Source organism: Oncorhynchus tshawytscha, linkage group LG01 (genome assembly GCF_018296145.1).
Source record: "Oncorhynchus tshawytscha isolate Ot180627B linkage group LG01, Otsh_v2.0, whole genome shotgun sequence".
Taxonomy (NCBI): domain Eukaryota; kingdom Metazoa; phylum Chordata; class Actinopteri; order Salmoniformes; family Salmonidae; genus Oncorhynchus; species Oncorhynchus tshawytscha.
The window spans coordinates 32524957-32597045 of NC_056429.1; the positions used below are offsets into that span (position 1 = coordinate 32524957).

The 72089-nt window shown below is 41.9% G+C and overlaps 2 protein-coding genes across 9 annotated transcripts; both read left to right on the forward strand.

The window, feature by feature from the left end:
* The first annotated feature begins 1699 nt into the window (after window positions 1-1699).
* On the forward strand, window positions 1700-35359 carry LOC112249617 (volume-regulated anion channel subunit LRRC8C). Of its 8 annotated transcripts, none has more exons than XM_024419428.2 (8): window positions 1703-1974; window positions 11640-11774; window positions 16624-16769; window positions 31330-31707; window positions 31851-32455; window positions 32609-32930; window positions 33335-33697; window positions 33916-35359. In XM_024419428.2, the coding sequence occupies exons 3-8, from the start codon at window positions 16632-16634 to the stop codon at window positions 34480-34482; spliced, it is 2373 nt and encodes a 790-aa protein (XP_024275196.1). In that variant the 5' UTR covers window positions 1703-1974; window positions 11640-11774; window positions 16624-16631; the 3' UTR covers window positions 34483-35359. The 8 variants fall into 8 exon arrangements, with proteins under 8 accessions (XP_024275218.1, XP_024275196.1, XP_024275192.1 ...); XM_024419424.2 differs by having other exon boundaries at window positions 1703-1969; XM_024419433.2 differs by having other exon boundaries at window positions 1703-1969; window positions 16627-16769.
* Window positions 35360-45404: 10045 nt separating this feature from the next.
* On the forward strand, window positions 45405-59231 carry LOC112239133 (volume-regulated anion channel subunit LRRC8D). Its single transcript, XM_024407918.2, has 2 exons — window positions 45405-45601; window positions 55687-59231. The coding sequence occupies exon 2, from the start codon at window positions 55689-55691 to the stop codon at window positions 58218-58220; it is 2532 nt and encodes an 843-aa protein (XP_024263686.1). The 5' UTR covers window positions 45405-45601; window positions 55687-55688; the 3' UTR covers window positions 58221-59231.
* Window positions 59232-72089: the final 12858 nt, after the last annotated feature.

The following is a 72089-nucleotide window of genomic DNA, read 5'->3' on the forward strand; positions in this document are numbered from 1 at the left end:
TAAGAAATAAACCTCCCATGCCACTCTGTCAACATCACGGCAAATCTCATGTGAGTGCATTCCATCTATTGGCACAATGGACAGTTTTTAACATCTCGTCCCGTGTTTTATGATTCTGATTTTGCAATCAGACATCATTGAGTTCAAGAATTGACAAGAACATAAAATACTAACATGACAGAATAAAAGAAAATGTGACAATGACAGTGATTCAGAAATTAATTTGTTATAATATTGGACTATAGAAATTTCAGAGACTTAAATAAAACAAGTCTATCAAAAACACTTTAAAGCAGGTGGTTGATTTAAAAACATTTAGTTTTGTGGATATAAAATTTACCAACCAAAATCATGACATTATTTAAAAATGTCAAAGAATTTTATTTTTACTCAGTATGTATTCCTCCATATCCAAAATGCACAAATTGAATGTGAGGTTTGGCTGCCATATCTCTCAAAAATCTTATAGTGTACAAACAACTGTATAAAAAAAGTGTCAGCGTTTCAGGATAATCATTGCAGAAGCTACACTTGTCATCAATTTCTGTAAATCTTCGCACCATTGTGTTGGAGGAGTACATATTGTGCAAAATCTTTGGGTGCACCTCTCTTATCTTATTAGAAATACAAAATGTAAAGGGACAAAGCTAAGCCATTCGCCATTGAATGCCTGTTAGCTGTGAATTACAAAAGGATTTCCCTCTTGGTGATATCTTTCTTTTGCTATAAAACTATGATCTTATATGTTTATTTGTACACTTGTGACTTTTGATATCAATACCATTAATACACAGACTAGGTTCTACTCTACTCATCAGCTGGGAACTATCTGAGGGAATAGCATTAACCAGAGCGATTTTCTTTGTATTGAACAGGAAAGGCGTTGACTCTTGAGAAAACCTCATAACTTAACATTTGGCCACCTCTATTGAAGATGACACTTACAAATATTATATTTTTCTTTATCCAATGTTGCATAAAAACCCTTTTGTTTTTAACAGTGAAATAATTTTTTCCCCACAGAATAGCTTTATGAGGTGAAAAGTCAAGCACAAAACACAATTTCCATGCCATAAAGTGCTTGCTGATAAAATGTTGATAATTGTAAACCCCAAATATCCTTAAAATGAGGAATAAAGAACCATAACGATTCAGAAGATTCTATGCATTTCTTCAACTACTTAATCTTAAAGGTATTATTCATATCCACAAAATCCAGGTCTATGTTTTGGACAACGTCCCTTATTTTTACATCACCACCAACGACTTCATTGATGGCAGTCTGACTGAAGTACGTAGCGAACGATAGAGCAGCGGAATAACTCCGTTTCAGCCAAACCGCGTCAGTCAGTAGTCTTCGTGCATCACAAACAGTAACCTTGAACTAACTACAGCAACTCGCAGTCAGAAATAATGGAAAGCGGAGGACCACACTAGGGGTGTGTTCAGGTCCATTAAACATTTGCTACGTTGAGTTACGTTTTGCACTGACACGTTTCCCAAAAACGTTCTTGAACATGCTTTTTACGTACGTTTTCTCCATTTGGTGGGGGTCCATGCTATTTGGGATCCTTGGGACATCTCTACCCAACTGAAGTCGAAATGTACAATGGTTATGGTTAGGTAAGGTTTATGATTAGGGTTAGGTTAGGATAGGGATTAAGGTTAGGTTTAGGATAGGGACGGCCAAAGGATAGCGCTAACCGTTTGGTGGGTGTGGCGGGGTGTGGCTTGAAGGAATGTGACGTATTCAAAGGCAGCTGCCATGCTTATAGCGTTCTCCCACTCCTCACGTTTTTTTTAACTGATCGTTCAGAACAACACAATTTAGTTTAACGTTCCACACTGTTTTTTCGTAGGCCTACTGAACACGGTGCACAGATCCACAAGGACATGATCGCCGCTCTCCTAAAAAACACCCATCGACGTCTTCTATAGAACCTAGGCTTTCGGACGGACATCACTAGGGGTAAGGTAAATGTTGTTATTGAATACATTTATGATTGGTTGTAACGGCCCATGTTGTTTACGATATTTATTTCGTTACATTGTCAAGGACTGTATTTGGGTTTTACTGTAAATTAGCTCACACATTGTTGCCGGTAAGCGATACAGATAACTTTCGCCTGTATATAGCCCATGTAAGCCGAGCCTCCTGCATCACTGGCACCGTTACTGAAGGGTGCTAATATTGAGTTTTAGCATACGCCACATATCTCAATTCGTTTTTTTTCTTCCACACACACACAGCCTATGTTTTATTATTTTGTTTAAAGGCTAGAAATAGGAAAAGTCGTGGCGATTTCTCGAGTTTGGATAATGATATCACATATACCCCCACCTCTTCCCCCTCTTCCTAAAAAGAAAATAATAAAAAATGAGTTGTAAAATATTCTTCTCCACCCCATGGCTTCACAGGCCATATGAATAATTGGTTAGCAGTATCCTTTAAGGGCCTATTTATGCAAGGCGAGAATTTACACCATAGATTAGATTTATACTTAATAGCCGAATTTACTAATGGCTTTGAGTTTGTCTATCCTGTCTAGAGGGGGTGGTTTATGGTTTTGGGGGAAAGTTTTGTAACCTATTATGTGGTTTGAAGTTGAACAAGGAGAAAATTCGGCTCTAAGGTCAGCCAATAGGCTCAGCAGTTTGCATTATGCAGTTTAGTAGTAGTACTAGTAGTAGCCTATAATATTTGGGATTTTCATTTTCAAGTTATTGTTAAAAGATGTCTGACGTTATTGTGTTTTTGTTAACATTTTAAGACCTATTGTTACAAGTTAACCCCCTGATACTCTCAAAATGACCCTGGAGTCTAATAGTTTCTGCAGTGTTTTTCTGTGGTCCTTATGGATAACTAATGAACCCATCTTGGACAGGATGTGTTATCCTGGGGACTGGGTGTGAACTATCCAGACATGCATGTCTCCCAAATGGCACCCTATTCCCTATATATTGTAGTGTTGTTTTTTTTTCTCACCAGGGCACAACAGGGCTCTGCTCAAAAGTAGTGCTATATGTAAGATATTCGGTTCCATTTTGAATGCAATCGTAGTCTGTTTTGGGCAGTCCAAGTGACTCCAGTGTGTGTTAGAGATCTGCAGAGTTTCCTGTCAGGAAGAGCCAGACATAGGATAAGACCCGGGCTGCCCAGACAGCCAGGCCAGCTCACTGTGGTGACAAGGCGAACAACTAATCTAGGCAAGGGAGGAACCATTTTCTAAAAATGATCTAAAGCCCCGCCCGTAGTTAAGTTAAACCCTCATACAGTTATTTTCTTTGGTATAGTATACTGTTTGGTACAGTTGCATTAATTAACCACCCATTGAGACTTCATATAGAGTTGAAGTTATGAGTAATATAGACACTTCAAGTTCATTAGGTGAATGTTTATGTCTTTCATCCTTCTTGCAGAGGTACATTCAATATTTCCATGAGACTCAGGAACTCCTCAAGGAAACAATGTTGTGATTGAGAATTAGAGATGTTAGTAGTACTGTATATAATTGATGGGAAATTATGTAAATATATCACTTGCCACTTTAAACAATGCTACCTTATATAATGTTACTTACCCTACATTATTCATCTCATATGCATACGTAGATACTGTACTCTATATCATCGACTGCATCCTTATGTAATACATGTATCACTAGCCACTTTAACTATGCCACTTGGTTTACATACTCATCTCATATGTATATACTGTACTCGATATCATCTACTGTATCTTGCCTATGCTGCTCTGTACCATCACTCATTCATATATCCTTATGTACATATTCTTTATCCCCTTACACTGTGTATAAGACAGTAGTTTTTTTGGAATTGTTAGTTAGATTACTTGTTCGTTATTACTGCATTGTCGGAACTAGAAGCACAAGCATTTCGCTACACTCGCATTAACATCTGCTAACCATGTGTATGTGACAAATAAAATTTGATTTGATTTATAGTCTCCACAGTGAAATTATGAGAATCTGTCTGACTTTCAGACAAAGTTGTATGCTGACCAACCCTGGTTAAAGATGGAGGTTTGTTACTGACACGGTCTAATTTAAGATTAAATCAAAAAGTAAAAATCAAATTGTATTTGTCAAGTGCACTGAATATAACAGGTGTAGACTTACTGTGAAATGCTTACTAACAAGCCCAATGTTGACATTTTTTTTCAAGTAAGAAAACATTTGCTAAATAAAAATACAATTAACTCAAGTAAGAAAAAAGTAACACACTAAAATAACGTGACTATATACAGAGGGTACTGGTACCGAGTCAATGTGCAGGGGTACAGGTTTGTTGAGGTAATATGTACCTGTAGGTAGAGTTAAAGTGACTGCGTAGATGATAAACAGCTAGTAGCAGCAGTGTAAAAAAGGGGGGTCAGTCCAAATAGTCCGGATAGCCATTTGATTAACTGTTTAGCAGTCTAATGGCTTGTAGGTGGAATCTGTTAAGGAGCCTTTTGGACCTAGACTTCCGGTACCACTTGCCGTGTGGTGGCAGAGAGAACAGTCTAGGAGTTCGGTGGCTGGAATCCTTGACAATTTTTTGAGCCTTCGTCTGACGCCGCCTGGTATAGAGGTCCTGGATGGCAGGACGCTTGGCCCCAGTGACGTAAAACAGTGCAGCTGTGTTATTGGAAGTACACAAATATTTAGCTGTAGCTCCCTTGAGACATGTTTTGATAGAGGTTGTTTAGTGCCGAAGACTGTGTATACACATTAATTAAGTGATTCCATACAAACATCTGTATCTAAAAGAATAATTGAGAAATAATTAATAAAAGTTGGCATATTTTAAGACATTTTGACCTTACCCACGCCTCCTTTAAGACTCCATGATGTTTCATATGTAGGTGCTACAAAGCAAAAATGTGTGTTATATGAAGAGCTCCATTCTCATGTCATCTGACCATTGATAAATGGCATTGGCACTTGGATTGGATCCAGTGCTATGGTCAGATGACATGAAAATTGAGCTCTTTGGCCATGCGTACAAGTGGTAGGTTTGGCGTTGGAAAACAGAAGCAAATGCAGAAAAGTAACTCATACCGGTGGTGGATCTTTGATGTTATGGGGCTATTTTGCTTCCACTGATCCTGGGGCCCTTGTCAACAGAATAATTAACTTTACCAAGTATGTGGACATTTTAGCCAAAAGCCTGGTTGCCTCTGCTAAGAGGCTGACACTTTGCCGAAAGTGAACCTTCCATCAACAAAATAACTCAATCCGTAAAGAAATGGTTAATTGACCACAATCTACATTTTGCATTGACCATCTCAGTCTCTGGACATGAACCCCATTGAAAACCTGTGGTTTGAATTGAAGAGTTTAGTCCATAAGAGCAGACAAAGGATATCAATGATCTGGAAAGATTCTGTATTGAGGAATGGTCTAAGATCCCTCCCAACATGTTTTCTAATCTCATAAAATATTTTAGGAAAAAGGCTGTGTCATTATCCTCTCAAGGGGAGGGTGCTATAGAGTATTGAAAACAGCGGTGGCCATAGGTCAAAATTATATTTTTATTACTTGTTAAACAAAGTATCTTTCTCTGAGCAATTGTATTAGTATAAAAAACTTTTTTTTTTAAGTATAACATTTCCCATTTTTCTTCTTTAAACAATAGCTTAGTATTTGTATTTTTTTTATACAGATTTTTTTTTTTACTCGTCTTTATCAAGGGTGCCAATAATTATGGACCTGACTATATGTTAACCATCTCATTGGATTTAGGGTAGAAAAAAAGACGATCACGAAATGCCTTTACATTGCTGGCTTTTTGCTAATCCAATCAGTTTTCCACATTAGTTCAACATCATCACATTGCATTCTATTGTCGAAAGGACATTGATTCAACCAGTTTGTGCCCAGTGGGTTCCCAGTTAACAATGAGCAATTGGGAGCCCGGCAACCCTCCACAGTGGTCGCGTGACATGCCACAGGTTTTTTGACCATCGCCTCACTCACGGGCCACCCGCATCACCCCTGGTGAGACAAACCCGCAACTCGTCAGTTAAGAGCACTTTTTGCCAGTCCTGTCTGGTCCAACGACGGAGGGTTTGTGCCCATAGGTGACGTTGTTGCCGGTGAGGACCTGCCTTACAACGGGCTTACAAGCCCTCAGTCCAGCCTCTCTCAGCCTATTGCGGACAGTTTGAGCACTGATGGAGGGATTGTGCATTCCTGGTGTAACTCGGCAGTTGTTTCTGCCATCCTGTACCTGTCCCTCAGGTGTGATGTTCGTATGTACCGATCCTGTGCAGGTGTTGTTACACATGGTCTGCCACTGTGAGGATGATCAGCTGTCCGTCCTGTTTCCCTGTAGCTCTGTCTTAGGCGTCTCACAGCACGGCCATTGCAATTTATTGCCCTGGCTGCATCTGCAATCCTCATGCCTCCTTGCAGCATGCCTAAGGCATGCTCACTCAGATGAGCAGGGACACTGGGCATTTTTCTTTTGGTGTTTTTCAGAGTCAGTAGAAAGGCCTTTTTAGTGTCCTAAGTTTTCATAACTGTGATCTTAATTTACTACCGTCTGTAAGCTGTTTGTCTTAACAACCATTCCACGGGTGCATGTTCATTAATTGTTTATGGTTCATTGAACAAGCATGTGAAGTTATTTGGATTTTTGCGAATTATCTTTGAAAGACAGGGTCCTGAAAAAGGGATGTTTCTTTTGTTTGCTAAGTTTATTTAAATGTAATATAAATGCCTTGTGTTATAATTCTGAGTGGAGGAATTTAGAAAATACTGCTGTCAGGTCAGTTTATTATGCTCGCAACAACAACGTCAAAGTTCAACGTCTCTTGCTTCGTCCCGGGACAAAACAATGGCTATATACAATTCTGAGCACACGCACAAGTCTCTCCTGGAGCTCGGTGTCCTGGTTCAGCCTGGTCTCCATTGGCCTGTTGTTGATAGGCTAACAAGGTATTCATGTTATCCATCTCAAGCGTCCGATACCACCCGTACCAGTCAAAAGTTTCAACATGCCTACTCATTCTAGGGTTTTTCTTTATTTATACTATTTTCTACATAGTAATAATAATAGAATAATAGTGAAGACATCAACACTGTAAAATAATGAATTAGGAAACCCTTAAAGTGTTTAACAAATCAAAATACATTTTAGATTTTTCAAAGTAACCACCTGTTGCCTTGACAGCTTTGCACACTCTTGGCATTCTCTCCACCAGCTTCATGAGGAATGCTTTTCCAACAGTCTTGAAGGAGTTCCCACGTATGCTGAGCACTTGCTGGCTGCTTTTCCTTCACCCTGCGGTCCAACTCATCCCAAACCATCTCAATTGGGTTGAGGTCAAGTGATTGTAGATGCCAGGTCATCTGATGCAGCACTCCATCACTCTCCTTCTTGGTCAAATAGCCCTTACACAGCCTGGAGGTGTGTTTTGGGTCATTGTCCTGTTGAAAAACAAATGATATTCCCGCGCAAACAAGATGGGATGGCGTATCGCTGCAGAATGCTGTGGTAGCCATGCTGGTCAAGTATGCCTTGAATACGAATTAAATCACTGACAGTGTCACCAGCAATGCTCACCATCACACCACCTCCTTAATGCTTCATGGTGGGATCCACCTACTCTGCGTCTAACAAAGTCACAACCGTTGGAAACCGAAAATCTAAATTTTAGATTTATCAGACCAAAGGACCGATTTCCACTGGTCTAATGTCCATTGCTCGTGTTTCTTGGCCCAAGCAAGTCTCTTATTATTGGGTTCCTTTGCAGCAATTAGACCATGAAGGCCTGAATCATGCAGTCAACTCTGAACAGTTGATTTTGAGATTAGTTTGTTCCTTGAACTCTGCATCATTTATTTGGGCTGCAATTTCTGAGGCTGGTAACTCTAATGAACTTATCTTATGCAGCTGTTCTTGCCATAATATGGACTTGGTCTTTTACCAAATAGGGCTATCTTCTGTATACCACCTCTCCTTGTCACAACACAACTGATTGGCTCAAACGCATTAAGAAGGAAATAAATTCCACAAATTAACAAGGCACGCCTGTTAATTGAAATGCATTACAGGTGACTGCCTCATGAAGCTGGTTGAGAGAATTCCAAGAGTGTGCAAAGCTGTCATCAATGCAAAGGGTGACTTACTTTGAAGATTCTCAAATATAAAATATATTTTGATTTGTCTTTTTTAAATTAATTTTTTGGGTTACTACACAATCTCATGGTTTTGATGTCTTCCCTGTTATTCTATAATGTAGAAAATAGTAAAAATAAAGAAATGTGTGTGACGACAGTTAATCACTGTCACACTCCTGAAAACAATTATACACCAAAAATAGATGTGCAAGTTTTGTTCTCACGTGCTTGCTCGCTCCTTAGCACCTGAATAACTTGCTGGAGTCTTTGGCAGAAAAACAGGGCAGAAATGCAGTCCTTGGATTTCTGCCCTGAAAAATAAAACCAAAGTTTAAAAGTTACCCTCGTGGAAAATTAGTTTACTTTCAATCCAATAACATATTGTTCAAAACTGGACAGATAATCATAGTGTCATTTAGGCTAAGTGAATGTACTACATACCTCATAGCTGTCATCCACATGCTGCTGTTGTGAATATTATACTGTGGGTGTCCAGTGCCCTTTTTGATAGACAGATTACATGAATAAAGGGACTTGTTTCTCTTCTGAAATTCCATCAGTATTTAGCAGGACCGAGCACATCTGAAAATAATAATGCTTCTCTTTTATTCAGACTCTTTGCCCCTTGAAGTGGCGTCTGTGTTATAGGGAGACGACTAGTTCTAAGAAGAAGAAATATGTTGTTAGCTAGCATCTAACATTAGCAAGCTACCTAGGTAAGTAACTCAGCTAGCATGGTCACAAGAAGATGGTAAGCCAGCCAATTTAACACTACAAAACAATTTTAAAGGCTTTGCGTTCCAATCTGGTGCATGAACAAATTAGTAAACTAGAAACATTTTCTAATGCTCTGGATGGTAAAAAAATAAATAAAATGTACCAAACAATTATACAGAAAGATAAACATATATAGGTATAGCTCCAGCAAGTTTTTACAAAGACAACATGAATTGCTCTCAATGACTCAAAATCCAGGCCCGCGAACATGATGCCACTAGTATACATTCGGTATTTCAAAACCTTCGGTGGTGATAAATACAAACCATCTGTTCTTTATTTACACAAGCCTAACGTTGCCATTTTTCTATAGCTACTACAACAAAAATGACATTTGGCTTTCCAGCTTCTTCTTTGAGGGTTTAAGAGGTGCTGCCACCTACTGTAAATAGTGTGCATTTCTCTTTTGGTAAGGTTGTAGGAGATTACAAACTGGGTGGTTCGAGCATTGAATGTTGATTGACTGACAGCTGTGGTATATCAGACCGTATACCGTGGGTATGACAGCACTTATTTTTACTGCTCTAATAATGCTGTTGTGTCGTGAATAGGAACTGCCCTTAGCTATGGTATATTGGCCATATACCACACCTCCTCGTGTCTTAGACTGTAGCAGCCTATGGATATCTAATGCAAGTAACATTTACTTGGCAAAGGAGGGTAAAAAGGGAGTAGTTTGAGTTTACCCTCCACGATCTGTGGTCACAGAACAAAAGGCTATGGGTTCCTAAAGTTTAACAATGCAGGCTATTCATTTAAATGTACATTGCAAGTTGCAACATTGACTGTGGCTTCGATTTGAACATAGTTTGAAGCAATAAACAGGTAATCGAATTAAATGTCAAATCAAAGTTTATTTGTCACGTGCCCCGAATACAACAGCGGTAAACCTTACAGTGAGATGCTTACTTACAGGCTAACCAATAGTGCAAAAAAGGTATTAGGTGAACAATAGGTAAGTAAAGAAATAAAACAACTGTAAAAAGACAGGCTATATACAGTAGCGAGGCTATAAAAGTAGCGAGGCTACATACAGACACCGGTTAGTCAGGCTGATTTGAGGTAGTATGTAGATATGGTTAAAGTGACTATCCATATATGATGAACAGAGAGTAGCAGTAGGGTAAAAGAGGGGTTGGTTGGTGGTGAGTGGCAGGACACAATGCAGATAGCCCAGTTAGCCAATGTGCGGGAGCACTGGTTGGTCGGCTCAATTGAGGTAGTATGTACATGAATGTATAGATAAAGTGACTATGCATATATGATAAAAAGAGGATTGGGAGGGGTGGGGGGCACATAATGCAAATAGTCCGGGTAGCCATTTGATTACCTGTTCAGGAGTCTTATGGCTTGGGTCCTAGATTTGGCACTCCGGTACCGCTTGCCATGCGGTAGTAGAGAGAACAGTGTATGACTGGGGGAGGGGGTGGGGGGGCCTTTGACCATTTTTAGGGCCTTCCTCTGACACTGGAATGTAGGCTATGTATTAATGGCCTCAATACAATAGACTTGAATTGGCTGCATGACTATATACAACTTCACCCTTAATGATAGTGATCAATACTGTGTGAAGTGGTTTAGGGAGTGGCATCTCTCACAGAGCAACTCGAACAGTTGGTATTGCCTTTAAATATAGCTTAGTACATAAAATTAATGCTATTAATGGCTATAAACTGTAAATTATTAATTGTATCACTTTTGTCATCCTCAATTATTTTCAATGCACTGTCTGTTTATTTTAAATAGGCAAATCAACTTTAAATCACAATGTAGGGGAAGGTTTATAGATCACAACAAAAACAATTTGTAGCCTCTGGCTGGCTGTGGTTAGCTGGATGGTGGCAGGCCTAATTTGAGAGTCGAGAAATTCCTGGCTATTGTCTTTTGAATTACTTCATGGCTAGATGGTTTGCCTAGGGCGTATAGCTGTCCTCAGAGTGGATGTTAAACGCCAGTGATTCAAAAGTGGCCTGCCGACGGCTTGGCGGTCTTCTGAATGGAGGCTACCAGCCGGAGATGCAAATCATGTCTTGAACGGCAAACTCCACTCGCTCGCTGGCGGTAGGAATTTATAGCCATGGGCATAGCGACAGCGGGAAATAGCAAGCATGGGAAAAGTTTTTGGTATCTGGGTTACCATTCTAAGTTGTATTTTTATTTTTTACATTTGCACAAAAGTGCAGACAGAATAGAATCATGCTGATACTGTAAAAGAAATAGAATCACAATAGTGATCAGAAATAGTGATTCTATTTCTATGTTATCCTGTCTAGAACATCAGTCAGTTGTATATGGCATTTCCTGCAGTTAAGCTGAAACTTAGTACACTCTGACGTAATGGGCTGTATACAGTAAATGACACGTTATATGGTAGGCATATTTGTGTTTACAAAAGCATTGCTGTTATATTTCATAATTTGTATAGAATTCAGAGTGATACCCGTAGTAAGCAGATTGCTAAAGCTGACCAGAGGGAGAGAGACGGAAAGACTGAGACGTGTAACATCAGTGGAGAAAACCCTCTTTTTGGCCCTGAGAAATCCCCAAGATGTGTCCAACTGCACCAAGTAGGCGCCCAATCCCCGCTGGAGCTTAAAGGGCCATAAACTTGCACTTCACACCTCTGTTGCTAGGCCAGGTTGCTAGGGTTGCCTTATCAGACCATGGGGTCAGCCAATCACAGGCAGTCATCTGTGATCACAGATACCCAATTCCTGCCTCTTTCATCTTCAGAAAGCAGTGGCAGAGTAAGGAACTCTCTGATAACTGTTGCCCTACACACCAACAGCGGGGCCACAATGAATGGACCTTTCTCTTGAAGCCCTGGACTCTGACAACACACGCAAGTGTTAGTGCATCCATGATATAGTAAGTGGACTTCACTGGGTTTGGGTGTATTGAAACCTGCTTGTTTATGTTTAGACCAGCCAGTACAGGCTCGGTCATTACTACTATGTGCCTCAAGATGGCCACTGTGTTGTTATGTAACCTAAGATGGCTGCTCCTGTGCAGGGCTGTGCACAGACATTTTGGGGGGCATGTGCTGAAACAAAAAAAGTACACCCAAGAGTCTAACCGCAACCACGGTTAGACTCATTGGGCAATTATTACAGGAGGGTAAAGCAGCACAATCTGAGTAAAGTATTTAGCAAATTATTTTCAACTAGAATAAATGCTGCACTTATTAACAATGACAACACAACGCCAGTTAAAGAAATACTGCAGCCTACCATTACTATATCCAACCCAACTCCATTTGTTACTACCATCATGTTTACCAGTGGATGACCCCCAAAAAGGAGTGGTACAAAACATGAGACCCCCCCCCACAGAGTGAGTCCATGTAACTTATTGTGATTTGTTAAGCCAAATGTTACTCATGACCTAATGGCTTGCCTAAACAAAGGGGCTGAATACCTAAACAATTACTATATTTTAGTTATGGAATTTTATTGATCAACAAAAACAACAATAAATCTTACACTTTTATTTTGTGTAGATTGTTGAGAAAATACATTTTAATCTCACCTTGTAACAATATGTGAAGAAATCGTGCATGCGTGCGTGATCACACGTGCATGTGCACGCACAATTGCTGTGCAAATGTAGCCTGTCATTTGGCTTAACAAATCACAATAAGTTACATGGGACTCACTTTGTGACATACTTTATGAACGACTAACCCCTGTGCTGTCCCCAATTACATACATCTCTTAGGTCCCTCAGTCAAGTATTGAACAATTTCATTGATTTTGCTGAGTTACAGTTCATATGAGGAAGTCACTCAATTGAAATAAATTCATTAGACCCTAATCTCTGGATTTTACATGACTGGGAATACAGGATTCCCCCACCCCCCTTCCACACACACACACACACACACACACACACACACACACACACACACACACACACACACACACACACAAAAAACAAATAGGGCTCACAATGGACCTTATGATCTCATCACTGTATTTTTGGGCATTCAAATTGCATTCGATAAAATGCAACTGTGTTCATTGTCTGTAGCTTAAAAATGCCCATACCATAACCCCACAGCCAGCATGGGGGGGGTCTCTTCACAATGTTTCAGCAAACCATTCGCCCACACAACGCCAAGCATGTAGTCGGCGGTTGTGAGGCCGGTTCGACGTACTGCCAAATTCTTTCAAATTACTTTGGAGGCGACTTGTGGTAGAGAAATGAACATTCAATTTTCTGGAAACAGCTTTGGTGGGCATTCCTGCAGTCAGCATGCCAATTTCATGCTCCCGCAACTTGGCACATCTGTGGCATTGTGACACAACTGCATATTTTAGTGGCCTTTTATTGTCCACAGCACAAGGTGCACCTTTGTAATGATCATGCTGTTTAATCAGCCTCTTGATATGCCACACCTGTCAGGTGGATGGATTGGCAAAAGAGAAATGCTCATTAACAAAGAATGTAAATATGTGCAATTTGAGAATATTTTTGTGCATGTTCAACATTTCTGGGATCTTTTATTTCAGCTCATGAAACATGGGACCAACACTACATGTTGTGTTTATATTTTTGTTCAGTGTACAAAGATCAGGGAGCTTTTTGAAAACCTCATAAAAAAGGGCAGTGATTGGTAGATGGGTAACAATAACAAATCAGACATTGAATATCTCTAAGCATGGTCAAGTATAATAATTATGCTGTGGATTATGTATTAAACAACACAGACACATCAAAGATAGTTGTCCTTCTGAACTGAGCTGCAGGACAGGAGGAAACTGCTCAGGGATGTTACTATGGGGTCACTGATTTGAAAATGGCTACAGAGTTTATTGGCCGTAATGGGAGAACTGAGGATGGCTCAACAACATTGTGGTGACTCCGCAATGATGACCTAAATGACAGTGCGAAAATAATACAAATATACATACAAATATTCCATAACATGCATTTTGGGGGCAAATCCAACAGATCTTTGAGTAACTGTCTCCTTATTTTCAATCATGGTGGATTCTGCATCATGGTAAGGGTATGCTTGACATCTGTAAATACTGGAGTTTTTCAGGATAAAAAATAAATTATGGCGCTAAGCACAGGCAAAATCTTGGAAGAAAGCCTGCTTTATTCCGCTTTACACCAGAGACTGGGAGAGGAATTCACCTTTCGGCAGGACAATAACCTACAACAAGGTCAGATCTACACTAGAGTTGCTTACCAAGAAGACAGTGTGTATGTTCTGAGTGGCCAAGTAAAAATTTTGACTTAAGTCTGCTTGAAAATATATGGCAAGACTTAAATGTCTGTCTAGCCATGTTCCAACATATTGAAGAATTTTCAAAATAATAATGGACAAATATTGTACCATTTCAGATTTGCAAAGCTCTTATAGTCTTACCCAAGAACACCCACAACTGTAATTCATGCCAAAGGTGTTTCTAACATGTATTGAGTCAGGGAGCAAAGATGAGTCCGTAGTAAATGCTAAACTTTATTTTGTATGGATGATCAATGTAGGCCTACTCTGTTTTTGCCAGGCAAAACTGGAGGGAAAAAAAACCCAGTTATTTTTGGTCAGTAATCTGGATTGTAATCTGGTCCGCCTTTGCTTGCCAATGCTGATTGGTCATTGGTTACAATCAAGATGTGCAAGTATTTGGTTCTGAAGTATAGATGAGAATTTAATGACTACTTGCTGGCAGCGGGTTCAGAATGACAATGACAATTTGTATACAAAAAACATTTTGGGGGAAATAGTACTTATCAGGGCATTTTGCAGAGCACATGCCCCTTCCAGTCTACAAAGGTAGTGCCTGATCTGTGCCTGTTCCCATGGCCTTATTATTGTTTGCTGTGTGCAGTGAAAGCCCTTTTGGTCACTGTACATTGCCCTGCTGGCCATCACTGTTAGCCTTGCAAATTATAGTTTACCTGAATGCCTTGTATTGTGCCTAGCCTACAAAACCCTGGCCTAGCCTAGCGTGCTAGCCCACTGCTATGTTTATATTGAGTGCTATGTTTAGCCTATTCTACATACTCTCCATTGTTTGTTTTATTAGAGAAACCACTATCACTTCTACTAGTCCCCTCTTGCTATGTTGGTGTGTCTTAAAGCGGCAATATGTACGATTTTGGGTGACCTGACCAAATTCACATATAGAAATTTGAGTTATAGATAAGTTATAGATATGTCATTCTCATTGAAAGCAAGTCTAAGAATATGTAGCTAATATTCTAATAGTTCTATGTGAGTTATTTCTGTTCTTAAGTTTCGCGTCAAACAGCTGAAAATACTTTATTTTTGATTATGGAAAATAAAAATCACTGCGGTTTAGACACTTCTTGCTTTAGTCACACAAACTGAAATGAGGCTATTAGAATTTTAGCAACCAGGAAGTGGTGGAGCGATTTTCTGCATAGTGCATCTTTAAGTGTTTGCAATAAAGAGTTTTCTGTACATCTGTCTCCTATTAGTCATTGCCACACCTAAAAGAGGCGCCAGTACGATTCTACCTATATTTAACTGGCACCTCTTTCAGAGACCACCACCAGTTGGTGGTGCTTTTTTTCAATCCGGGATAGTAAAGTCATTGTAGACATGATAGACATATGTTTGTAAGGCCTTGATGATGCTAAAGCATTGCTCCATTTACATTCTCTCGTGGCCAGATCTCCATTAACATAATTGGTACTGTGGGATAACAAGCAGCAGTAATTGTGTTGAGTTTTTCATCACTGGTTATTTGGAGAATTCACGATTTTACAGGTGTTAGCGTCTTTCAAATTTCGGAAGGGGAGGGTATATTTTGGCCATTAACTTGCAAATAGAGAGGGTGGATGGAGCTCCTCGTGCCGGTTCCGCTCCTCGTTCTAGCATCTCTTCTCTCACGTATGGATCCAGAACTTAATCAAGCAGGAGACCAATCATGTGAGACTTAAATCTGGGTTAACTGAGATTATTCCATATATTATGCTGCTTTAGTCTGATTCAGTTATCCATCCGAACAGGCAGATTGTTTTGTCTATGCCAGCCACGAAATTGATCTTAACCAACTGCCAAAAGTGAGGCTTTCCTCTGTGTATTGGTACATCAAACCAGTGAGTTTTTTTTGTTGTACATTCAAATCTTTAACCGTATCACAAAGGGAATTAATTATACACCATTAGTTACAATAGTTTTTTTTGTCATGTTTGACAGCATGATAGGAAGCAGAGTTGAAATCCATCAAACCTCACACCGAAAGGAAACTTTGATTCACAGTTGCAGTGAAAGGCCTGTCGTATGATCCTAATTGAATGTAAAACAAACATGGCCATATTGGGGCCTGCTGTATTTTGGCAGGGCTGGTTTGTTTGACAAACAATAGACGGAGTGGTTGTACGGAAGGCAATGCTTAACGTCAACTTCGATCCTAGTGTCGTCTTGTGAAGGATTTCCCCCTGCATTGTCAACTAGTCTGGAAGCTGGACATATTGAACCTGTATGGTGGGCATCCTCCAGGAATGTGACAAGGGGATTTAAATGGAGGCTTAAGGGCACAATCCTTTATTTGTTTTTCAACCAAAAGGCAGGCCTGCCACTTGCTCTAAAGCTAAGGGATGGGGATGGAGAAATGTCACCACACCACAAATTCATAAATGCAGTTATGTTTGTAATAACTGGCACATATAAGGACTAAACATATTTTGAAGCTATACATTGTTTATAAACAACCCCTACATTTCATCTCTGTCCCAGCAGGAGCCATGATTCCTGTGACGGAGTTCCGACAGTTTTCGGAACAGCAGCCACAGTTCCGGGTTCTGAAGCCCTGGTGGGATGTGTTCACAGACTACCTCTCTGTGGTCATGCTAATGATCGGAGTGTTCGGATGCACCTTACAGGTCAGTAAGATCCAACAGCTTCAAAAGCTCTTTCATAAAAAGCCTGACTATCTATGAACAAACTATTGTTCCTAAGGGGTGCATACATGTTCTAAACATTTTAAAGCATAAGCCTATATCCAGGGGGCAAAACTGAGTAGGTTTTACTATTGTAGTTCAGTCTGCCTTCTGTTCTGTGTGCAGAACAGTCATATTTTATTTTATAGTTTGTTTCTTTTAAACTATAATACCAGTCAAAAGTTTGGACACGCCTACTCATTCAAGGGTTTTTATTTGTACTATTTTCTACATTGTCGAATAATAGTAAAGACATCAAAACTATGAAATAACACATGGAATCATGTAGTAACCGAACAAATGAAAATATATTTTATATTTGAGATATTTCAAAGTAGCCACCTTTTGCCTTGACAGCCTTGCACATGCTTGGCATTCTCTCAACCAGCTTCACCTGGAATGCTTTTCCAGCAGTCTTGGAAGAGTTACCACATATGCTGAGCAACTGTTGGCTGCTTTTCTTTTACTCCGCGGTCCAACTGATCCCAAACCATCTGAATTGGGTTTTGTCGGGTGATTGTAGATGCCAGGTCATCTGCAGCACTCCATCACGCTCCTTCTTGGTCAATAGCCCTTACACAGCCTGGCAGTGTTGGGTCATTGTCCTGTTGAAAAACAAATGATAGTCCCACTAAGTGCAAACCAGATGGGATGGCATATCGCTGCAGAATGTTGTGGTAGCCATGCTGGTTAAGTGTGCCTTGAATTCTAAATAAATCAGTATCACCAGCAAAGCACCCCCACACCATCACACCACCTCCATGCTTCACAGTAGGAACGATACACATAGAGCTCATCTATTCACCTACACTGCGTCTCACAAAGACACAGCGGTTGGAACCAAAAATCTCAAATTTGGATTCATAAGACCAAAGGACAGATTTCCATCAGTCAAATGTGCATTGCTTGTGTTTTTTGGCCCACGCAAGTCTCTTCTTCTATTGGTGTCCTTAAGTAGTGGTTTCTTTGCAGCAATTGTACAATGAAGGCCTGATACACAGTCTCACCTGAACAGTCGATGTTGAGATGTGTCTGTTACTAATCTTGAACTATGAAGAATTTATTTGGGCTACAGTTTCTGAGGCTAGTAACTCTAATGAACTTATCCTCTGCAGCAGAGGTAACTCTGGGTCTTCCATTCCTGTGGCAGTCCTCATGAGAGCCAGTTTAATCATAGAGCTTGATGGTTTTTGCAACTGCACTTGAAGAAACTTAATTTTCCAGATTGACTGACCTTCATTGTCTTAAAGTAATAATTGACTGTTTCTCTTTGCTTATTTGAGGTGTCCTTACCATAATATGGACTTGGTTGTTTACCAAATAGGGCTATCTTCTGTATACCACCTCCTACCTTGTCACAACACAACTGATTGGCTAAAACACATTAAGAAGGTAAGAAATTCCACAAATTAACTTTTAACAAGGCACACCTGTTATTGAAATGCATTCCAGGTGACTATCTCATGAAGCTGGTTGAAAGTGCAAAGTCGTCAAAGCAAAGGGTGGCTACTTTGAAGAATCTCAAATATATTAAATATATTTTTGTTTTTTTCGTCCATATGTGTTATTTCATAGTTCTGATGCCATCACTATTATTCTACAATGTAGAAAATAGTCCAAGTAAAGAAACCCTGGAATGAGTAGGTGTGTCCTAACTTTTGACTGGTACTTTATACCACCTCAACCACTCCAGTACCCCTGTACATTGAATGCGATACAGGCACTGACCTGTATATACTTGCATTCTCGTGTTCTTTAACTCTCATCGTAGTCCTATTCTAAAAACGATATATAATAAAAAAAAATATATACAGCTCTGGAAAAAATTAAGAGACCACTGCAAAATTATCAGTTTCTCTGATTTTACTGTTTATAGTTATGTGTTTGGGTAGAATTAGATTTTTTAAAATATTTTTTTATTCTATAAACTATTGGCAACATTTCTCCCCCAAAAAATAATCCTCAGAGTTGGGGAATGAGGCAATTAAGGTAATATGTACATGTAGGGCAATGCAAATAGTCTGGGTAGCCATTTGTTTAGCTGTTCAGGAGTCTTATGGCTTGGGGGTAGAAGCTGGTTAGAAGCCTCTTGGACCTAGACTTGGTGCTCCAGTACCACTTGCCGTGCGGAAGCAGACAGAAGTCTATGACTAGGGTGGCTTAAGTCTCGATGTCGCAGCTGTTAAACCTTTTGAGGATCTGAGGACCCATGATGAATCTTTTCAGTTCCTGAGGGTGAATGGGTTTTGTCATGCCCTCTTCATGACTGTCTTGATGTGCTTGGACCATGTTAGTTTGTTGGTGATGTGGATGCCAAGGAACTTAACCTGCTCCACTACAGCCCCGTCGATGAGAATGGGGCGTGCCTGGTCCTCCTTTTCCTATAGTCCACAATCGTCTCCTTTGTCTTGATCACGTTGAGGGAGAGATTGTTGTCCTTGCACCACACGGTCAGGACTCTGAGCTCCTCCCTATAGGCTGTCTTATTGTTGTCTGCAAACTTAATAATGGTGTTGGAGTCGTGCCTGAACGTGCAGTCATGAGTGAACAGGGAGTACAGGAGGGGACTGAGCATGCACCCCTGAGGGGCCCCTGTGTTGAGGGTCAGTGTGGCGGATGTGTTGTTACGTACTCTTGCCACCTGGGTACGGCCCGTCAGGAAGTCCAGGATCCAGGGAAGTGTTTAGTTCCAGGGTCCTTAGATTAGTGATGATCTTTTTGGGCACTATGGTGTTGAACGCTGAGCTGTAGTCAATGAATAGTATTCCCACATACGTGTTCCTTTTTGTCCAGGAGTGAAAGGGCAGTGTGGAGTGCAATAGAGATTGCATCTGTGGATCTCTTGGGCGGCATGGAAATTGGAGTGGGTCTAGGGTTTCTGGGATAATGTTGTTGATGTGAGCCATAACCAGCCTTTCAAAGCATTTCATGGCTACAGACGTGAGTGCTACGTTTCGGAAGTCATTTAGGCAGGTTACCTTCATGTTCTTGGGCACGGACTATGGTGGTCTGCTTGAAACATGTTGGTATTACAGAGTCAGTCAGGGAGAGGTTGAAAATGTCAGTGAAGACACTTGCCAGTTGGTCAGCACATGCTCTGAGTACACGTCCTGGTAATCCGTCCGGCCCTGATCCTTGTGAATGTTGACCTGTTTAAAGGTCTTACTCACATTGGCTGCGGAGAGCGTGATCAGTCATCTGGAACAGCTGATGCTCTCATGCATGTTTCAGTGTTACTTGCCTCAAAGCGAGCATATAAGTTATTTATGTCACTGGTAGGCTTGTGTCACTGGGCAGCTCTCGGATGTGGTTCCCTTTGTCGTCTGTAATAGTTTGATGCTCGTCGGGTTTGGCAGGGCTTGTAGAGCCGGTTTAGTATTTGATCTTAGTCCTGTATTGACGCTTTGCCTGTTTGATGATTCGTCGGAAGGCATCGCTGGATTTCTTATAAGCCTCTGGGTTAGAGTCCTGCTCCTTGAAAGTGGCAGCTCTACCTTTTAGCTCAGTGTGAATGTTGCCTGTAATCCATGGCTTCTGGTTGGGGTATGTACGTACAATCACTGTGGGAACAACGTTATCTATGCACCAGTGACTGATGTGGTGTACTCCGCAATGCCATCGGAAGAATCCTGGAACATTTTCCAGTCTGTGCTAGCAAAGCAGTCATGTAGTTTAGCATATGCTTCATCTGACCACTTTTTCATAGACTGAGTCACTGGTGCTTCCTGCTTTCATTTTTACTTGTAATCAGGAGAATATAATTATGGTCAGATTTACCAAATGGAGGGCGAGGGAGGGCATTGTACGCATCTATGGGTAGAGTAAAGGTGGTCCAGAGTAAAAAAAAATAATAATACATGTTTTAATATATGTTAGATTTTTTTCCCCCTCTGGTTTAACATGCTGATAGAAATTAGGTAAGACTGATTTAAGTTTCCCTGCATTAAAGTCCTTGGTCACTAGGAGCGCCGCCTCTGGATGAGCATTTCCTGTTTGCTTAAGGCGGAATAGAGCTCATTGATTGCGGTCGTTGTGCCAGTATCGGTCTGTGGTGGTATGTAGACAGCTACAAAAATACAGAAACTCTCTCGGTAGATCGTCTGGTCTACACCTTATCATGCGATACTCTAGCTCAGGCGAGCAAAACCGTGACTTCCTTAGATATTGTGCACCAGCTGTTTACAAATAAATAAGGTACAGTAAGTCATTAGGGACACCAAGCTCTAGAACTTTGTGTCCTGTCCTGCAGTGACAAACAGCCTGGTGTTGGGTTCAAGTAAGTTGCAGTCTGGCGGGAGTATACAAACGGAAAGGAAAGAAATTCCTGCATAACACACACACACACTGCACCACACCAAAAATGTCCTCCTGCCTTCCCCACCCGCTCTTTATAAACACATAGGATTTGTCCCAAATGGCACCCTATTTCCTATAGTGCATTGATCAAAAATAGTGCACTAAATAGGGAATTGGATGCCATTTGGGATGTAGTCATGATTCATGTGGCCCATGGCCTGTCACTTCAATGTTCTTCACCACTCAGACCAGCTGGAGAGGGTGGAGCTTGATTAGCTGATTCTTGGACTGCGTCCCAAATTAACCCTATTCCCTACATTGTGCACTAATTTGGACCAGGGCCCATAGGGGCTACATCTCTGTATAAACCTGTGTAGAGTATGACTAATCATTTTTTGAAACCCCAAACACCACTGACAGGAACTATTTATTAGGGTGGGAATATCCCCTGTTGTCCCTTGAGCCGAGGGAGGGGTCTCTACGAAAGACAGAATGAGTGTTTAGAAATGGTTGCTTTTACAAATGGTAAAAACCAGCCTGGCCTCAGAAATACGAAACATACTTTTGGTCATGTAGTGTATGTATAGTATGTGGACACCTGCTCGTCGAACATCTCATTCCAAAATCATGAGCATTAATATGGACTTGGTCCCCGTTTGCTTCTATAACAGCCCCCACTCTTCTGGGAAGGCTTTCCTCTAGATGTTGGAACATTGCTACGGGGATTTGCTTCCATTCAGCCACAAGCATTATTGAGGTTGGAACTGATGTTGGGCAATTCGCTTTAAACCACTGCAGACAACGCTTGGCATTGCGCATGGTGATCTTAAGCTTGTGTGCCGCTGCTCTGCCACGGAAACCCATTTCATGAATCTCCTGATGAATAGTTATTGTGCTTACGTTCCTTCTTTGCTTTGGAAGCAGGTATAGTGAGTTATGCAACCGAGGACAAACTATTTTTGTGCACTACGCTCTTCAGCACTTGGCTGTCCCGTTCTGTGAGCTTGTGTGGTCTACCACTTTGCGGCTGATCCGTTGTTGCTCCTAGACATTTCCACTTCACAATAACAGCACTTAGAGCTGCATCAGGACAGAAATCTAACGTACTGACTTGTTGGAAAGGTGGCATCCTATGACGATGCCATGTTGAACGTCACGGAGCTCTTCAGTAAGTCCATTCTACTGCCAATGTTTGTCTATGGAGATTGCATGGCAGTGTGCTTGGTTTTATATACCCGTCACCATGCATGTGGCTGAAGTAGCTGAATCTGCTCATTTGAAGGGGTGTCCACATACTTTTGTTTATATAGTGTATTAGTGAGTACCTCCAAGATATATCTACCAATGATCTAGCTACTGTACTTTAGACAAACTACAGTAGGGAGGTTGGTCGGGGATCATGGGTGGGCGTGTACCACGACCGTCTAGCAAACCAAAGGTTGCGTGTTGGAGTCACTAGGATTTTTAGCTAACCCTTATTCTAACTTTAACCGAATTCAGCTAACCTGCTATGCAAATTATCCTAACTTTGGTCATTTTTGTTATCCTAACCTTTTACGTTAATTATCCTAACCACTAATGTAATTCTCTCCGTAGCTCTCCTTTTGTTGTTAAGATGCAACAAGCAACCAGGTCTCAGAGAAAGATGTATAATACTGTATGTCCTCCAAGCCATATTATCTCGTTTCCCTACATCCGGGATCTGCCAAATATGTACAGTAGTAGTCAAAAGTTTGGACGCCTTCTCATTCAAAAGTTTTTCTTTATTTTGACTATTTTCTACATTGTAGAATAATAGTGAAGACATCAACTCTGAAGTAACACATATGGAATCGTATATTAACCAAAAAAGTGTTAAACAAATCAAAATATATTTTAGATTCTTCAAAGTAGGAACCCTTTGTCTTGACAGCTTTACACACTCTTGGCATTCTCTCAACCAGCTTCATGAGGAATGCTTTTCCAACAGCCTAGAAGGAGTTCCCACATATGCTGAGCACTGGTTGGCTGCTTTTCTTACACGGCTGATTGTGGAGGCCAGGTCATCTGATGCAGTACTCATTACGCTCCTTCACAGCCTGGAGGTGTGTTTTGGGTCATTGTTCTCTTGAAAAACAAATGATACGCCATCCCATCTGGTTTGGACTATCGCTGCAGAATGCTGTGGTAGCCATGCTGGTTAAGTGTGCTTTGAATTCTAAATAAATTACTGACAGTGTCACCAGGAAAGCACCATAATATCTCCTCCTTTATGTTGGGAAACACACATTGCGGAGATCATCCGTTCACCTACTCGAAGTCTCACAAAGACTTGGTGGTTGGAACCAAAAATCACATTTTGGATTCATCATATGACAGATTTCAACCGGTGTCATGTCCATTGCTCATATTTCTTGGCCCAAGCAAGTCTTCTTCTTATTGGTGTCCTTTAGTAGTGGTTTCTTTGCAGCAATTTGGCCATGATGTCCTGAACAGTTGGTGTTGTCTGTTACTTGAACTGTTACTTGAATAATTTATTTGTAACTCTAATGAACTTATCCTCTGCAGCAGAGGTAACTCTGGGTCTTTCATTCCTGTGGCAGTCCTCATGAGAGCCAGTTTAATCATAGCGCTTGATGGTTTTTGTAACTGCACTTGAAGAAACGTTCAAAGTTCTTAGTGTTCTGCGTTGACTGACCTTCACGTCTTAAAGTAATGATGAACTGTTGTTTCTCTTTGCTTATTTGAGCTGTTCTTGCCATTATTTGGACTTAGCCCTATTTGGTAAAAGATCATCTTCTGTATACCAACCATGCCTTGTCATAACACAACTAATTGGCTCAAACACATTAAGATGAAAAGAAATTCCACATATTAACAACACCTGTTAATTGAAATGCATTCCAGGTGACAACCTCATGAAGCTGGTTGAGAGAATGCCAAGAGTGTGCAAAGCTGTCATCAAGGTAATGGGTGGCTACTTAGAATCTCAAATTCAAAATCTATTTTAATTTAACACTTTTTTGATAACACAAATGGAATCATGTAGCAATTTCATAGTTATGTCTTCACTATTATTCTACAATGTAGAAAATAGTAAAAATTTAAGAAAAACCCTTGAATGAGTAGGTGTCAACTTTTTACTGGTACTGTATTTGTGTCAAATAACATATGATAAGTGTAGCTAAGTCATCCAATTTGGATGCTATTGTATTGTATAAGATGTTCTGTAATTTGTATGACATTGTACGATCACTATTCCATTCATAATGTAATCTATCATACTAAATGGAGGGAACATATTTACTTACCAAATGTTAAGACTTTCCCTGAGACAAGGTTGACAAAACACCACCCATCCGATGACTTCCGAGAACTGGCAGCCTTGTCAAAGCACACTGTTTTTTTTACTAGCCCTAATTAATACATTTCCTGTCTCAGTTTAGAATCGTGGGGAAACACTGGCCCTGCCAAAGGGGATTTTTTATATTTTTAAACCGAGAGTAGCCCATGTATAGTTTACATACCAGCTACCACATATAGGGAAAGGGAGAAAGCTGAAGGGGGGATATATAGAGGGAGAGCGAGGGCGAACAAGACAAGCGAAGAGAAAGAGAGCTGAGGGGCACGGAGAAAGGGAGGAGTGTGAAACAGAGTACATGAGGGAGTAAGAGGGGGACAGAAAGGAGGGTATAGAATTCTCCTAATCCTCTCTAGAGACTGTACTTAGGGAGTGAACGTTTTTATAATAAGGGATTCATGGAGAAAATTTGAACTCTCTGAAATGTAAACAGATGGCCCTCCCTTCAGCAAAGTATATTTGACCTAAATTCTCCTTTAAAGCTAAAAAACAAACAAGTGACCCTCCCCTATACCCAAAATTATTAAAACAAAGTGGATAGCAGAACATGTTTACCCTCACTACTTGGACAGACCAGAGCCTTATATATGCAGTTTTAGAAACTGTTCTTCATCCTGTAAGCATTAGATGACGACAAATGAATTTTGATGCACAGGGCTACGAGCCAGAAGGTTCGCAGAGCACCGTGGTCTGACAAAAGTAAGGGTATAAATATCTCCTTTATAGCTAAAGCTTTGGCTGAATCGATCAGAAGTATTTACAGGTCAAAATTGCCTTTGTAATTTTGCATATTAGCACTTTTTTTTTATACCACACAAATGACCAAAATGACAGGCAAAGAATGGATAGGCCTATGTGTTCATCTTATCATATTTCTCCAATGCCAAATCTTGTTTGCAATGAAACTGTCCATGTTTGCAAATACTAAAATCTGAGACTTCATTAGGACTCTGAGCATGGTGCTTTCAAAGGTTAGGCCTACCTTTCCACCCCAGACAGAGTAGGCTTACCGACGTAGAAAAATGTTAGCTTTAACTGCTGGCTAGTCGTCTTCCGTGGTTTAACCAAATGAGAGCAGTGTTTCCTTAAAAGGCTGTCTGGGTTTAAACATCTATTGTAGGCCTACAGAAACTGACTAGCTTAATCAATTGATAGTGACAGAATTAGATTACTTCCCAAGCAAAGACGGCCTCTGTACGTCAAAGAAATGAAACCATGATATCCCCCATATGCATCGGAGTCACGTCTTTCCCAGGTATTTTACAGCTTGTTTCTAGCGTAAAGCATTGCGGTTGAGGTCGGGTGATTGTGGAGGCCAGGTCATCTGATACAGCACTCATCACTCTCTTTCTTGGTCAAATAGGCCTTACACAGCCTGGAGGTGTGTTTTGGGTCATTGTCATGTTGAAAAACAAATTAGCGTGAACCAGATGGGATTGTGTATCACTGCGTAATGCTGTGGTAGTCATGCTGGTTAAGTGTGCATTGAATTCTAAATAAATCAGACAGTGTCACCAGGAAAGCATCCCCACACCATCACACTTCCTCCTCCATGCTTCACGGTGGGATCCACACATGCGGAGGTCATCAATTCACCTGCTCTGCGTCTCACAAAGACACAGTGGTTGGAACAAAAACATCTCAATTTGGATTCATAAGTCCAAACATTGCTCATGTTTCTTGGCCGAGGGAGTCACTTATTATTGGTGTCCTTTTACTAGTGGTTTCTTTGCAGCAATTAGACCACGAAGGCTTGAATCATGCAGTCTCCTCTGAACAGTTGATGTTGATGTGTTTGTTACTTGAACTCTGAAGCATTTACTTGAGGTCCAATGTCTGAGGCTGGCAACTCGAAAGAATTCATCCTCTGCAGCAAGTTAACTCTGGGTCTTCCTTTCCTGTGGCCATCCTCATGAGAGCCAGTTTCATCATAAAGCTTGATTGTTTTTGTGACTGAACTTGAAGAAACATTTAAAGTTCTCAACATCTTCCGGATTGACTGACCTTCATGTCTTAATGTAATGATGGACTGTCATTTCTCTTTTCTTATTTGAGCTGTTCTTGCCATAATATGGACTTGGTCTTTTACGAAGTAAAGCTGTTTTCTGTATACCACACCTACCTTGTCACAACACAACTGATTGGCTCAAAAGCATTAAGAAGGTAAGAAATTCCACAAATTAACGTTTAACAAGGCACACATGTTAACTGAAATGCATTCCAGGGGGCTACCTCATGAAGCTCATTGAGAGAATGCCTAGAGTGCAAAGCTGTCATCAAGGCAAAGGGTGGCTACTTTGACAAATCTTACATCAAAATATGTTTTATAATTTATCTTTTTTTGGTTAATACACGATTCCATATGTGTTTTCATAGTTTTGATGCCTACTATTATTCTACAATTTAGAAAATAGTAAAACATTAAAGAAAACCCTGGAATGAGTGTCAACTTTTGACTGGAACTATATACACTACCATTCAAAAGTTTGGGGTCACTTAGAAATGTCCTTGTTTTTGAAAGAAAAACACTTTGTCGTCCATTAATTAAAATAACATCATTGATCACATAGTGTAGACATTATTAATGTTGAAAATTACTATTGTAGCTGGAAACGGCTGACTTAAAAAAAAATGAATATCTACGTAGGCGTACAGAGGCTGAGAAATTAAGGCTATTCCATGTGAGAAACTGAAGATCTCATACAACACTGTGTACTACTCCCTTCACAGAACAGAGCAAACTGGCTCTAACCAGAATAGAAAGGAGTGAGAGACCCCGCAGCACAACTGAGCAAAGGGACAAGTACATTAGTGTCTACAGTCGTGGCCAAAAGTTGAGAATGACACAAATATTAATTTTCACAAAGTCTGCTGCCTCAGTTTGTATGATGGCAATTTGCATATACTCCAGAATGTTATGAAGAGATTAATTGCAAAGTCCCTCTTTGCCATGCTCAGTTGTGCCCCAAGGCCTTCCACTCCTCTTTCTATTCTGGTTACAGCCAGTTTGCTCTGTTCTGTGAAGGGAGTAGTACATAGCATTATACGAGATCTTCAGTTTCCTTGCAATTTCTCGCATGGAATAGCCTTCATTTCCCAGAACAAGAATAGACGGACGAGTTTTAGAAGAAAGTGCTTTGTTTCTGGCCATTTTGAGCCTGTAATCGAACCCACAAATGCTGATGCTCCAGATACTCAACTAGTCTAAAGAAGGCCAGTTTTATTGCTTCTTTAATCAGAACATTAGTTTTTTGGAAACTCTTCATGACTGTCTTGGTGTGTTTGGACCATGATAGTTTGTTGGTGATGTGGACACCAAGGAATTTGAAACTCTCGACCCGCTCCACGACATCCCAGTCGATTTAAATGGGGGGCCTGTTCGGCCCCCTTGAAGTGAGCATAAAAGGCATTTAGCTCGTCTGGTAGGCTCGCATTACTGGCAGCTCGTGGCTTGATTTCCCTTAGTAGTCCGTAATCGTTTGCAAGCCCTGCCACATCTGACGAGCACCAGAGCCGGTGTAGTAGGATTCCATCTTAGTCCTGTATTGATGCTTTGCCTATGATGGTTCATCTGAGGGCATAGTGGGATTTATAAAAAGCGTCCGCTCCTTGAAAGCGGCAGCTTTATTCCCGTGCAGATGTTGCCTGTAATCCTTGGCTTCTGGTTGGGAATTGTACACACGGTCAATGTGGGGATGACATCGTTGATGCACTTATTGATGAACCCGGTGACTGAGGTGATATACTCCTCAATGCCATTGGATGAATCCTGGAACATATATTCCAGTCTGTGCTAGCAAAACAGTCCTGTAGCATCTGCATCTTCTGACTACTTTTATTGACTAAGTCATTGGTACTTCCTGCTTTAGTTTTTGCTTGTAAGCAGGAATCGGGAGGATATAACTGTGGTCAGATTTGCCAAATGAGAGGGGGGGGGCTTTTTTTTTACGTGTCTCTGTGTGTGGAGTAAAGGTAGTTCTTTTTTTTCCCCCCTCTTTAACTTCTCTTGTTTTTGGTAGCCAAAGGTGATGTGGTGGAGCTAGCTAGCCTAAATAAAGTGATGTAGCTGGAGTAACTTGGGAAGCTTGCCAGGCTAACGTTAACTAGCTAGCTAACTTGCCACTGAAGATACAGACAAATGTAATGGTCAAGAACAGATATTAGCTAACTAGAACAAACCTCTTATATTAACTAGCTATCTGTAGCTTGCTAAAGCATCAATGTTTACCTGGCACACTAACCCTCCTATTTTTGTGTCGGTGTGATCGCTGGTGCTCCACCGCAGTTTGATGCGTATTTAGTCCATTGAATGCTGACAGACTTTGCAGAAAAGTCTGCATCCTCGTACAGTTCAGCTGGGAACTCCCTGTCCCTGGCTGTTATTCTGGTCATCAACTGTTTTACTCCTCAGCTCCTCTGCTGTAAATCTGGGCATTTTTTTGTTAAATATTTCTCTCCTCAGACAGCTGTCATTCATTCACGGAGCTGTTTGCATCCTGCACTTCTCACTCACACAGTGGCGAGAGTGGGCTACAGTGGCGAGAGTGGCGAGAGTGGGCTACAGTGGCGAGAGTGGGCGAGAGTGGGCTACACCTCTGGCTACGTTTTTCGGTGATTGAAATACATCAGTGAAAAACAATGTATTTCAAGTCGATTTTATTTAACTTTGCTTTCAGCTGGCAGCTTATTTTTACCTTTTAGAATCCTATGCATTCTATTCGGAATTCCACGGCTTTTCGGCAGAGTTCTGCGTGCGTGGATTTCATGCAGGTCTACAAATAAGCAACCAAGTCTAAACTGAAATATTTCAATGTCCTAAAATACAAATTACATGACCCTTCCCCAGACTTGTTCTAAAAAATACTTAACCCTCCCCCTGACTGAAATTGCAAAGCATGACCCTCCCATTTCCCTCCCGGTAACCATTCTGTAAATTTCAATCAAATCAAAGTTTATTTGTCACGTGCGCCAAATACAACAGGTACCTTACAGTGAAATGCTTACTTACAGGCTCTATCCAATGGTGCGGGAAAAAAGGTGTGTGTGGGTGGGTGGGTGGGTGGGTATGTAAAGAAATAAAACAACAGTAAAAAGACGTTTGAAAAAAGAGTAGCAAGGCTACATACAGACATGTTAGTCAGGCTTATTGAGGTAGTATGTACATGTAGGTATGGTTAAAGTGACTATGCATATATGATGGACAGAGAGTAGCAGACACGTAAAAAGAGGGGTTGGCGGGTGGTGGGACACAATGCAGATAGCCCGGGTTAGCCAATGTGCGGGAGCACTGGTTGGTCAGGCCATTTAGGTAGTAGATACATGAATGTATAGTTAAAGTGACTATGCATATAAGATAAACCGAGAGTAGCAGCAGTGTAAAAGGGGGAGGGGGTGGCACACACAATGCAAATATTCCAGGTAACCATTTGGTTACCTGTTCAGGAGTCTTATGGCTTGGGGGTAAAAACTGTTGAAGTCTTTTTGCCCTAGACTTGGCACTCCGGTACCGCTTGCCATGCGGAAGTAGAGAGAACAGTCTATGGCTGGGGTCTTTGACAATTTTTAGGGCCTTCCTCTGATGCCGCCTGGTGTCGAGGTCCTGGATGGCAGGCAGCTTTGCCCCAGTGATGTACTGGGCCGTACGCACTACCCTCTGAAGTGCCTTGCGGTCGGAGGCCGAGCAATTGCCGTACCAGGCAGTGATGCAACCGGTCAGGATGCTCTCGATGTTGCAGCTGTAGAACCTTTTGAGGATCTCAGGACCCATGCCAAATCTTTTTAGGTTCCTGAGGGGGATTAGGCTTTGTCGTGCCCTCTTCACGACTGTCTTGCTGTGTTTGAACCATTCTAATTTGTTGTTGATGTGGACACCAAGGAATTTGAAGCTCTCAACCTGTTCCACCACAGCCCCGTCGATGAGAATAGGGACGTGCTCGGTGCTCCTTTTCCTGTAGTCCACAATCATCTCCTTAGTCTTGGTTACGTTGAGGGATAGGTTGTTATTATGGCACCATCCGGCCAGGTCTCTGGACCTCCCTATTGGCTGTCTCGTCGTTGTCGGTGATCAGGCCTACCACTGTTGTGTCGTCAGCAAACTTAATGATGGTGTTGGAGTCATGCCTGGCCATGCAGTCGTGGGTGAACAGGGAGTACAGGAGGGGAATGAGCACGCACCCCTGGGGAGCTCCAGTGATGAGGATCAGCATGGCAGATGTGTTGCTACCTACCCTCGCCACCTGGGGGCGGCCTGTCAGGAAGTCCAGGATCCAGTTGCAGAGGGAGGTATTTAGTCCCAGGATCCTTAGCTTGGTAATGAGCTTTGAGGGTACTATGGTATCTCTCCCTTAGCAATCTCTCCCTTAGCAGGTTTGACTTTGCATATCTGTTCTGCCCCATACTGCTGCTGCACAACCCCAAGAGTAATTTCCTGTGGCCCATAAACCACATGATATTTAGGCTAAGTCACTAGTCTGCATCATAGCAAGACAAGTACATCTTTACGAAGCTGAAGGAAAAATAATCGTATTTGTTTGGATCCATGATTCATCTATGTTTTCAATAAAGTAAAATACTTGTAATGTTGTAAGTACTATATGAATAGTAAAACAAATATTGTTTTACAAGGTGCAATAGTGAGTTAAAGCATAACAAATAATTTGGTGGTAAAGTATTGCATTAGGAAGTCTGTCTCCCTCTTCAGTTTGTGGTAGTTAGAACATTAACTGGTTATTTTCTTTCTGAGTCACATCTCTACCAGGGAAGTCAGTGCAGGAAATGAGACAGATATTCCCCTTTCTATTATCACTGTAACAGACTAGTTTCGATCGTGCGTGCTTGCTTGCTTATTTGTTCCTTATTTTATTTCAGGTGATGCAGGACAAAATCATCTGCCTTCCCCAAAGAATGTCCATGCCGAACCAAACAAATAAAACCGAGCTGGTCTCATCCGCTGTGCCACAGGAAATGCACGAGATGATGGGCCTGAAAACCAACCTGGACCTCCAGCAGTACAGCTTCATCAACCAGATGTGCTACGAGAAGGCTCTGCACTGGTACGCCAAGTACTTCCCTTACCTGGTCCTCATACACACCCTGATCTTCATGGTGTGTAGCAACTTCTGGTTCAAGTTCCCAGGCTCCAGCTCTAAGATAGAGCATTTCATCTCCATCTTGGGAAAGTGCTTTGACTCCCCCTGGACTACCAGAGCTCTGTCTGAAGTTTCTGGAGAGAACCCGGAGGAGAAGGTATTGTTTGTATATGTGTGTGTACATGCCTGAAATAATTTTTGTCCAGGACTAAGCTCAATCTTTGTCCGAGAAACCTAACCTATATTGAACTGTATACATTTTAATATGTCAAATAAAGTGCATTCATTCATTCATTCAAGGATAAGAAGTGCAGTGCCAGTAGAGCAATCCTCAACGTGTCTGTAGAGGGGAACCTGGACGACCTGGAGAAGACCCAGTCCCTCAAATCCATCCCAGAGAAGATTGTCGTGGACAAGCCCACGGCTAGTGCCCTGGAAAAGAAGGAAGGAGAGCAAGCCAAAGCTCTGTTTGAGAAGGTGAAGAAGTTCCGCCTGCATGTTGAGGAGGGGGACATCCTCTATATTATGTATGTTCGCCAAACTGTTCTCAAAGTGATGAAGTTCCTCCTCATCATCGCGTATAACAGTGCGTTAGTCTCGGAGGTGCAGATCACAGTGAAGTGCAATGTGGACATGCAGGACATGACGGGATATAAGCATTTCTCCTGTAATCACACCATGGCCCACCTGTTCTCCAAGCTGTCATACTGTTACCTATGCTTTGTGGCTGTGTATGGATTCACCTGCCTCTACACTTCCTACTGGCTCTTCTACCGCTCGCTGAAGGAATACTCCTTTGAATACGTACGGCAGGAAACGGGAATCGATGACATCCCAGACGTGAAGAATGACTTTGCCTTCATGCTGCACATGATCGACCAGTATGACCCACTATACTCTAAGAGGTGCGTTGTCTTTGTAATTATACAAGTAATTTAGCTCTTCATTGCTATTGATAAGTATGCAATGCCTCCAATTGTAAAAGTTTCCTTTGCCCATCCTTGGACAATAAAGTAATCTTTGACTTCTTATTCTCTCTTTCGCTCTCTTGTTCTCAGATTCGCAGTGTTCCTATCAGAGGTCAGTGAAAACAAACTGAAACAACTGAACCTGAACCATGAGTGGACGCCAGAGAAGCTGCGTCAGAGACTGATGACCAACCACAACAACAGACTGGAGCTGCAGCTCTTCATGCTGTCTGGGCTTCCAGACACCATCTTTGAGGTGACAGAGCTCCAGTCCCTGAAGCTTGAAATCATCAACAACGTAACCATCCCAGCCTCCATCGCCCAGCTTGAAGACCTTCAGGAGCTTTCTCTGTATCAGTGTTATTTAAAGATCCATGCCACAGCCACCTCCTTCCTCAAAGAGAACCTCAAGGTATGCTATTCTACCATGTGCTTTTCTTGTAGTCTTTTCGTATAGGATATATATTTTTTTTATTCCTCCTGGTGTTGTATTGGGTTTTTGTCTCGTACAGTATGTATTTTGTACGTATTTGTTATTGACATTACATTTCCTCCTACGAGATTAATAGGTGGAGTAGTTCTGTATGTAATAAAACCCTTTTGTGGGAAAATAAATTCTGATTGGCTGGGCCTGGCTCCCCAGTGGGTGGAGACAAAGTAAATTGACCTCCCAGGCCCCCTCATGGCTGGCCCTTGCCCAGTCATGTGAAATCCATAAATTAGGGCCAATTTATTTAAATTGACTGATTTCCTTCTATGAACTGTAACTAAGTAAAATATTTGAAATTGTTGCATTTTATATTTTTGTTTTCTAAGGTACTCAGGGTGAAGTTTGATGACAGCAGAGAGCTGCCTCATTGGCTGTACCACCTGCGGAATCTAGAGGAGCTCTACCTCATTGGCTCACTGAGTCCTGACGCTTCTAAAAATGTGGTTCTGGAGTCCCTGAGGGAGCTGAAGAATCTGAAGACCCTGTCACTCAAAAGTAACTTTACAAAGATCCCCCAGTCCATTGTGGACGTGTCCAGCCACCTGCAGAGGCTGTATGTCTACAACGACGGCACTAAGCTGGTGATGCTCAACAATCTGAAGAAGATGGTGAACCTGACTGAACTGGAGTTGGTGCACTGTGACCTGGAACGCATCCCACATGCTGTCTTCAGCCTCACGAACCTACAGGTATGATATGCATTACTTTGACTGCCTGCTATCTGAGTGGTCTACAATGTGGTTTTTAAATATGTAAGGAGTTATTCCTGTCAGCTCCTAGTGGAGAAAAGGGCTTCAATGGTGAAATTCCAGCGACCCCTGTTCTGGGTGGTTTTCTTGACCTTAAATATGCCAATTCCTGTAATATTGTGGCGTTATACTTAAAACAAAATGTTCTAACTCCACAGGAGTTGGACCTGAAGGAAAACAACCTGCACTCCATCGAGGAGATAGTCAGCTGCCAGCACCTCCGCAAGCTGACGTGCCTGAAACTCTGGCACAACAGTATCTGCTACATCCCAGAACACATCAAGAAGCTGGGCAGCTTAGAGCGCCTCTACTTCAGTTACAACAAGATTGAGATCTTGCCCTCGCACCTGTTCTTATGCAACAAGCTTCGTTACCTGGACCTGTCCAACAACGACATCCGGTTTATTCCGCCGGAGATTGGTGTCCTACAGAGTCTTCAGTACTTCTCCGTCACATGCAACAAGATTGAGAACCTCCCAGACGAGCTGTTCTTTTGCAAGAAGCTCACAACCCTCAAGCTGGGCAAGAATACGCTGTCATTGCTCTCACCAAAGATCTCATACCTGGTTCTATTGACACACCTGGAACTGAAGGGCAACCATTTTGAACTCCTGCCTCCAGAGCTTGGGTTCTGCCGGGCATTGAAGCGCGGTGGCCTAATGGTGGAAGACGCTCTGTTTGAAACCTTGCCATCGGAAATCCGAGACAAAATGAAGACTGAGTGAAATGTCTTACAATATCTGTGCAAAAGGCCCTGCGATAGACTAGCGTCCCGCCCAGGGGGTATACTTCAAGCTGCATTAAACTATATAAAAAAAGTGATAGGACAGGAGCCAATGTGTTATTCTGGCTCGGACAAGCCAACTTACTTGACTGTTCAAAAATAAAAAGCCAGTTTGTCTGGCAATCCTAGTCAACCAAAATGGTCGATTTTACTGTATTACACATCGCAATCAAAATCTAAGCACTGTACCCTAAGTTTGTTTATAGGGGGCAGATGTGATAATCATGGGTGACTGTTTTTAGTATTATGTCGAAGTCTTACTTCATGACAGAAGGGAACATGGCATTTTGTTGTAATTAAATGGTTCTTAACAATAGGGTTAGTCACAGGCAAGGTGTACTTGTACCCAGGCTAATATTTGCTCCTTATTCTCTGTCATATGCCACACAATGTTTGGCATGACATGGCGTGGCAAGGAATGGAAGGATAGCACAAACATATCTGTTTTCTTCTGTTACATGTAGTTGCTAGTTGACATATGTTAATCACTCGTTGCACCTTTTCTGCATTTTTCTTATGTTATGCTAATTAAGGCCTGCTTTTTATGGCTATTGCATTGCTGCTTGAATACTTTTCATTTAATTTTTAATTTTATTTTTATATTGTTTGCCTGCCATGTGCTGTGCTATGCTATGTAGCCCCTGCTAGCCTAGCCTGCTCTAGCTTTGGCCTTCTGTGCCACGTGCTATTGCACCCTCTTTTCCATTCGATTTGTTGTATTGCTGCTATATTTATGTACAAGCTTTACTAATTTACATTGCATTTGTATATTGTCATTTGAAATTCATACAAATTACATCAATGAGTTATGCACATTATTACCTGTTCTTATTTGTACCTTTGTCTCCTTTGTAGATAAACTATGCATGCATACATACACAGCTTTTATATGTATATACTGTATGTATATATGTATATACTGTATGTATGTGGACACCCCTTCAAATGAGTGGATTCAGCTATTTCAACCACATCTGTTGCTGACAGGTGTATAAAATTGAGCACACAGCCATGCAATCTCCATAGAGAAACAACATTGGCAGGTGGCCTTAATGAAGAGCTATCCAACAATTCAGTCAAATTTCTGCCCTGCTAGGGCTACCCCGGTCAATTGTAAGTGCTGTTATTGTGAAGTGGAAACGTCTAGGAGCAACAACGGCTCCGCATAGTGCCAACTGTAAAGTTTTTGGTGGAGGAGGAATAATTGTCTTCCGATGTTCTTAATGGTCCGGACTATGCCCCTTAGTTCTAGTGAAGGGAAATCTAAACGCTACAGCATACAATGACATTCTAGAGGTTTCTGTGCTTCTAAATTTGTGGCAACAGTTTAGGGAAGGCCCTTTCCTCTTTAAACATGACAATGCGCCCGTGCACAGAGCGAGGTCCTTACAGAAATGGTTTGTTGAGATCGGTGCGGAAGAACTTGACTGACCTGCATAGAGCCCTGACCTCAACCCCATCGAACACCTTTGGGATGAATTGGAACGCCGACTGAGCCAGGGCTAATCGCCCAACATCAGTGCCAACAACACTAATGCTCTTGTGGCTGAATGGAAGCAATTCCCCACAGCAATGTTCCAACATCTAGTGGAAAGCCTTCCCAGAAGAATGGAGGCTGTTGTAGCAAATGTGGGACCAACTCCATATTAATGCGCATGATTTTGGAACGAGATGTGTGACAAGCAGGTGTCCACATACTTTTGGTCATGTGGTGTACCAATAAGTGTTGAGACTGGCGCAACAACTGTTCACCTAACTCAACCATGTGCTGTAATTCAACTAATCTGAACCTGTTCCATGCCATGTACCATCTTCATCTGAATACACATAGACTTTATCTCTGCCTCTGTCTGCTCCTTCACCACAGCCCCACAGAAGTTGACCATTATCCATTCACCAGTCCTACATCTCTATTCTTTACAGAGATATTGAATGTTTTATCCAGAAGCGCCTCATCCTTAAGCGCCTGTCTAAATGATTTTGGAATATAACTTTAATTTAAGCAAAATAGAATCAAATTCAAAAGATCTTAGTGTGAGCAGTTTGGCTAAGTTACACCTGGCTGTTTTCACATGTCGCCTTGGGTACGACACATCCTCGCTCCTTTTGCTTTCATTTCCATTTCCATTCCACATTTCCTGTTTCTCAACATACAGCCGGGTGCAGCTTTCCTAAACCGCGTACAGTACGTGTTGTTTTTTTGTATTTGAAAAATAATTTCTCGCTTATATGAGCGTTAACTTACAAATGTTTTCAAAATGGTATCGTGTGCGAGGTGTATTTGCGTTTAGACGGAGCATTTGGGCAAAAATCCCCTCAAGTGGCAGATAGCTTTGTGAAAGACAGTATAATGTTTAACATTTACTATTTATTTGAATGGGCTAATCCTCATTCCTTGAGTTTGAGTGTTTGCATTCTCCATCCCTCTGCTGTTTACCAAATCAGTGGCGGCTGGCCACTTGGTTTGAACTGCAGATTGCTCCTTTTAAGCTCAAACAACATTTGATCAGGTCACGTTTAACCATTTCAACCCATGACTGTTACCTTTTTACATTATAGAAACACTAAAAAATAAATATTGAATCTGATCCACTGTTCTCTACTCAGGTAGTCTATATATTATGTTGAAAGTTATTTATAGAACAGTGTAGTCTACAAGTAAAATGTGGACTCACTCAGCTGTAGCTGTTCTGTCAATAGCCTGTGGCAATACTATATTTATCAGGAAGGCTAGCTTGTTTCAGTTAGTCAACAGCTTACACAAGCTAAAAAAATACCAGCCAAGTTGTAAGTAATGTATCTTTATTACAATCCACAAAACACTTTGCACATGCCTTATAGACAGATTTAAACTTTTTGGTCCTCAGAGAGGTAAAAAAAAGTCCACGCCTTACACTGCAATGTCTATCAGAGCTGTAGATCACTGCAAAGGTGCCAGGGTCAGCTGCTATCTTAATGTATAAAAACAGTACCATATCTACATTTATGTCGGGCTTTATAGTCTAATGCGAAATAGTATCCCCCCCCAAATGAGTACATCTGATAATGAAAAGGTATATATTTTTTAACAATTATTTTTTAACAGTTCTTTTAACAGATCGTATTTGCTGTGTTTGGTTCTTGATGAATAAAAACAACCAGCTGCTTTAAGAGACATTTTGTAGTCTGTCTTATCCTATACCTGTACAGTGTGTTGCATCCCATTTCATGTACAGTTGCAGTTCTGTTTACCTCAGAGAAAATAAACTGTTATGGTATGTGGAATCAAAGTTGCACCCTAGGTGGCAGTGATGTGCTTTGAATAACGCCATGTTCAAGTGATAGATGGAAACTATAGTCTGTCACCCCATCCTACTTGTTTAGATCAACGAGGCAGACTTTGGTCTATGCTTTACTAGCCTTGGATGCCCAAGCTTTGCTGTGAGGTTAAAGCTTGTGACAGAGGCTAATACTGTACAGTCAATGTCTCTCACTTCTCAGCAACCTGTCTGTCAGGGTATAAGTTCTCCTCACCTTGTAACAGCTTGTGAATTGAGCTGTCTGACATGAACCACTGTGTGTCGCAAATTTCCTATATTGTGCACTAGTTTTACCTGGGCCCATGGTGCACTATTTTTGACCAGAGCACTATGTAGGGAATAGTGTTCCATTTGGAATAGTGTTCCATTTGGGATGCTAACCATATACAGGTAACTGGCCAAATAAACACCAACATAGTGTCTTTATAGGGAGTTGGGCCACCTTGAGCCAGAACTGTTTCAATGCACCTTGGCATATATTCTATTTAGTTTTTTTACGTGTTATTTCTTACATTGGTACCCCAGGTAATCTTAGGTTTCATTACATACAGTCGGGAGGAACTACTGAATATAAGAGCAACGTCAACTCACCATCATTACAACCAAGAATATGACTTTCCCGAGGCGGGTCCTGTGTTTTGCCTTCCACCCAGGACAATGGATCGGATCCCAGCTGGCGAACCAAAACAACGTCGCCGTAAAAGGGGCAAATGAAGCGGTTTTCTGGTCAGGCTCTGGAGACGGGCACATCGTGCACCACTCCCTAGCATACTACTCGCCAATGTCCAGTCTCTTGACAACAAGGTTGATGAAATCAGAGCACGGGTAGCTTTGCTTCACGGAAACATGGCTCACTCGAGAGACTCTATCGGAGTCGGTGCAGCCAGCTCATTTCTTCACGCATCGCGCCGACAGAAACCAGCATCTTTCTGGTAAGAAGAGGGACGGGGGGTATGCCTTATGATTAACGAGACGTGGTGTGATCATAACAACATACAGGAACTCAAGACCTTCTGTTCACCTGAATTCCTCACAATCAAATGTCGACTGCATTATCTACCAAGGGAATTCTCTTCGATTATAATCACAGCCGTATATATTCCCCCCCAAGCAGACACATCGATGGTCCTGAACGAACTTCATTTGACTCTATGTAAACTGGAAACCACATATCCTGAGGCTGCATTCATTGTAGATGGGGATTTTAACAAGGATAATCTGAAAACAAGACTCCCTAAATTCTATCAGCATATCGATTGCGCAACCAGGGCTGGTAAAACCCTGGATCATTGTTGTTCTAACTTCCGTGATGCATATAAGGCCCTCCCCCGGGCCTACAGACAGACACTAAAACAAGACGCTCCCGCGCTCAGGTCTGTTCAACGCTGGTCCGACCAATCTGATTCCACGCTTCAAGACTGCTTCGATCACGTGGATTGGGATAGGTTCCACATTGCGTCCAACAACAACATCGGCGAATACGCTGATTCGGTGAGCGAGTTCATTAGAAAGTTCATCGGCAATGTCGTACCCAGAGCAACGATTAAAATATTCCCAAACCAGAAACTGTGGATTGATGGCACCATTCGCACGAAACTGAAAGCGTGAACCACTGCTTTTAACCAGGGCAAGGTGACCGGAAACATGACCGAATACAAACAGTGTTGCTATTCCCTCCGCAAGGCAATCAAACAAGCTAAGCGTCAGTATAGAGACAAATTAAAGTTGCAATTCAATGGCTCAGACACGAGGTATGTGGCAGGGTCTACAGTCAATCACGGTTTACATGAAGAAAAACAGCCCCCGTCGCGGACCAGGATGTCTTGCTCCAAGACAAACTAAATAACTTCTTTGCTCGCTTTGAGGACAATACAGTGCCACTGACACGGCCCGCTACCAAAACCTGCGGACTCTCCTTCACTGCAGCCGATGTGAGTAAAACATTTAAACGTGTTAACCCTCGCAAGGCTGCAGGCCCAGACGGCATCCCCAGCCGCGTCCTCAGAGCATGCGCAGACCAGCTGGCTGGTGTGTTTACGGACATATTCAATCACTCCTTATCCCAGTCTGCTGTTCCCACATGCTTCAAGAGGGCCACCATTGTTCCTGTTCCCAAGAAAGCTAAGGTAACTGAGCTAAACGACTACCGCCCCGTAACACTCACTTCCGTCATCATGAAGTTCTTTGAGAGACTAGTCAAGGACCATATCACCTCCACCCTACCTGACGCCCTAGACCCACTCCAATTTGCTTACCGTCCCAATAGGTCCACAGACGACGCAATCGCAACCACACTGCACACTGCCCTAACCCATCTGGACAAGAGGAAAACCTATGTGAGAATGATGTTCATTGACTACAGCTCAGCATTTAACACCATAGTACCCTCAACTCGTCATCACCATACCTTCTTCGCTATGTAATCTGGTTTCAGAACTGGTCATGGGTACACCTCAGCCATGCTCAAGGTCCTAAACGATATCATAACCGCCATCGATAAGAGACAGTACTGTGCAGCCGTATTCATTGACCTGCCTAAGGCTTTCGACTCTGTCAATCACAACATTCTTATTGGCAGACTCAACAGCCTTGGTTTCTCAAATGGTTGCCTCTCTTGGTTCACCAACTACTTCTCCGATAATTTACTCTATGTTAAATCGGAGGGCCTGTTGTCTGGACCTCTGGCAGTCTCCTTGGGGGTGCCGCAGGGTTCAATTCTCAATCTGACTATCTTCTCTGTGTACATCAATGATGTCGCTCTCGCTGCTGGTGATTCTTTGATCTATCTCTACGCAGACGACACCATTCTGAATACTTCTGGCCCTTCTTTGGACACTGTGTTAACTAACCTCCAGATGAGCTTCAATGCCATACAACTCTCCTTCCGTGGCCTCCAATTGCTCTTAAATGCAAGTAAAACTAAATGCATGCTCTTCAACCGCTCGATGCCCGCACCTGGCCGCCCGTCCAGCATCACTACTCTGGACGGTTCTGAATTAGAATATGTGGACAACTAAAAATACCTAGTTGTCTGGTTAGACTGTAAACTCTCCTTCCAGGCTCACATTAAACATCTCCAATCCAAAATGAAATCTAGAATCGGCTTCCTATTTCGCAACAAAGCATCCTTCACTCATGCTGCCAAACATACCCTCGTAAAACTTACAATCCTACCAATCCTCGACTTCGGCGATGTCATTTACAAAATAGCCTCCAACACTCTATTCAACAAATTGGAGGCAGTCTATTACAGTGCCATCCGTTTTGTCACCAAAGCCCCATAAACTACCCACCACTGCACCTGTATGATCTCGTTGGTTGGCCCTCACTTCATACTCGTCGCCAAACCCACTGGCTCCAGCTCATCGACAAGTCTATGCTAGGTAAAGCTCCGCCTTATCTCAGCTTACTGGTCACCATGGCAGCACCCACCCGTAGCACGTGCTCCAGCAGGTATATCTCACTGGTCACCCCCAAAGCCAATTCTTCTTTTGGCTGCCTCTCCTTCCAGTTCTCTGCTGCCAATGACTGGAACGAACTGCAAAAATCTCTGAAGCTGGAGATTCTTACCTCCCTCACTAGCTTTAAGCACCAGCTGTCCAGAGCAGCTCACAGATCACTGCACCTGTACATAGCTCATCTGTAATTAGCCCATCCAATCTTCCTCATCCCCATAGTGTATTTATTTATTTATCTTGCGCCTTTGCACCCCAGTATCTCAATTAGCACATTAATCTTCTGCGCATCCTACCATTCCATTGTTTAATTGCTATATTGTAATTACTTTGCTACCATGGCCTATTTATTGCCTTACCTCTCTTATCCTACCTCATGTGCACATGCTGTATATAGATTTTTCAACTGTATTATTGATTGTATGTTTATTCCATGTGTAACTGTGTTGTACATGTCAAACTGCTTTGCTTTATCTTGGCCAGGTCGCAGTTGCAAATGAGAACTTGTTCTGAACTAGCCTACCTGGTGAAATAAATAAAATAAATACATATGCAGATAAGTTACTAAATAATTCTCTGAGTGAATCCTCACTACAGAAACAAAAAGTGGGGAGAGTGTGTAAATTCTGGTCCACTCTCATTTTTGCAGTGACTTAAAAATATGCAGTACCAGTCAAAAGTTTGGACACACTTACTTATTCATACTTTTTTCTTAATTTTTACTATTTTCTACATTGTAGAATAATAGTGAAGACATCAAAACAAAACAAATACCATAACATGGAGTCATGTAGCAACCAAAAAAGTGTTAAATCAAAATATATTTTATATTTGAGATTCTTCAAAGTAGCCACCCTTTGCCTTGATGACAGCTTTGGACACTCTTACCATTCTCTCAACCAGATTCATGAGGAACTTACCTGGAATGCATTTACATTAACAGGTGTGCCTTGTTAATTTGTAGAATTTATTTCCTTAATGTGTTTGAGCCAAATGTTGTGTTGTGACAAGGTAGGGGTGGTATAAAGAAGATGGCCCTATTTGGTAAAAGACCAAGTCCATATTATGGCAAGAACAGCTCAAATCAGCAAAGAGAAATGATAGTCCATCATTACTTTAAGACCTGAAGGTCATTCACTCTGGAACATTTCAAGAATTTGAAAGTTTCTTCAAATGCAGTCGCAAAAACATCAAGCGCTATGATAAAACTGGCTCATGAGGAGCGCCACAGGAAAGGAAGACCTAGGGTTACCTCTGCTGCAAGAGGATACGGTCAGGATACGGTCATTAGTTACCAGCCCAAATAAATGCTTCACAGACGCATCTCAATATCAACTGTACGAAGGAGACTGCATGAATCAGACCTTCATGGTCGAATTGCTGCAAAGTAACCACTAACGGACACCAATGATAAGAGACTTGCTTGGGCCAAAAAACACGAGCAATGGACATTAGACCGGTGGAAATCTGTCCTTTGGTCTGATAAGTCCAAATTTGAGATTTTTGGTTCCAACCGCTGTGTCTTTGTGAGACACGGAGTAGGTGAATGGATGTTCTCCGCATGTGTGGTTCCCACCGTGAAGCATGAAGGAGGTGTGATGGTGTGGGGGTGCTTTGCTGGTGACACTGATTTATTTAGAATTCAATGCACACTTAACCAGCATGGCTAGCAGAGCATTCTGCAGCGATATGCTATCACATCGTGTTTGCGCTGCTTAGTCCCACTATCATTTAATTTTCAACAGGACAATGATCCAAAACCCACCTCCAGGCTGTGTAAGGGCTATTTGACCAAGAAGGAGAGTGATGGAGTGCTGCATCAGATTTCCTTGCCTCTACAATCACCCAACCTCAACTTAATTGGAATGAGTTGGACCGAGTGATGGAAAAGCAGCCAACAAGTGCTCAGCATATGTGGGAACTACTTCAAGACTGTTGAAAAAGCATTCCAGGTGAAGCTGGTTGAGAGAATGCCAAGAGGGTGCAAAGCTGTCATCAAGGCAAAGGGTGGCTACTTTGAAGAATATCAAATATACAATATATTTTGATTTAACGCTGTTTTGGTTGCTACATGGCTCCATGTGTTATTTAAAAAAAAGTTTTGATGTCTTCACTATTATTCTACAATGTAGAAAATAGTAAAAAAAAAAAAAAAGCCCTTGAATGAGTAGGTGTGTCCAAACTTATGACTGGTACTGTATATATTTTTTGCAGGTGATCTAATAATTTGGCCAGGTAAAAATGCATTTGAACGCGCATTGCACGATCTGACAATGGTAGCCTACTTGTTGGGATTTACATTGGAAATTGCTTCATTAACTCAGGAACCACACTTGTGTGGAAGCACTTGCTTTCAATAGACTATGTATCCCTCATTTAATCAAGTGTTTCCACTATTTTGGCAGTTACCTGTATATCACCCACACTCTATGGGAAGATCTCAATTGCATTCTCCAGACAGCCTATCTCCTTGCTGCCTTCTCAAAACTCATTGGATGAGAAAGTCAGAGGTCCCGCCCCTCTGACCTTCTCCTTCAATGGTTTTTAGAAGAGTGAGGACACGAGGAGTATGCAATTGAGATCTTCCCCATCTCTCATGCCTCCTCTCCTTGGTGATAGGCATGTTGGTGTGCCCTTGTGCCTGATACTGGAGATAAGTCAAGGTGACCTTAGTTAGGGCAGGTGAAAGATGTGGCTGTAATTCACTGGAGGAGATGTGTAAGTATAGAATTACTAGATTCTATTTCTACCGCTGTGTTACTGTGTAGTCACTATCTAAGGCTATTTGATCAGCCTCATCTGACAAGACCATAGACATATCATTGACAAGACTGACTATTTTAAGTCAGAGGGGCATGATGGAGACAAAGAACTGATCGGAGGTGCAGTGGCTACATGGCTACCGCAACTAACAGAAATAGGACCATCATTATACTGAATAGTTTTAATGATCATCCAAAATAAAATAATTCGTAACTTTGGCCTTTGTTTATTCAACAGAAGTGCTCCAACATCTCTGTTCCATGTTCCTGGCAAGCTGCCCAGTCCAAGACGACGGCTATATTTGTATTATGTAGCATTTGTTTGGCCCACAAATACAGGGCTTGTTCTATGAAGGGCATTTTACAGAGAACACAATGGCATTCTGAATGGCACATAGACACAGTATTTAGGATCATCATCCACAGAATAGATAGCTAATGTACTTTATCAATTTTATGATAAATGGAAATGTCTTAAGAACCACCCCTTGCAAATTTTGAGAAGCACAGAATTCCAGTCCCCTAACATATATTTCAAAGCCCTCTTTTTGAATATGTTTCTTCAAAATGACAAGTTAAATATTGACACCAACATGATGTGTTGATGGTGCAATGTCTGACAGTACCTAAGAATATACAGCCAGTATTGGCTCCAGGAATCAAATGTTTAGTCTGTCATGAGGTCATGAGATTACACAGCAAGTAAAGCACAGCTGCTGTGATCTGTTACAGTATGTATGCCATTTCTCTGTTTCCACTTTTAGAGAGCTGTTTCAGAGGTCACCGTCATTCATTATAACAGGGAACTGATGTAAAAAAAATAATGCTTTGAAATGTCACTGCTTGTCATGGACTGATCGTAGCTGATTAGGCTGCTGGATCTGTGGATCTGTGGAGGGTGTCAGAAATGCACTTTTTTTAAATTGAGTGGTGTACCAAAATGATCCAGTGGAATAAACTACTTTCCCTATATAGGACTAAAATAAATAGTTAACAAAATCTCCTATCAAACCAAAACATAAATAATGCAGCAATAGCTTTTCTGTAAATCTCTGTAATCTCATAGATATGTTAATTATGACAATGTAATACAACCAAGCTTTTATAATTTGTTTACAGTCAATGGGTGGTTTTGCATAAGGATATTGTATAGATTGTGTGTGTGTGCCCTACATGCTTTAGTTTACACTTCACACCTGGCAGCAGAGTTGAGACTTGTCTTGTTTTTGAGACATGATTGGTTGATACAGTAATACCAAAGATGGTTCGGTAAAGCTATTGGACTAGCCTAGGATACATTAAATATTTATTTCCTGTGCACTCTGTGTCCCATGCTGCAACCAACCTTCATGGCCGCAGCATGTCGCTATGGAGGAAGCAGCACCAAAGCAATTTTCTAATCAGCTTAGTGTCTGTTCAGCAGTACGGTTGACTAGATGTTAAGCATTTCGTCTTTGTTTACCTTATCGAATCATGGGACTTACCAATAATTATCATTTTTCGGCTGAAGTATCGAGGCAACGGGACCCATAAATTAATTGAAGGTGCGTATGCGTAGCCTATCTCGTCTCAGAAACTGCCGCCAAGAATATTATGCAATGCCTTTCTGTATAAATAGCGGCACCATATGTATATATGTTGTCACAAAATAAAGTGTACCCACTCATTAAGAAAACTCGTACTGGAAGAGGCTACAATAAGGCTGCTATAGAGAAGGCTAGGCCGTGTTACATTTCAATATGTAACGTTAACACGCTGTCCAGAAATCAAGAGTAGGCTAGGCCTACTGTATCCTATACATTTTTTGGTTTTGTATAGCCTACTAAATCCAGGCCTGAACTCCTATCCTAACCATAACCCTTACCGTGTTAAATTGCAACGTCAATTGGGTGACGTCAGAGTTAGACGTCTCGAGGATCCAGTTGAGACTTTTCCGAGCAGAAATGCTGTGTCACATTTAGAGCCCATTCATGTGCATCCCGTGCCAGTGCGCAGCCGATGATGTTGTGGGATAGCTATATCCAGTTTGACCTACTATATAAAACAGGGAGTTCTTTATCCCGCTGTGTTCTCATCTTTTTAATATGACACTAGCCTATGTTCAATCTAGGAGGTGGTGGGTAGCCTATGCAATTTCATATGACGTGTAGGCTACTTAATCATTTTTGGAACACAGTAGTAGCCGAAACTGTTCATAATATAAGGTCCATATAAACTATAGCGTAGCTGATGTGTAGATTACGCAGTTTTTAGCCTTGACTGTGATATGACAATGTAAACCAGGTATATTTTTAATCTCTGACGAGCCTACAGCATTTGCATGTGGTCCATCAGTTTGAATACAGAAGCCTACAAGGGCATCTAGCTACCACAAACATGGTTTATTTTGATTGTGGGCGGTGTTGCCAGGTCTAGCTAAAATCTCTAGCCAATGACATCTGAAAACCAGTCGCAAAAAATGTTTTCAGCGCAGAGTTGCAACATTTATCCATGTATACCTTTTTTCCATACCATTAACGAGCGAATTAAGTCATGTCTACTTCATTTAACGATTAAGGCTAGGAAGAAAAAAAATGGTTTTCCATCAAAATAATAATTCTTGCAAGTTTTAAGAATATGTTTCAAGAGAAAAGATAAATTGCCCTTATTAAACTCTCCAGATAATTTTCCATCAATGGATGTCGATTTAACTTGTTTTGACTGTTATGATTAAACAATAAGGCCCTAGTGTAACGGTTTTCTGGTGAAAGAGAGGCGGACCAAAATGCAGCGTGGTTAGTTCTGTACATCTTTAATAAAGATGAAAATACAACAATCTACAAAACAAGAAACGTGAAAAAAAACGAAACAGTCCTATCTGGTGTCACAAATACAAAGACAGGAACAATCACCCACAAAACCCAACCCAAAATAGGCTACCTAAATATGGTTCCCAATCAGAGACAATGACTAACACCTGTCTCTGATTGAGAACCATATCAGGCCAAACATAGAAATAGACAAACCAGACACACAACAGAATGCCCACCCAGCTCACGTCCTGACCAACACTAAAACAAGGAAAACACACAAGAACGATGGTCAGAACGTGACACCTAGGAGGTGTGGTATATGGCCAATATACCACAAAAACCCGAGGAGCCTTATTGCTATTATAAACTGGTTAACAGTGTAATTAAAATGTTTTGTTTTTTTGTCATTCCCATGTTACCATGGCTTTCAACCAATTAGCATTCAGGGATCAAAGGTTTGCTGAGCTAGATGCAGGTAGTCTATAGCCCCTGAAGGGCAACATTAAATGTGACATTAAATGTGGAGAATGATACATTTGCAATAGAGCTGTGACCATGATCACAATTGATAACTTCCAATGTAATTAACTAAACATGGCCATTAACAATTACATAATATCACAAGACTACAACTAAAAACTGAGTTAAAGGTTATTTATTACATCTGTTTGCCAGCTCCAGGTAGGCAACACGAGTGGCGCAAATTGATTTGAATGACTCCAGCGATATCAACATTTCAACATATGTATTGTACTGTATCATATGGTAGGCGACAGTAGCTTACAATGGCATAGAAATGAACAGCCTTTGATGGCCAACAAATGCAAATGTAGCCTATCATTCTCCACATTTTAAATACATTTTTCACATTTAAGAGAAGCACACGAGGGAGTTCCATAACTTCCATTTCAAATTTCCACTTGCACAGCGCTCCAGACCCTAGAACTGAGCATGAGTAAAACCCTTCGCTTGATACGGTTATCCATAAGAAAAGTCGACATTTCAATGCCGTTTACTTAAATTCACTCAGAGGTGGTTTGATCTAAAGAGCTCTAGTGTGCCTAAAGTCCTTTTACAATGCTTTGTCACCGTTATATCAGTTCTAGCTCATTCATTTTTTTTTATGGAAAAGGGTGTCTCCTAAATAGCCTACCCACAAATGGTAAAAAGTTGTTACGATGTGCTGGAAAAACACCAAAAGAAAGATGCCCAGGGTCCCTGCTCATCTGCGTGAACGTACCTTAGGCATGCTGTAAGGAGGCATGAGGACTGCAGATGTGGCCATATGACCATACTGCGAGACGCCTAAGACAGCGCCGCAGGGAGACAGGATGGACAGCTGATCGTCCTCGCAGTGGCAGACCATGTGTAACAACACCTGCACAGGATCGGTACATCCGAACATCACACCTGCATAACGGGTACAGGATGGCAACAACAACTGTGCGAGTTACACCAGGGATGCACAATTCCTCAATTAGTGCTCAGACTGTCCGCAATAGGCTGAGAGAGGCTGGACTGAGGGCTTGTAGGCCTGTTGTAAGGCAGGTCCTCACCAGACATTTTTTTTAATTTTTTTTATTTCACCTTTATTTAACCAGGTAGGCCAGTTGAGAACAAGTTCTCATTTGCAACTGCGACCTGGCCAAGATAAAGCATAGCAGTGTGAGCAGACAACACAGAGTTACACATGGAATAAACAATTAACAAGTCAATAACACAGTAGAAAACAAAGGGGGGAGTCTATATACAATGTGTGCAAAAGGCATGAGGAGGTAGGCGAATAATTACAATTTTGCAGATTAACACTGGAGTGATAAATGATCAGATGGTCATGTACAGGTAGAGATATTGGTGTGCAAAAGAGCAAGTAAATAAATAAAAACAGTATGGGGATGAGGTAGGTGAAAATGGGTGGGCTATTTACCAATAGACTATGTACAGCAGCAGCGATCGGTTAGCTGCTCAGATAGCTGATGTTTGAAGTTGGTGAGGGAGATGAAAGTCTCCAACTTCAGCGATTTTTGCAATTCGTTCCAGTCACAGGCAGCAGAGTACTGGAACGAAAGGCGGCCAAATGAGGTGTTGGCTTTAGGGATGATCAGTGAGATACACCTGCTGGAGCGCGTGCTACGGATGGGTGTTGCCATCGTGACCAGTGAGCTGAGATAAGGCGGAGCTTTACCTAGCATGGACTTGTAGATGACCTGGAGCCAGCGGGTCTGGCGACGAATATGTAACGAGGGCCAGCCGACCAGAGCATACAGGTCGCAGTGGTGGGTGGTATAAGGTGCTTTAGTGACAAAACGGATGGCACTGTGATAGACTGCATCCAGTTTGCTGAGTAGAGTGTTGGAAGCCATTTTGTAGATGACATCGCCAAAGTCGAGGATCGGAAGGATAGTCAGTTTTACTAGGGTAAGCTTGGCGGCGTGAGTGAAGGAGGCTTTGTTGCGGAATAGAAAGCCGACTCTTGATTTGATTTTCGATTGGAGATGTTTGATATGAGTCTGGAAGGAGAGTTTGCAGTCTAGCCAGACACCTAGGTACTTATAGATGTCCACATATTCAAGGTCGGAACCATCCAGGGTGGTGATGCTAGTCGGGCATGCGGGTGCAGGCAGCGATCGGTTGAAAAGCATGCATTTGGTTTTACTAGCGTTTAAGAGCAGTTGGAGGCCACGGAAGGAGTGTTGTATGGCATTGAAGCTTGTTTGGAGGTTAGATAGCACAGTGTCCAATGACGGGCCGAAAGTATATAGAATGGTGTCGTCTGCGTAGAGGTGGATCAGGGAATCGCCCGCAGCAAGAGCAACGTCATTGATATATACAGAGAAAAGAGTCGGCCCGAGAATTGAACCCTGTGGCACCCCCATAGAGACTGCCAGAGGACCGGACAGCATGCCCTCCGATTTGACACACTGAACTCTGTCTGCAAAGTAATTGGTGATCCAGGCAAGGCAGTCATCCGAAAAACCGAGGCTACTGAGTCTGCCGATAAGAATATGGTGATTGACAGAGTCGAAAGCCTTGGCAAGGTCAATGAAGACGGCTGCACAGTACTGTCTTTTATCGATGGCGGTTATGATATCGTTTAGTACCTTGAGTGTTGCTGAGGTGCACCCGTGACCGGCTCGGAAACCAGATTGCACAGCGGAGAAGGTACGGTGGGATTCGAGATGGTCAGTGACCTGTTTGTTGACTTGGCTTTCGAAGACCTTAGATAGGCAGGGCAGGATGGATATAGGTCTGTAACAGTTTGGGTCCAGGGTGTCTCCCCCTTTGAAGAGGGGGATGACTGCGGCAGCTTTCCAATCCTTGGGGATCTCAGATGATATGAAAGAGAGGTTGAACAGGCTGGTAATAGGGGTTGCGACAATGGCGGTGGAAAGTTTCAGAAATAGGGGGTCCAGATTGTCAAGCCCAGCTGATTTGTACGGGTCCAGGTTTTGCAGCTCTTTCAGAACATCTGCTATCTGGATTTGGGTAAAGGAGAACCTGGAGAGGCTTGGGCGAGGAGCTGCCGGGGGGGCAGAGCTGTTGGCCGAGGTTGGAGTAGCCAGGCGGAAGGCATGGCCAGCCGTTGAGAAATGCTTATTGAAGTTTTCGATAATCATGGATTTATCGGTGGTGACCGTGTTACCTAGCCTCAGTGCAGTGGGCAGCTGGGAGGAGGTGCTCTTGTTCTCCATGGACTTCACAGTGTCCCAGAACTTTTTGGAGTTGGAGCTACAGGATGCAAACTTCTGCCTGAAGAAGCTGGCCTTAGCTTTCCTGACTGACTGCGTGTATTGGTTCCGGACTTCCCTGAACAGTTGCATATCCCGGGGACTATTCGATGCTATTGCAGTCCGCCACAGGATGTTTTTGTGCTGGTCGAGGGCAGTCAGGTCTGGGGTGAACCAAGGACTGTATTTGTTCTTAGTTCTGCATTTTTGAACGGAGCATGCTTATCTAAAATGGTAAGGAAGTTACTTTTAAAGAATGACCAGGCATCCTCAACTGACGGGATGAGGTCAATGTCCTTCCAGGATACCCGGGCCAGGTCGATTAGAAAGGCCTGCTCACAGAAGTGTTTTAGGGAGCGTTTGACAGTGATGAGGGGTGGTCGTTTGACTGCGGCTCCGTAGCGGATACAGGCAATGAGGCAGTGATCGCTGAGATCCTGGTTGAAGACAGCGGAGGTGTATTTGGAGGGCCAGTTGGTCAGGATGACGTCTATGAGGGTGCCCTTGTTTACAGAGTTAGGGTTGTACCTGGTGGGTTCCTTGATGATTTGTGTGAGATTGAGGGCATCTAGCTTAGATTGTAGGACTGGCGGGGTGTTAAGCATATCCCAGTTTAGGTCACCTAACAGAACAAACTCTGAGGCTAGATGGGGGGCAATCAATTCACAAATGGTGTCCAGGGCACAGCTGGGAGCTGAGGGGGGTCGGTAGCAGGCAGCAACAGTGAGAGACTTATTTCTGGAGAGAGTAATTTTCAAAATTAGTAGTTCGAACTGTTTGGGTATGGACCTGGAAAGTATGATATTACTTTGCAGGCTATCTCTGCAGTAGACTGCAACTCCTCCCCCTTTAGCAGTTCTATCTTGACGGAAGATGTTATAGTTGGGTATGGAAATCTCTGAATTTTTGGTGGCCTTCCTGAGCCAGGATTCAGACACAGCAAGGACATCAGGGTTAGCAGAGTGTGCTAGAGCAGTGAGTAAAACAAACTTAGGGAGGAGGCTTCTGATGTTGACATGCATGAAACCAAGGCTTTTTCGATCACAGAAGTCAACAAATGAGGGTGCCTGGGGACATGCAGGGCCTGGGTTTACCTCCACATCACCCGCGGAACAGAGAAGGAGTAGTATGAGGGTGCGGCTAAAGGCTATCAAAACTGGTCGCCTAGAGCGTTGGGGACAGAGAATAAGAGGAGCAGGTTTCTGGGCATGGTAGAATATATTCAGGGCATAGTGCGCAGACAGGGGTATGGTGGGGTGCGGGTACAGCGGGGGTAAGCCCAGGCACTGGGTGATGATGAGAGAGGTTGTGTCTCTGGACATGCTGGTTGTAATGGGTGAGGTCACCGCATGTGTGGGAGGTGGGACAAAGGAGTTATCAGGGGTATGAAGAGTAGAACTAGGGGCTCCATTGTGAACTAGAACAATGATAACTAACCTGAGCAACAGTATACAAGGCATATTGACATTTGAGAGAGACATACAGCGAGGCATACAGTAATCACAGGTGTTGAATTGGGAAAGCTAACTTAAACAGTAGGTGAGACAACAGCTAATCAGCTAGCACAACAACAGCAGGTAAAATGGCGTCACCTTCAACAACATCGCCTATGGGCACAAACCCACCGTCGCTGGACCAGATAGGACTGGCAAAAAGTGCTCTTCACTGACGAGTCGCGGTTTTGTCTCACCAGGGGTGAAGGTCGGATTCACGTTTATCGTCGAAGGAATGAGTGTTACACCGAGGCCTGTACTCTGGAGCGGGATCGATTTGGAGGTGGAGGGTCCGTCATGGTCTAAGGCGGTGTGTCACAGCATCATCGGACTGAGCTTGTTGTCACTGCAGGCAATCTCAACGCTGTGCGTTACATGGAAGACAACCTCCTCCCTCATGTGGTACCCTTCCTGTAGGCTCGTCCTGACATGACCCTCCAGCATGACAATGCCACCAACCATACTGCTTGTTCTGTGCGTGATTTCCTGCAAGACGGTAATGTCAATGTTCTGCCATGGCCAGTGAATAGCCCGGATTTCAATCCCATTGAGCACATCTGGGACCTGTTGTATCGGAGGATGAGGGTTAGGGCCATTCCCCCCCAGAAATGTCCGGGAACATGCAGGTGCCTTGGTGGAAGAGTGGGGTAACATCTCACAGCAAGAACTGGCAAATCTGGTGCAGTCCCTGAGGAGGAGATGCACTGCAGTACTTAATGCAGCAGGTGGCCACACCAGATACTGACTGTTACTTTTGATTTTGACACCCCCCCCCCTTTGTTCAGGGACACATGATTCAATTTCTGTTAGTCATGTCTGTGGAACTTGTTCAGTTTATGTCTCAGTTGTTGAATGTTATGTTCATAAAAATATTTACACATGTTAAGTTTGCTGAAAATAAACGCAGTTGACAGTGAGAGGTGTTTCTTTTTTTGCTGAGTTTACATTTACCTTTGACAGCAATTACAGCTGTGAGTCTTCTTGGGTAAGTCTCTAAGAGCTTTACACACCTGGATTGTGCAATAGTTGCCTTTTTATACAACGGTTGGGTCTATTCCTGAATGCTGATTGGTTAAAACTTCATTCCAGCCGGTGTCTATTCCACAAGTTAAATTTATGATGTAAAAAATACCTATTTACTCTGGTCCATCTCACTGCGCAATCCACTGTCTCATCAGCCCAGCAAGGCAATTTAAGAACTCGATCTCCACTCTAAAAAGCATCTAGACATTATCTCACATTTCTTTTCGACTAACATTTAGTTTTCAACACCGGAGATTTGTATAAAACTTATTGTTTCAATTATCAAATTTGATCAACAGCTGTCACATAGTAATGAACGTGTCGGGATGAGACAGGCAGGCAGTTTTTATCAACCTGTAAGTCATGAATCAGCATAATTTTAATGGAACAGTGCCTTCAGAAAGTATTCAGACCCTTTGACTTTTTCCACATTTTGTTAGGTTACAGCTTTATTGTTTAAATTATTTTTTTCCCTCATCAATCTACACACTACACCATAATGACAAAGCAAAAACAGGTTTTAGAATTTTTTTTCTAATTTAAAAATGATATTTCATTTTTTTATTCAAGTATTCTGACCCTTTACTCAGTACTTTGTTGAAGCACATTTGGCAGCGATTACATCCTCGAGTCTTCTTGCGTATGATGCTAAAAGTTGGCTCATCTGTATTTGTGGAGTTTCCCATTCTCTGCAGATCCTCTCAAGCTCTGTCAGGTTGGATGGGGAGCGTTGCTGCACAGCTATTTTCAGGTCTCTCCAGAGATGTTCATTCAGGTTCAAGGCCGGGCTCTGTCTGGCCCACTCAAGGACATTCAGAGACTTGTCCTGAAGCCACTCCTGCGTTGTCCTGTTGGAAGATGAACCTTCATACCCAATCTGAGGTCCTGAGCGATCTGGAGCAGGTTTTCATCAAGGATCTCTCTGTACTTTGCTCCGTTCATCTTTGCCTCGATCCTGGCTATTCACCCAGTCCCTGCCGCTGAAAAACATCCCCACAACATGATGCTGCTGCCACCACCATGCTTCACCGTAGGGATGGTGCCAGGATTCCTCCAGACGTGACTCTTGGCATTCAGGCCAAAGAGTTCAATCTTGGTTTCATCAGACTAGAGAATCTTGTTTCAAATGGTCTGAGATTGTTTAGGTTGCTTTTGGCAAACTCCAAGTTGGCTGTCATGACTTTCACTGAAGAGTGGCTTCCATCTGGTCACTTTACCTTAAAGGCCTGATTGGTGGAGTGCTGCAGAGATGGTTGTTCTTCTGGAAGGTACTCTCATCTCCACAGGATCTCTGGAGCTCTTGGTCACGTCCTTGACCAAGGCCCTTCTCCCCCGATTGCCGGGCGGCCAGCTCTAGGAAGAGTCTTGGTGGTTCCAAACTTCTTCCATTTAAGAAATATATATGCCACTGTGTTCTTGCAGACCTTCAATGGTCAGAATTGTTTTGGTACACTTTCACAGATCTGTGCCCCGACACAATCCTGTCTCTTGAGCTCTACGGCCAATTCCTTTGTCCTCATGGCTTGGTTTTTGAACTGTGGGACCTTATAGACAGGTGCGTGCCTTTCCAAATAATGTTAAATCAATTAAATTTACCACAGGTGGACTCAAATCAAGTTTTGAAAACATCTCAAGGATGATCAATCGAAACAGGATGCACCAGAGTTACATTTCGAGGCTCATAGCAAAGGGTCTGAATATTTATGCAAATAAGGTGTTTCTGATTTTATTTTTTATACATTTCTAAAAATGTCTAATAAACGGTTCATGCTTTGTGTACATTGCTCAGGATTTTTTTATTTAATCAATTTTGGAACAAGGCTGTAATGTAACAAAATGTGGAAAAAGTCAAGGGGTCTGAATACTTTCCGAAGGCACTGTATATACCAAACAATATCAATAGAAAATAGGTAAAACAAAGTAAATCATTATCATATTAAAGTTCCAGAGTGGGATCTCTGCTACTTTTAGAGTTAGGATCCAATTTGTAAGTATTACCAACAAAATGGTCGCCCTCTGCTGGTAATTTGTAGGATGTGCTATAATACAACTGAAATGAGGGATGTGATTGGTTGCATTGCCTACTATGCCAATTTCTTTGTATAACATGGGCCATAACTTTTAAGAGTAACTTTAATTAAAAATATTTTTTCTCATTGAAATCAAATGTTTAAGGCTTAGTTATAGTGAAAGATGTCAATTCTAGTGTTCATTTTGACCACAAAGTGATAGATTTACTACAAAAATACCAAAATATAACTTTTTTGCCTCTAGCAGTTCAACTCTACCATTGAAATCATGATGTAGTCATCTCAAGGGAGAGGTTCGGTATGAAATACACTCCCTTCTTGATGTGCTGGGTGGTACCACCTCAGGGCTTACGATAAAAGCAGGTGACAGTGTGCCTTATTCGGCAATGGTCTTGGTAAGTGGAGTGCTGGAATCCTGCTTTTTTTTTACCATGCTGCTTGATGAACCTAAACTTTCGTCCACAAAGCAAAAACAATAACAAAGGTACTGGGGTAGACACTGCCGTTTGTTCCCCCTCATCTTCAATTCACTGTTTAATTAATATGTCTGTTTTCTGTTGCAGTGATGTTTACTCTCACAGAGGTAGCCGCCCTGAATGACATCCAGCCGACCTATCGGATCCTGAAACCATGGTGGGACGTCTTTATGGACTACCTGGGTGTCGTCATGCTGATGCTGGCCATATTTTCTGGAACCATGCAATTAACCAAAGACCAGGTGGTTTGCCTTCCCGTTCTGGAACCAGCTCCAGAGGACCCCAGCAGCTTCACGACACCGCAGCCAGAGGAGGGGTCTGGGTCAGGGTCAGGGAACGGAGGAAGCAGGGTGACTCTAGCGGCAGCGCCCCTAATGATTAATGATCTACCGGATAGTGTCATCCACTTCACACAGTTTGGTGGTGTTGGACAGCAGCCTCCGCCAACAGGCGTCAGGACAAACCTGGACTTTCAGCAGTATGTTTTTGTCAATCAGATGTGTTACCACGTTGCCCTGCCGTGGTACTCAAAATACTTCCCATACCTTGCTCTCATACACACCATCGTCCTCATGGTCAGCAGTAACTTTTGGTTCAAATATCCAAAGACTAGTTCAAAAATAGAGCATTTTGTGGGGATTCTGGGGAAGTGTTTTGAGTCTCCTTGGACAACCAAGGCATTGTCCGAGACGGCATGTGAGGACTCAGAGGAGAATAAGCAAAGGCTCACTGGTGCCCATTCCCTACCAAAACATTTCTCAACCAGCAGTGAAGAGGGAAGTCCTAACCAGTCCACCCCGATGCTGGCTAAATCTGGGGTCAAGTTTACTGCTGATAAGCCTGTTATTGAAGTCCCATGCATGACCATACTGGACAAGAAAGATGGAGAACAGGCCAAGGCCTTGTTTGAGAAGGTTAGGAAGTTCCGTGCCCACGTGGAAGACAGTGATTTGATCTACAAGCTCTATGTTGCTCAAACTGTGATCAAAACCGTGAAGTTCATTTTGATCTTGTGTTACACAATGACATTTGTTGCTTCAATTGACTTTGACCATGTGTGTGAGCCTGACATAAAACATTTAACCGGATACTCTAAATTCCAATGCACACATAACATGGCATTCATGTTAAGGAAGCTGCTTGTCAGCTATATTTCCCTCGTCTGTATATATGGCCTAATCTGTATATACACTCTCTTTTGGCTGTTTCGACGACCTCTCAAGGAGTACTCTTTCGAGAAAGTCAGAGAGGAGAGTAGTTTCAGTGACATTCCTGACGTGAAGAACGACTTTGCGTTTCTCTTGCACATGGTCGATCAGTATGACCAGCTGTACTCGAAGCGTTTTGGCGTCTTTCTCTCTGAAGTCAGCGAGAATAAACTGCGAGAGATCAGCTTGAATCACGAGTGGACCTTCGAGAAACTGAGACAGCATGTAACCCGCAACGCTCAGGACAAACTGGAGCTCCATCTCTTCATGCTGTCAGGTCTGCCAGATGCTGTCTTCGATCTGACCGATTTGGAGATCCTAAAGCTGGAGCTGATCCCAGAGGCCAGGATAACAGCCAAGATCTCCCAGATGATCAACCTTCAGGAGCTTCACTTTTATCACTGCCCTGCCAAAGTTGAGCAGACCGCGTTCAGTTTCCTTCGTGACCACCTCCGGTGCCTTCATGTCAAGTTTACAGATGTAGCTGAGATCCCCACCTGGGTGTACCTGTTGAAAAGTCTGAGGGAGCTATACTTGGTCGGCAATCTGAATTCTGAAAACAACAAGATGATTGGTTTAGAATCTCTCAGAGACCTGAGACATCTGAAGATTCTGCATCTAAAAAGCAACTTGACGAAGGTCCCAACCAACATAACAGATCTCTCTCCACACCTGATCAAGCTGGTTGTACATAATGACGGTACTAAACTCCTGGTACTGAACAGTTTGAAAAAAATGATGAACCTAGCTGAACTGGAGCTTCACAATTGTGAACTGGAGAGGATTCCCCATGCTATTTTCAGTTTGACCAACCTGCAGGAGCTGGACCTGAAATCCAACAACATTCGCACCATTGAGGAGGTCATCAGCTTCCAGCACCTCAATAGGCTGATCTGCCTTAAACTGTGGCACAATAAAATCATCACCATTCCATTGTCCATAAGCCACGTCAAAAACCTTGAGTCCCTCTACCTTTCGCACAACAAACTTGAATCTCTGCCCGTACCTTTGTTTAACCTGCTGAAGCTGAGGTATCTGGACGTTAGCCACAACTCCATAGTGGTGATCCCTCTGGAGATCGGCTTCATGCAGAACCTCCAGCACTTTGCCATTACAGGAAACAAGGTGGAGGTGGTACCCAAGCAGCTGTTCAAGTGCACCAAATTGAAGACCCTATGTCTGGGACACAACTGTATCTCTGTCCTTCCAGAGAAGATAAGCAATCTGGTGCAGCTAACAAACCTGGAGCTTAAGGGAAACTGTCTGGACCGCCTGCCAGCCCAGCTTGGCCAGTGTCATCTCCTCCACAGGAACTGCCTGGTGGTGGAGGACCACCTCTTTGACTCACTTCCCCTAGACGTCAAGGAGAGTATCAATCAGGAAGCCAACGTTCCCTTTGCTAATGGGGTGTGAGTGTGGAAGGACAGTCACTTTACCCATACAGGAAGGAGATTACAAAAATGTGGCAATAACTGTCCATACACAGCCAGCTAGTCAACTCTTTTAATTACAGCATGTGAACTGGAATAAAGGTTTTTGCTCAGGGCTGACTCGTCGAACAGATGATGTTTAAACTTGTAGAAAAGGGCACTGTGCTAACTAGTCAGGTGAGTTGATTCCAGGTACTGTGGAAAATGCTAGAATTATGGTCTAGATCTAGAATGATAGGTTAGTTCCATAGTGATGGGCTGATTCCAGAATAAGGAGCTGGTTCCAGAGTGAGTGAGTTGTAGAATGACAGCAATGTTTGTGTTAGACCACTAAATGATTAGTCAATGTTCTAAGGAAAAGGGATGCTCCTCTTAATGAAACAGAATGGTGGTGTAGAATTCATAGATACCAGGGATACAGTAGCCTCAGATTATTGGCACCCTTGATAAAGATGAGCAAAAAATAATGTATACATTTTGTCTCACCAGTGGTGAAGGAATGGTGGTGTAGAATTCATAGATACCAGGGATACGTTGTTGCCGGGGATGTCTGGTGAGGACCTGCCTTACAACAGGCCTACAAGCCCTCAGTCCAGCCTCTCTCAGCCTATTGCGGACAGTCTGAGCACTGATGGAGGGATTGTGCGTTCCTGGTGTAACTCGGGCATACAATACAATACAAATTCTGAACTATATTGTATGCAATTTTTATTTTATACTAATACAATCGCTCAGAGAAGTAGATTTGGTTTAACAAGTAAAACAAAACAAATCTCAAAAATATAGGTGTCAAAACTATTGGCACCCCCAAAGATTCTTATTTTACTTTTTAAAATGAGTCTCAGTTTAAGGAACTATATTGTGGCCTTCCATGGCTTCCTGTGTAAAAATGAGATAACACACATGTAAAATCCATTTGTCATCCATCACCGGGCCCCCGAGTGGCGCAGCGGTCTAAGTCATTGCAGCTCAGTGCTAGAGGCATCACTACAGACCCTGGTTTGAGTCCAAGCTGTACCACAACCGGCTGTGATTGGCAGTCCCATAGGGTGGAACAATTGGCCCAGCATCATCCGGGTTATGGTTTGGGCCGAGGTAGGCCGTCATTGTAAATAAGAATTTGTTATGTCAGGATGAGTCTGCAGGAGGGGTACCACATGAGGGAGGAGGATGTCTTCCCTGTAACGCACAGTGTTGAGATAGCCTGCAATGACAACAAGCTCAGTCCGATGATGCTGTGACACACCGCCCCAGACCATGACGGAACCTCCACCTCCAAATCGATCCCGTTCCAGAGTACAGACCTCGATGTAACGCTCATTCCTTTGACGATAAATGTGAATCCGACCTTCACCACTGGTGAGACAAAACCGCGACTCATCAGTGAAGAGAATTTTTTTGCCAGTCCTATCTGGTCCAGCAACGGTTTGTGCCCATAGGCGACGTTGTTGCCGGGGATGTCTGGTGAGGACCTGCCTTACAACAGGCCTACAAGCCCTCAGTCCAGCCTCTCAGCCTATTGTGGATAGTCTGAGCACTGATGGAGGGATTGTGCGTTCCTGGTGTAACTCGGGCAGTCGTTGCCATCCTGTACCTGTCCCGCAGGTGTGATGTTCGGATGTGCTGATCCTGTGCAGGTGTTGTTACACATGGTCTGCCACTGCGAGGACGATCAGCTGTCCGTCCTGTCTCCCTGTAGCGCGGTCTTAGACGTATCACAGTACGGACATTGTAATTTATTGCCCTGGCCACATCTACAGTCCTCATGTCTCCTTGCAGCATGCCTAAGGTACGTTCACGCAGATGAGCAGGGACCCTGGGCATCTTTCTTTCTTCGGTGTTTTTCAGAGTTAGTAGAAAGGCCTCTTTAGTGTCCTAAGTTTTCATAACTGTGACCTTAATTTCCTACCGTCTGTAAGCTGTTAGTGTCTTACCGACCGTTTCGCAGGTGCATGTTCATGAATTGTTTATGGTTCATTGAACAAGCATGGGAAACAGTGTTTAAACCCTTTACAAGGAAGATCTGTGAAGTTATTTGGATTTTTACGAATTATCTTTGAAAGACAGGGTCCTGAAAAAGAGATGTTTATTTTTTTGAGTTTACCTGCTGTAAAATATGGTGGTAGATCTTTTTTTATATGGCTGTTTCGCTTCCACTCGTCCTGAGGCCCTTGTTAAGGTCAACGGCATCATGAACCCTACCAAGTACCAGGACATTTAGCCAAAACCCTGGTTGTCTCTGCCAGGAGGCTGAAACTTGGCCACAAAGAAAAAACAAATCCACAAAGAAATGGTTAATTGATAACAAAATCCACATTTTGTAACGGCCATCTCAGTCCCTGGACTTGAACCCCAGCACAGACCAAAGGATTTCAAGGATCTGGAAAGGTTCTGTGTGGAGAAATGGTCTAAGATCCTTCCCAATGTGTTCTCAAATTTCATAAAACATTATAGAAAAATGATAAGTGCCCTTATCCTTGCAAGGGTGCACAACGTATTGGAAATGGGTGGCAATCATTTTTACGTATCTTAATATATATATTCTTTTAACTTGTTAAACAAAATTATTATATTTTTCTCTGAGCAATTGTATTATTATAAAATATAATTTTCCAATTGTTTCAAATAGGCCATACAATATTGTTCAGTATTTGTATTATTTATGTGATACTGTCATTTTTGCTCATCTTTATTAATAAGGGTGTCAACAATTTTGGTGGTGACTGTATATCAGTGTCAGAATTTAATTGAGAATACTTTATAAATTTCTATTCTTGAATTGAATTTGAATTGAAGCAGCAAACAGGATAAGAATTGCAAATTTGAATTACAGGAAATACATTTGAATTAAGTGAAATTCTAAGAAATTCAAAAGGCAGAGTTGCAAAGAAAAATACATATCTCAGACTGGCCAATAAAAAGAAAAGATTAAGATGGGCAAAAGAACAGGCACTGGACAGAGGAACTCTCCCTAGAAGGCCATCATCCCGGAGTCGCCTCTTCACTGTTGACATTGAGACTGGTCATTTGCGGGTACTATTTAATGAAGCTGCCAGTTGAGGACTTGTGAGGTGTTTGTTTCTCAAACTAGACACTCTAATGTACTTGTCCTCTTGCTCAGTTGTGCACTGGGGCCTCCCACTACTCTTTCTATTCTGGTTAGAGACAGTTTTCTCTGTTCTGTGAGGGGAGTATACAGCGTTGTATGAGATCTTCAGTTTATTGGCAATTTCTTGCATGGAGTAACCTTCATTTCTTAGAACAAGAATAGACTGACGAGTTTCAGAAGAAAGGTCTTTGTTTCTGGACCGTTTGAGCCTGTAATCAAACCCACAAATCCTGATTCTCCAGATACTCAACTAGTCTAAAGAAGGCCAGTTGTATCGCTTCTTTAATTAGAACAACCGTTTTCAGCTGTGCTAACATAATTGCAAAAGGGTTTTATAATGATCAAGTAGCCTTTTAAAATGATAAACTTGGATTAGCTAACACAACGTGCCATTGGAACACAAGAGTGATGGTTGCTGATAATGGGCCTCTGTACGCCTATTTAGATATTCCATTAAAAATCAGCAGTTTTCAGCTACAATAGTCATTTACAACATTAACAATGTTGACACTGTATTTCTGATCAATTTGATGTTATTTTAATGGACAAAAAATGTGCTTTTCTTTAGAAAACAAGGACATTTCTAAGTGACCCCAAACTTTTGAACGGTAGTGTGACTTCAATGAAACTCATGCTCTATGACTGAGTTGAATTTATTTGAATTGCACTGAATTAATTTATACTTCCTGTCACTCAAACTCTAATTCTACATCCTGTGGAGTGTGGCTAAATTCAATTAAAATATCAACTCTTGAGTTGAATGGGAGTCAATTCCAAAATTCTGAATTGGGCCCAACCCTGGACTGTGTATGAACTGATAAAAGCTCATATTTTGTTTTATTTACTGTTTTTTTTTATAGCAACATGTCTCTACTTTTTACCTGAATCCAGGATGTAGGAGTTTAGGGATTCCTCTCATGATTTTTACTTAATTATTTTGTTGTCATTATTTAGATTATAAATACCTGTGGTTGTTTGAAAGGAACCTCCAAACTTACCGACAAGTTTGACAACCCAGTCAACAAGCATGCCTATGCCCATACTATATCTGCTGTGGTAAGAACCACATGTTATAATCAGACTAAAGCAAGGAAGAGTTTTATCAACAAGGACAATTAGAAAACACTATTGTATGTGACATCCGCTCTGCATCATTGATGTGCATCTACAATATGGTCTTGGCTACTCACTTAATGACATTGTGCATGTGAATGTTTACTATCCTCTCATTTTACTCACAAATGTGTCAGTAAAGTATTTAACTCTTTCAATAGACATTTTCAACATGTCCGTTCCACTGTGATTCATTCAGAATGAAATATACCAGAGGTTCCTCTGTTATCTGATTTCCCCCTATGTCTAGCAATTTCACAATATGTTTGAAGCATTTTCAACTTCACTGGTATGGTTGTAGGCTACCAGAGCATGTGATGCAGGCCATGCCAGGTCAGTTTGAATAGTTTTGCACCTTTCAATCAGTCAGAAGTAGCATATTCCTGCCTTCCATTGGTGGCACACATTTAATTAATTTAGTCATATAGTGCCTATCTTTTCCATTCATTTAGGATTCAGACCTGCAGATATCTCCTCATGCTTATAGGCTGATCTACACAGCAGTTGCTGTTGAATATGGATTCACCTCAACCTGACACCACTTTTTTGTTGCATGGAATTATCTGACAAATTTAGATTTGCGGTAAACTTTATTTAAGTTGAAATTTCGTTCAACCAATGGGGGAAAAAATGCTACCATCTGAAATGCTACAGTGTTCAGTCTCGACTTGTTAAAAGATTATGAATGTTAAGGTATGACAATAACTCAATAAAGGAGTTGCGTTGACTTGCACAGTAAACCAATTGTTGCCCGTCTTGCATGGATTTGATGACAAGCTCATGGGATCATCAGTTGTAGATTGCACTTGCAAGGTATAGATTTGAATTATTTGAACCCCAAAGTTAAAGTGTATCACTTTGGTCTCAGAAACTATCACAATGTGGACCATCAAAATATTAGAATGATCAAATAAAAGCATGCACATATTTGATGCATTATTGATAGACTGAAATACATGTTAAGAGTGTTAATATATCACAAACGGATTAAATTATTCCCATTTCCAAATTATAACTATTTTCTCTCCATGATTGTTTAGATTTTTTTTGGGTGGGAGAAATGTGTGTTATTTTATATTCATTTCTATATAATTTCGTTTTTAGCATGTTAGAAGAACATGTTTTTAGCATTGTAAAAGTCATGAGAATAGTGTGTAGAAAGACTGTCTAACCAAAAGATTACTACGAGGGATACATGTGATTCACTGTTGTAATGCGCCCTCACAACCATTTCTAGTCAAAGCATGATTTCTGACTGATAATGCTGTTTGTGTGCGTGTGTGGCAGGGCATTATTACGGAAGTTCCAAAATAAATCAAATATACATTGTTTTGTAAACGACAAATAATAAGGGGGTCTCATATGAAGCCGTTGTCCTTTTGTTTTTGTTTAGTACGGTATAACGTTACTTTTAAAAATGGAGTATTTCCACAGTTTCTAAATAACAAGAACATGATTTTCATCTTTTTTGTTATTCTTTTTAACGTTTCAATAGAATATTTTGTATTTTAACCATCTGATATTCTAATGTTTCTCTTCTATATCTACTAAACTAACACAAGCTAAATTTGAGTCGACTTACATTACCACCAAAAATACATTTAGGTACACTACATACAGAGGCAATAAAGAGTCTATACCCCCCCTTGGATTTCTTGACATTTTGTGTTATAAAGTGGGATTCAAATTGATTTAATTGTCTTTTTTTTTGTCAACGATCTACACAAACTACTCTAATGTCAAAGTGGAAGAGAAATTATAACATTTTTAAGATTAATGAAAAATAAAACATGAGTCAATAGATGTTAGAAACACCTTTGGCCGCAATTACAGCTTTGAATCTTATTGGGTATCTCATCAGAGCTTTGCACACCTGGATTGTGCAATTTATTTTCTCTATTATTATTATCAAGGCTAGACAGCAATTTTCAAATCTTGCCCTATGTGTTCAAGCAGATTGAACTAAATACTCCAGCGTAGATCTGGCTTTGTGTTGTAGGTTATTGTCCTGCTGGAAGGTGAATTCCTCCCCCAGTGTCTGGTGTAAAGCAGACTGAATCAGGTTTTCCTTTAGGATTTTGCCTGTGCTTAGTTCCATCCTATTTCTTTTCATCCTGAAAAAGTCTTTGCCGATGTCAAGAATACCCATACCATGATCCAGCCACCATGCTTGAATATAAGGAGGCAGTTACTCAGTGATGTGTTGTTGGATTTGCCCCAAACATAAGGCTTTGCATTTAGGCAGAAAAGTGTATTCCTTTGTCGTTGAATTTTTTTTCTTTGCAGTATGACTTTAGTGCCTTTTTGCATACATATGCATGTTTTGGAACATTTTTTATTCTTTATATTTGGATTCTTCTTTTCACGCTGTCATTTAGGTCATTATTGAGGAGTCACTACAATGTTGTTGATCCATCCTCAGTTCTCCCATCACAGCCATTTTACTCTGTAGGTTTTTCTAAATCAACAATGGCCTCATGGTGACATCCCTAAGCAGTGTCCTTCCTGTCCTGCAGCTCAGTTCAGAAGTACGACTGTATCTTTGATGTGTCTGGGTGGTTTATCATCCACAGCACATTTATTAACTTGACCATGGTTAAAGATGTACTCAACATTAGATGGTTTATTGTTAGCCATCTACCAATCACTGCTCTTCTTTATGAGGCTTTAGAAAAGCTCCCTGGTCTTTGCAGTTTAATCTGCGCTTGAAATTCAATACTTTACTGAGGGACCTTACATATGTTGTATGTATAGGAGACAGAGGAAGGGGTAGTCATTTAAAAATGGTCAACCCCTAACATTTCACACAGTGAGTTCATGTAATTTGTGATTTGTTAAGCCACATTTGACTTCTGAACTAATTTAGGCTTGCCTAAAAAAAAGTAATGAATACTTTTGCAACAACTATATTGTAGTTGATAAATTATTTTTTTGTAAACATTTTAGAATTTCTTTTTCACTTTGACATTATGGAGTATTTTGTATAGATCAATGGCAAAAATGTACAATTAAATATATTTAGGTCCCACTTTGTAACAACAAAATGTGATAAGTTCAAGGCGGTGTAGACTTTCTATAGGCACAGTACTTCCTTCCTGACAGACCATCCCAGGTTATGCATTAACAGATCCTATTTGTGTTGACAACTGTACATTGTGGAAATTGTTATTATACAAACCACACTGTTTACTTAACAATGATTTATGCTATTAGGATGGTTGATAACAGTGATCCCTGCAGCACTTTCAAACAACTCCTGATCAAATTCCTCGGTTACCTGTAAATAAAATGTTCAAATTAAATGGTCAAATCATATATTACAGGCAAGTTATCTTTTTTTGATGAACAATAAAGACAATGATATCCATGTTGTACCTGTTTTATCTTTGACAGTTACCAACATGACTTTTTATTATTTCAGTATCTGTTTAAATGTGGTTCTCAGATGTGCTCTTCTGGGCCATGTTCAGTACGCAAAATGTTCTTAAACGTTGCAGATAGAAATACTACAAATAGAGCTGACGTGAGTCCTTATTCTACATGTAAGAGATCCATGTTTGTTCTACATAGCATATTTCTATCTAAATGTTCCAAAACATTGAGTCTTGCTGAACACGCCCCCTGCTTTCTCTTGGGAATCGAGATGCAACGTATTAATATCCTATTGGAGGCTGTGATGTCACCCGACAGCCTTAGGACCAGATGGTAGGTCTAGTGGTGAATGGTCTTGGAGTGCCATTGTGTGGGAAGATAGTGTTACTATAGCTTATTTCCTCATAGATAAGCCTGCATACATAGCAAAACCACTTACTTTCTAATAATTCAATGAATCTTACTTCACACTGGCACTACTGCGAACCATTATTTAGATACTTCTTTCCCGGGTATAATAAGTCATATTCCAGATATAGTTAGCAAATAATGCAGTCAAAGTAGTGGACGTTCAAGTAACTGTCCAGTGTTTCCAGATTTTTATGAAATATAACCTATAATTACTTACAATATGAGTGAAAAATATTTACCAAAAAAATGTAATTTACCAAACTATAGTATTTCTCAATGTTTCTCAAATTGACTGTAGCTGGCTAATTAATTTGATAATGCTTTTTGATACACCCAGTTTTATGCTGTTTTAGTTCACACAACAGGCCACCCTGTCACCTACAGTAGAACCTGATGAACTACATGGGGTTAAGCAATAAAATTGTCCATGCTCTCTTGTCCTACCAGATCTGCGATGAGAAGGTTTTACCTAGTGTATCCCTCTGTCCTTCAACTCTTGTTGTAAGTAGTTGTCTGGTTTGTCAGGTCCCAGGATCCCATGATTATTTATTTGCGAGTTAATTGCAATTGTCTTTTTGTTTTTGCCCTATCTGTACCTGATAGAGTAGATCTAGTCTCACGTGCGGAAGTAAGCCTTCTGGCGCGAGAGACTCAGAAGTTTCTGACGCACATTTGAGAGCCTCAGGACGGTCCATTTACCTTGTGCTGTTATAATTTATGCTAGGAAATCCTGCAATTTCATTAGGGCAGTTCCCCTTCATAGCAAATAGCTGGCAAAACAATCCAAACAATGTTCGCATGGCCTATGCGCCCACAGAGGCGGAGCTGCCTCTGCTGGCAGTCACTGTGGGGCAGAGTAGTAAGTATCTGAACAGCTTGTTATGAACAATATATTTTTGAAACAGGAAAATATACGCATTTACTGTACTTTTATGAGCATTTAAATCATAAGCTATAAATTTGTATAAACCCCCCCCAAAAAAACATTTACTTATTTTTGGGACCAATCACAAGTGGGGTGCCACTGTGTGGTAGTATAGTAGTGCATTTATCCTATGTCCCAAATGGCACCCTAAACCGTTTATAGTGCACTACTTTTGACCATGGAGAAAACCCTGACTACTAGCTCTAGATGTGATTGGATAGGAAGACCGGGTCTGTGGTTGCACACCTGTTTGCCCCTAACTTGAGCAATACCACATGTAGGGGTTTTATGTCAAATATATGGGGACAGTTTCCCGGGCCTTGATTAAGGGCTCTATTCACTCAGATCCGTTTTGGCGGTGTTGAAGGTAGAACTGGGTTAGAGCTGTCAAATCCAATATAAACATAATTATTTATAACTAAACTTCTAACTTGAGTGGGGCGGGTGTGACAATGATTGCAAGAGCAGCTGCAACACAATTCCACCTCCAACACCACCTATGTGGGTGTCTGTTATCGCTGGTTAATGCTTGATATTATTGAATCTAGGCCTGAACTTAGTCCTGGACTAAAATGCTTGAGATTTCTATGGAGAATCTCCATTGAGCATGCTTTTTTTCAACTAGGCCTTTCACAGGAATTGTGGAAGTATGGCTGCAGTGCTGCATGCATCCCAAATAGCTCCATATGATATTTTATTGTACTATGGGCTGCAGTCATTAGTAGTGCACTATAAAGGGAATAGCTGGGGTGCCATTTGGGATGGAGACATGGCTTGGTTTTGAAGGGGAATTTTGATGAATGTGTGGCCTGATGCTCCCTCTCTGCCCGGAGGTATAAGGAACAGATCTCTGGTGATGGCCTCTTGTAAGCACTTGCATAGCTGATTAGCTGTAATTATGTTTTAATGATTTCTGTAGGGCATCCACCCCTCTCTCTTACAAATTAAGACAGAGTATTTTGAAAACATTTGGTGTTCACACGCTCTATGTGCATCTCAAATGGCACTTTATCCCCCCTTGTAGTGCACTACTTTTTACCAGAACCCTATGGCCCCTAGTCAACTTTGTGCACTAAAAAGGGAATAGGGTGGCATTTGGAACACTACCCATGAAGTCTACTGATTGAAAGCTCTATGAAGTCCACCATGGCACCCACAGTTGGTTGGTTGGCAGCTTTGATGTCAGCAGTCTGCCGCATACTGGCCACAGCGGCCTGATAGTTCAGTGCCACAGATCACCCTGATTTGCTATAATTGGAACAACTTGTTTTAGAAAAAGGGCATCGGATGACTTTGACGGCTGTGTTGCCCCGTTAACGCTCCCAGCCACTGCTAACCACCCTCTCCTCCTCCCCTTCTTCCGATCGTGTGCCCAGGGCATCATGGGTAGCTTTGTCCCTCATTAAGGAGACCGTGGCTGTAAAGTGACAGATGTCCTGATGCGATCTGGCTGCCTCATTGGCCTCCGTCTTTCTTGTTAGTACACACGGTTACTGAGGGTGTGGGAACTCATGGTTTAGGAGGGTGTGGGGACTCACAGACAGACCAGGGTTCTCTAATAGCTGTTAAATATATCATTTGGAGGGCAGGGTGGCAAGGTGGGTTGAAGGAAGCTATAACTCCCCTGGTGATCCCCTTACATAGTGAAAGACTCAGAGCACTTAATCTCTATCTCTATGTTCCAAATGGCACCCTATCCCCTATTGGACAGGGCCCATAAGTAGTGCACTATGTACGCCATTTGTGACGCAACATATACCCCTAGATTGGAAGATGTATCCCCCTCTCCACTCCTCTCCTCTGCTTTCTCCTCTCTTCTCTCCCCTGTGGTGCTGGCCCTGATGTTCGGGGAATCACTGACGTTGAAGCGTTTATAAATCTCAATTTTGGACCTGTGTTGCCCCCCTGCTTGGCACAGGATACATGAGGGTTGGGGTCCTGGGCTAGGCTATGTCTCCCACCCCTGTCCTCCCTCTTTTCACACCCTCCCCCTTCACCCATCCTCGGAGACTCTAACCCTTTTAGCTTCCTCTACAGGTAAAATTGCCAAGGACCTTGTGAGACCTGGGTTCCCTTGGAGGTAAAATCTATAATGAGTTTTTGATTTGAGCTACGGGTCTTGAAAATGTACTTTAGCTTATCCACATGCCTGCTGCCTCACAGAAGGTCAGAAAAGGCCTGGATGGACACTCACAACATCAGCTGCAACATCTGAGGGAAACAGAGAGAACAACAAGAAACAGTAATAGTCCAAAGAGAGCGACCTGTAGACACTTATTTATTTTTCAAAAATAACTTGAAACGTGCTCTGCTGCTTCTTAAACGTTCACACTTTCAAAATGAATTATTCACACAGCGTTATTGAGTCATAGGGCCTGGTATTAAATCTGGTCATCTTGTTGCTCGAACAGCTTTCCATAGTTCAATCTGTCTTGTTGCTGTGTTAAATCTGAGATAAAGATTTGGTAGTTAAGTTATACATTTTACAATAAGGGAAATAATTTCCTACTTAAGATCATCACAATAATCTGGTGCTCTCTAGCGTGGATAGCAGGCCTTTCACAATCTTCTTCTTCTTCTATGATATCCTGGCGGTCTTCAAACAATCGTTTAAGTGCATGCCTCCACCTACTGTGCTGGAATGTACGATCAATCATGATCTGCCCAATTCTGTATTACCATGGAAATACAATTCAAAACCAAATAAATCCCTAACTTCTGTTTTACGGCCTCTGCATACAATGCATCATGACCGATCCTATATCTCTGAGCCTCTCTAGCCTCTCTTTGTACCTGGCATCCACCAAATTCTGCATTGTGTTCTCCCCCACAATTACAGCACATCACCTTCACATTGCATCCACATTCACCGTAATGAATTCAACATCTTCTCTTGCTGAGCCTGGCTACCACACAATATTAACAATCTACCATTTCCAATAAACCAGGCTAATTTCACTTCACCTACCTTTTTTCTCTACGGCATTAGTCCTTGACCCTCATCCTCCCGCTCCATACCATCATAACTGACACCCATATTGTTTGCATTCCCAGCGCGGCTGTTGCTTCACCAACTTTTTCTCCTTTTCCTCCATTTTGTCCGCACTGCTCTCCGCCATTTCCCATTCCCCGAACTATGGATCAACTCTACAGGCTTCACCAATCATGGAACCTGTGATTACTATTATTTGACCATGCTGGTCATTTATGAACATTTGAACATCTTGGCCATGTTCTGTTATCTCTACCTGGCACAGCCAGAAGAGGACTGGCCACCCCTCATAGCCTGGTTCCTCTCTAGGTTTCTTCCTAGGTTTTGGCCTTTCTAGGGAATTTTTCCTAGCCACCGTGCTTATACACCTGCATTGCTTGCTGTTTTGGGGTTTTAGGCTGGGTTTCTGTACAGCACTTTGATATATCAGCTGATGTAAGAAGGGCTATATAAATACATTTGATTTGATTTGAGCCTCATGTGACCAACGTACACAACTTCCTCGTACACCGTCAACCGTCAGCCGGCCTTTCACAATACTTGTGAACCGTGTTTTTGTTATGTTCTAAATCTACAGCTAGAGGGCGCTCAAACCTTAACATTAGAGTGACCTGACTGAACAATCAACATACAGCCTACAGTCAACTTGAGCTTCATCAAATTGTATCTTCCATATTGCTTGTAGTGAATATATAATGCGGATTGAATCAAAAGTATTTTGACATTTCATTACAATAATTCAAAGTCATATTCTTATCATATTTGATAACACTCATTGTTATATCTGCAATGTATGCATTGAGTTCTTTTACCAAAAAAATAGTAACATTCATCACAATATATTGCACTTAGTCAGAAGGGTTTCACTGCTATTATTGTCCCCGGAAAATGATAATAATATGCATTTTGAACCCGAGAGCCTTATTACTCACAAGACCTGCTAAGATGTTTGCTGAGTGTCAATTTCTGAATTAGAAATTCCACACAATTCGGTACCAGTTTATTGATGTATCCTCCACTGACTTTATTAAATTATTCATAAATCAACCCCTCAAAAAAAACACTGTTTGCTCTGCCTAAATCTGTTTGATATCAAAACAGGGAACCAGACAGACAAGCCATCGCAGCTATAATCTTAGTTAATCATCTAATTTAATGCACTTAGTGTCCTGTTGTTTAATATTCTAATTAAATGTCTGCGCCCCAAAAAAAACAGTAGCCCCTTGTCCCACTTGTCATTGGTGGTGGCCAGGGTTTGTCAAAATGATGTGATTGGTCAGATTGTAATTCCTTCCAATCAGAATTCTTTGGGACCTAATGTGACAGTTGAGTTGTGGATCTGGCAGACAGGACCAAACTTGTGGAGTTTCTCTCTAAATACTTATCATAGCAATGAGTTAAACATCCCCAGGAGGCTTAGTAGAGGTTCCCTTTCAACAAACACCTCAGGGAGACTAAACTGGGACTGAACCAGCACCTAGAGGTCTTAACAACCAGTGCTGGGACTGCTACACCAACTACACGTATGTGTTCAAAATGGCACCCGATTCCCTATATATATCACTACTTTTGACCAGAGCCCTATGGGGACCTGGTCAAACGTACTGCACTATAAAGGGAATAGGGTGCCATTTGGGATGCAGACAAGGTCTTATCAACCAGGACTGTTTTGGTTCATCAAATAGTACAATTAGTCATTTCTCCTGCTACTGCGGAGGAGAGAAAAAAGAATGGGAAGAAAAAAGAAAGAGAGAAGGGAATATGTTTAAGAGTGAATCTTTATCTGAGCTTAATTTCCCATGCTCTAGCAGAGTGGAGGATTTCTCCCCCCGTACAGATCTCTTTGTCAGATCCTACCTACCCAGGATAGACCCAGGGGCGCTCAGAGAACATACACATCACCTAGATTTGCCTTCCAGCTCTCTTCACT

Coding starts and splice junctions, on each gene's coding strand:
- LOC112249617 (XM_024419428.2), top strand. CDS start 16,632: ATGATTCCTGTGACGGAGTTCCGACAGTTTTCGGAACAGCAGCCACAG. Junction 32,931..33,334: donor TCCTCAAAGAGAACCTCAAG/GTATGCTATTCT, acceptor TTGTTTTCTAAG/GTACTCAGGGTGAAGTTTGA. Junction 33,698..33,915: donor TCAGCCTCACGAACCTACAG/GTATGATATGCA, acceptor CTAACTCCACAG/GAGTTGGACCTGAAGGAAAA.
- LOC112239133 (XM_024407918.2), top strand. CDS start 55,689: ATGTTTACTCTCACAGAGGTAGCCGCCCTGAATGACATCCAGCCGACC.